This window comes from Capsicum annuum, chromosome 1 (assembly GCF_002878395.1).
Source record: "Capsicum annuum cultivar UCD-10X-F1 chromosome 1, UCD10Xv1.1, whole genome shotgun sequence".
Lineage (NCBI taxonomy): Eukaryota > Viridiplantae > Streptophyta > Magnoliopsida > Solanales > Solanaceae > Capsicum > Capsicum annuum.
The window spans coordinates 231,812,422-231,884,510 of NC_061111.1; the positions used below are offsets into that span (position 1 = coordinate 231,812,422).

The 72,089-nt window shown below is 34.8% G+C and overlaps 1 long non-coding RNA gene across 2 annotated transcripts; it reads left to right on the plus strand.

Annotated features, from left to right (window-relative positions):
* Positions 1–10,194: 10,194 nt before the first annotated feature.
* Positions 10,195–56,749, plus strand: LOC107840841. 2 transcript variants are annotated; one of them, XR_007053693.1, is made up of 3 exons: positions 10,215–10,939; positions 11,423–13,574; positions 56,577–56,749. It is a non-coding gene; the product is annotated as an uncharacterized LOC107840841 (long non-coding RNA). The 2 variants fall into 2 exon arrangements; XR_007053692.1 differs by lacking the exon at positions 56,577–56,749 and having other exon boundaries at positions 10,195–10,939; positions 11,423–13,784.
* The last annotated feature ends 15,340 nt before the right edge of the window (positions 56,750–72,089 follow it).

Below are 72,089 nucleotides of genomic sequence, written 5' to 3' on the forward strand. Positions count from 1 at the left end.
ATTATGTTATACTGTAGTCTTTCTATCCTTATTTTTAATTATTTACGTTTTTCAGATATTATTTGTTTTAATTCTTTATATTGTTGTGGTTTTTTTACGTTATTTATCTAGACAATATTTATAATATTTTGGTGGATATCTAGATCTAATTTTATCATAATTAATAAATTAATCAAATAAATCCAATTATATACTACTTCCGTAACTTGGTAGTATATGATTGGCATTACTGAAGTTACTAATGAAGTTAACATCATAAATATTTATCATATTTATGATGTTAATTTCTTTAATAAATTGGTATAATAACTTATTATACAATTAATAAATATTAATTTATTATTATTTATTATAGCAACGGGTATCAGAGTAGTATAATAACAATCCATGTTAATCCTATGTTACTCTAATTAAAGTTACGGAATTAGAGTAGGTTATTAGATAATTGGTAATAAATACCCCCCTAATTAAGGCTACGAAAGTAGGGGGTATTATGATTAAAGTTACTATAATCATAGTAATTAATAATACCATATCATAATGTATCCTATTTATTAAGAACTGTAATAATATAATTACAGTATAACTGTAATTTATTAATATTTTACATGGGCTAAAATAAACATACCAATGTTTTATAATAACTATATGATCTACTGTATTAATATTAAACATACTGTAATTATTAATAATTACATACTATCCATTACTGTATAAAAAAGAACAGTAATAATATTAATATTGTTTATTAATAAATTATACTATCAATTATACTATATTATACCCCTAATATAGTATACCCCCTAATTATACTATCAATTATAGTATTAATTATAACATATGCTAAGTAATAAAACTAATATGTTTACTGTAACTAGTTTTATTACTTAGCCCAATGTATTAATACCCCTAACAATTAAATTTAATATTATACTGATATTATATACAGTTATTTAATTAAATAGATAAAGTAATATTAATAATAAATATTAAATAGGCTTAATCTGAGCCTATTTAATTACAGTATAACATATTTAACTGGTTAAATATAGCAATTGGATTACTATATTTAATAACTGTTACTACAATAATCTAATAAATTATTAGATTATTATCAATTATAGCTTGATAATAATTTATTAGTATCACCCAAGGTAATTAATTATCATTAATTATTTATAATAATTGTAAATTATTAATAAACATCATTAATGCTAATCACAAGGTTTTAATGATATAATATCATTAAAGTAACATAGTTAATTCAGTTCTTGGTTAAATTTAATTTTATTAATGTTCATATCTTGGGGGTGATTAGATGGTATTTGATTAAATGCTTTACTGTAATATTCTTTAGTTTTTTCTCTTAATCTTTATAATTCTAGTATATTATTTTGGAGGTATTCTAAATATTCTATAGCTTTTGTTCTAAAATATTCAATTAAATTCTCTTTCATAAGTATTTCTGTTAATCTTATTTCTTTCATATCTTGTGTCCAATATTTTAAATACTCAGAGTCTATCATTTTATCCTAAAGTAGTTGTGATACTGCAAATTTCTTTGTAATAATTTATTCTAACTGTACTATATCTGATATTAAATTCTAGGTTATCTATTTCGTTAATTATCCAGTCTTTTTCGTCTATGAATAATTCTATGTCTAAATCATATTCTAAACTATCTTTTAATTCTAGTTGTTTTATGGTTTTATTTATCCAAATTAATCTTTCTTTTAATTGTTCTCTTCCTTTTCTAAGCTGGTTTCTATAATTAATTTCTTTGTATAATCAACTTTGTTTTTCTCTAACTCTTTGAATATATTCTAGCATTTCTTAATCTGTATAATATCCATCTGAATAATTATCTAGGTAGTAATAGTGATTGTCATCACTAAGTATATTTCTCCTAACTCGTCTTTTATCTGATTTATATCTAACTCTTCATCTTTAATGTTAAATATTTTTTTCCATAGTATTTTTATTATGTCTATAATTTCTATATCTCTAAGTATGTATAAAACTAGTACTTCAAAATTATCTGTCCTTTAGGTGGGTTAATTAAATTCTTTTTCATAATATTCTTTAGTTGTTTATTTTAATCTTATTAATTTCTCTATATTAAGGTATTCTATATATTTTATATCTTTGGTTCTCATATATTCTTCTAAATTTTTTTTCATTAATTTTTCTATTAATTGTATATTTTTCATATCTATTTTCCAATATTCTAAATATACGTAATTTATCATGGTTGATGTGTAGGTTTGGTATGTAAGTATTTATAAGAGTAGTTAGGTAGGTGAGGTATGTAATTTATATAAAATATATTTCCTTTGGTTACTCTTTTATAGATGGTGAATATTTTATGTAATTCTTCTATAGCTGTTAGTTATTCTCCATCTTGGGTATATACGGTATTTAATAATCCATAGTCGAAATAAGTTTTTATTAAGCTTGGGTTGGTTTTGGGTAGTGCGATTAGCTTGTTGTAACCTTGCAGTTTTTGGGTTATGTAGTTTGTGTTTGGTTCTTAGATATTTGTAGCTTTGAGGTTAAGGTTTAGAAAAATTTATACTTTGTAGATATTTTCTATATATCCTCGGGCTATATGGTTATAAGCTTTTTTATCTTGGTTCAAACTATCTCGATAAGTGGTAATTTATGGGGGTATGTACAAGGGGTCTTTTTGTGCTTTTGGTATAAATGGTTTTTCAAATATCTTATTCATGTTCATGTTCTGGTATCTTTGTCCAATAACTTCTTTGTTTGTACCTGCAATTGTAGATTGATAAACGTTATGGGTTTTATGGAGTGTCCCAACGTCTCCTTTTAGCTCTGAAATTTTAATGTCTTCCGATCGACATAGCTCTGTACACTGCTAAGTTAGTTGATTCATAGCTTTAGACTTCAGTTTAACTTCATTAGTCTTTAGCTTTTCTATTTCATTACCCATACTGTCCACTTTCATTGAAAGCGTAGTTAGTGTTTTGAGTATTTTTTGTAAAGCATCATCTTCTATTATATCAGTCTGTGTAGCTTTGTCTTGATATGTAATCTGCAATAACATTTTTGTTGGTACTAATTACTTCAATTGTAAATGTAAAATTGAATATATTTAATACTAGTCTCCAAATCTCTTTCGTTGTAATTGAATTTTGTATTTTCTTTGTTAACCACCATCGTACCTTTGTATTATCTGTTCGTACAATAAATTTATTATATACAATATATGGCTCAAATGCTAATAAACATTTATATAATGAACATAATTCTTTTCTGTTTGTTTCCCATTTTATTTCTGTTTCATTAAACGTACCTGAGTAGTATCTACAATGATATTCTAATTTTTCTTCTTCATACCTATATTTAAGTATTCCTCCATAGCTATATTCACTAGCATCTGCTTCTACTATATATATAAATTTTTTATTTTCATCTGGAATTATAAATTTGGTAATTCTTTACAAAGTATTTTTATTTTCTGGACTTGTTTTTTATCTTCTTCGTTGTAATTATATTCTACGTTCTTTTTTAATTTTTTTGTAAAGGCTTTAGGTTTTCTGCTAATTTTGATATATATTCTCTTACTTGGTTTACTAATCCTAAAAATGATTAATTTTTTTTTTTTGTATCTAATTCTTCTTTTAAATTTATTATTTTTTGCACTATATGTTGTTGTATTCTTAGCCCACTTTAATCTATTTGTATTCCTAAAAACTCTATCTGGTTTTTCATAATTTCGGCTTTCTTTTCACTTAAACTTATTCCTGATTTTTCTATTATATCTTTAAATTGTTCTAATAATTTTAAATGTTCCTCTTTAGCTTTTGTATATAGTAGTATATCATCTATGTATACTATACAATTAGGTAATTATTTAAAATAATTATCCATAAAATGTTGATATCTACCTGGTGCATTTTTATATCCAAAATGGTAATACGTCCCATTTATAAAATCCTTGTGGTACCGTAAATGCGGTTAATTTCTTAAAATTTTCATCTAACTTTAAGTGGTAAAATCCTGATTTACAATCAAATTTACTTAAATAATTATATCCTTGTATTTGTCTTATTTTTAATATCTTATTTGGTATTGGATAATTATATGTCATAATTTTTGCATTTAGGTTTCTATAATCAATAACCATTCTACTTTTTCCTCTTTTTTGTTCACTATGTTCATTTACTATAAATGCTGGACTATTTTGTTTACTATTGCTTTTTTGTATATACTGTTTTTCCAATAATTCATCTATATGCATTTTAAATTCTTTTAAAGTATCAAAATTATATGTTAATGATTTTTGAGTTATTATGCTATTTTTATCAATTAATTCAATTTTTATAGTAGTTTTATGTTTTTCCCATCCTTTTAATGGATCTTCACTATATAATTGTCTTAATTTTTTCTTTATTATTTCTATCTTATCTATTGAAAATATAGTTATTTCTTTTTTATTTATCGAAAATACAACTAGTTCTACTGTGTCTTCTGTATTTTTTATATTTTATAACTTTTGTGTAATTTTTTCACTTCCTTCTATCCAATCAGTTTTCTTTCTTATTTTATTAATAACTCTTTTTGCCCTTACTTTTTGTTTACATGGTGTTGTAAACCACCAATCCGTTTTAGTTATTATATGTGGGTATAATTTATATAAAAATGACATTCCTAAAAGCATATATTTTGATGTTAGTTCATAATTATAGATTTCTTCTATTGTTATTATTTTATCCCATATCTGTATTTTTACATTTTTAGCTTTATATGTAATTAAGTTTCCTTCATTGTTAAATCCTTTGACTACTATTGGTGTTTTTAAATTATCCTATTTACTTTCTGGTAAACAGGTGTATCTACATAAATTTGCTTCTACTCCTGTATCTATCGTAGATGTATAATACCTATTATAATATCCTTCTTCTATTAGTTTTACAAGTACATATATTTTCATATCATGTTAAAGTTCTTTTTATGAATAATCTTTCTTTATTATATGTTATAGATAATTGTATATGTTCTATATTGTATGGTTTTACTTGTTCTAACCATTTTATTCCTAATATTATGCCTGTTTTTTGCATTTCTTCCTTTATTTCAAATTCTATTTTTATTTTTCTGACTCCTATTATTATTTCTCCTTCTGTCATATCTTTAATGTTTATTAGACTCCTTGGTAAATCTGGGCATATATCACTATTTGATTTTATTTCTTCATTTTTTACTAGATATTTTGCTATATAATTTTCTTCTTGTCCTGTGTTTAAGAGTATTAAATATTCGTTTTCATTTATTGTTCCTGTTATATAATATTGATTTAAATTAACTGTTGAAGTTGTTTCATAACTTGTTCTTTTTTATGAGCTTGTTGATTCTTGTTTTTCATGAGCTATTCTTTTTGTTGTAATTATTTCATCATTTATTATTTCTAAATTTTCTTCTACATTTATGTCTTTGTAACTATAGTCATTATTATCAATTATTTTTACAAATTGTTCAAAAGGACTTTCTATTTGTATTTTATTAATTTTATTTTTTCCTGTTGTTTTATGTTTTGTTGTTAATACATATAGATTTTTACATCTTGCTGTAAATATTTTACTTCCTGGGGTTAGTTCTATTCCTGATATTTTCTAATATAATACTAATGATTTATCTATATTTTTATCTGTTATTGCTACTGAATAATTCACACTTATTATAAATTTAAATTTTTGGTATATTAAATTATCTTTTATGGTTGTTATTATACTTTTTTATATAGGTTTTATAATTCTATCATCTGCTAAATATAATTCTATTGGTATATTTATTCTTTCTCTAAAACATGCTTTTTTTAATATCTCCGTTTCTCGAAGGTGTACATATTTTATTGGGTCTTTACTTTTTATAATGTTTATTTCCTTATTAATTATTCTTTTTGTTACTAGTGGTCTACTAGCTCTTCCTTTTGCATATCTACAGTTTATTACATTTTCTTTTTGGCTTACTAGGTAGTATTCTTCCTTTTTTCTACTAAATATATTTTTTATTGTTGGTGTTTTAAATATTTTTTCTACACTTAAAGTCTAACTCTTTTCCTTTTATTTCGTCAAATATATTACTGTCAAATATTATTTTTTGATCTGTTCCTTCTTCATTTAAATATTCTTCCTTTGTTATTATTTTTATATCTTCTTTAGTTATTTGGTTCATTTTTATATCTTCTTCAGTCATTTGATTCATCTAATTCACTATCTATTTCATTATCAGTTTTATTCTCCGAAATTTCATATATGCTATCTTCACTTTCTAATTCATAATCTATATAATCTATCTGCATATATTCTGTATTTTCTATTTTTATTTCTGATATTTGTTTATTTTTTGGGTTTTTTGGTAATTTACAATCTCTAGCTAAATGTCCTAGTTTTCCACAATTATAACAAGTACATTCTTTTATAGATTTCTTTTACTATATGGTCTTTTATGTTTCTAATTTTTTACATAATAGCTTTTTCTTGGTTTCTTATATTTATATTTTGATTTTTTGTATTTCTTATATTTCTTATATCTTTTTCTTTTCTTATAATATCTTTCTTTACATCCAAATTGAGGTGTTATTTTATCTTTGCAACATGCTATAACAACAAACCCAGTGTATTCCCACATAGTGAGGTCTGGGGAGGGTAAGATGTACGCAGTCCATACCTCTACCTCTAAAGAAGTAGAAAAGTTGTTTCCGATAGACCCCCGGCTCGTGACCTTTGCAACATGCTAAATTTCTTATTAATATTTTTTTTTCATTTTTATTTTTCTCTATATTTTTTACATAGATTTCTATACCATTGTTGTAAAAATTTTATTCCTGCTCCTAGGCTATCTACTATTTTTGCTTCATCCCAACTTTTTATTATTTTTGAACTAAATAGTTTAGGTAATTTACTAAAATATAATTTTCTTATTTCTTTACTTTCTTCTATATTATATGTTCCTTTATTACATATTGCTAATTTTAACATTAAATTCCAATTCGTATCTTTCTCTTTATTTTGCTCTTCTTCTTCTGTTGTTATATTTCTAAATTCTTCTCTTATAGCTATTTCATATTTTTTCAATATTTCTGTTGGTAGTATTTTAGTAGGTATTGATGTTCCTTCTGCTTTATTATCAGATCTTAGTACTTTTTTACCTGCTTCGGCTAGGTTTAAAAATCATAATTTTACTGTTCCTATTAATGTCTTTTCTATATATTCTGGTGTATTTGTTGTATCTATTTTATTATCTAATAATTATTTTGACATGTATCCTACCCATAGTTGTATTATTTTATTTGTGTCTATTACACAGTCTAAATCTAAAAAGTTGTAATTAATTATTTGTTTTGGTGTCCATTTATTATATTCATCCTTTGGATTATATCTTTTAAACTTATTTTTGTAATTATAGATTGGTTTTATTATTTCTGATGTACTAGGTATTATATTTTTATCTAGAGTATTTACTTCTGTATTTATTAGTTCTAGATTTTCTTTATTAATTACTTCTTATTTTTCATTAATTTCTAGCTTTTCTATGTTTTCTAGAATTTCTATATATGTTTCACTATCTTCCGAATCATAATTATTTGTTTTTCAGCATCTATTGTATTTATTTCTAATTCACTGGTTTCTGATTCTTTATTTTTTATTTCTAATTTTTCTTTAAATTAATTTATCTCGTTTAATAATTTTTGTTCTTTATCTTTTTTCTTTCTGTCTCTTTTCATATGAATCTTTTAGCATTTGTGGTTCTTTTTTTAATTCAGCAATCCTACTATTTTTAGTTTCTTCTATTTTTCGTATTTCTTCTGTGGTTTATTGTTTTATTTTATCTATTTCCTTTTTTCTATCTATCTCTTCGTTTTCTCTTTCTATTCTTACCATGACTGTCAACTTATTTTCTAATTTTAATTCTTCCTTTTCTAACATTAAATATAAATGTTCACCTATTTTCTTATATGTTCTTCCTAAATTAGAGAATACTATTTTTATTTTTAATCCTTCGTGATTTTCATATGTTTTTTTATCTATTATAAATTCTTCCTTGTTCATTTCATTTAAATGTATATATGTTATGTTGATATATATATATTCTAGACTATCTATTGTTGATTCTAAATTTGATATTTCTTCTTTTTATGCATTTATTGGGTTTTTACTAACTCCGGCAATTATGTTATACTGTAGTCTTTCTATCCTTATTTTTAATTCTTTATATTTTTCAAATATTATTTGTTTTAATTCTTTATATTGTTGTGGTTTTTGTACGTTATTGATCTAAACAATATTTATAATATTTTGGTGGATATCTAGATCAAATTTTATCATAATTAATAAATCAATCAAATAAATCCAATTATATACTACTTACGTAACTTTAATTAGCATAAGCTTTGATACTAATTTTAGGGGGGTGCGGATAACTTAGGTAATAAATAGATCTATTATAGTTCTAATGGATCTATTTATATTTGTGCGTGGATATTTCTTAACTTCTTTAAACATTTTTATTTTTAGTGTATTTATTTTAACAGATTAAAATAAATACAGTAATCATAATATCCAATTTTTATTGTAATAAACTAATTAAAGTTATTAATTACTTTAATAAGTAATTATATATAGTTATACCCCCTAACAGTAATTATACACAGTCTAAATCTAAAAAGTTGTAATTAATTATTTATTTTGGTGTCCATTTATTATATTCATCCTTTGGATTATATCTTTTAAAGAACAAAAATTATTAAACGAGATAAATCAATTTAAAGAAAAATTAGTCTACGAATCTCTTTCGTTGTAACTGAATTTTGTATTTTCTTTGTTGACCACCATCGTACCTGTGTATTATCTGTCCGTACAATAAATTTATTATCCATTTTTAAAAAAAATGGCCCACATTTAAAAAGGTGGACATGCTGTAGCCAGTCGGCTAAATTAATTCCATTTTTTTTAAGCCATTTGACCCAATTGGGCACATACAATCTCTATACTCAATTGATACACTTTTATACCACATTGATACACTTTTATAATATTATATTGATACACTTTTTAAAAAAGAGAAAGGAAATTCTATGTAAGTACATGCAGTCCCTATACCCAATTGATACTGTTTTATACCATATTGATACACTTTTATACTACATTGATACACTTTGATACCGCATTAATACACTTTTATACTAGATTGATACACTTTTATACCATGTTAATACAGTATATATAACACATAAATACACCTTTTACAGAGAAAATTTGTGCAAGCATATACATTAATTCGTTATTCGTGAATTTGCTAACTTCGCCTAAAATTTTGTGAAAATTTGTGCAAGCATGTACAAAATTTATTAAACCCTGTACCTTTACTGTCCAAATATTTCTTAATTTTTTTGATTAAAAAGAGAGACATATCAAAAAAAAAAAAAAGTCAAAGTGCCTTTATGGTGTTAGCTCATATGAAAAGAGATAGAACAATTATGGGTAGACTTGTATTTCATGTTTTTATTTTTGTGATCACATCTGAAAAAATAAATGAATAGACAAAGTGGACCTTTTTTCAAAACAAAAAAATTAACAACATTAAAAAAAAGAAAAAAATAGTGAAAAACAAAAAAAAATACAACATTCAGGAGCCATTTGGGTGAAAATGGCTAATATATGACAATATGAATTCAAGGGTCATTTTTGTGGAAATATTCTCGTCCTTTTCCCATCTCTAATTCCTACACTTTTTAAACACTCTACCAAACCCAATTCCCTTTTAATTTGGGAAAAATTACCTAAAATCACAATATAACTATCTAAACTTCTAAAAATTTTCCTTCTTAAAAATTACTTAAATCCCAACATTTCATATTTTTTACTATTTCTGAGGTACAAGTTAACCCTACATGTATTTAATGTATGTATCTACTGTGATACAAGTTAATCATATTAGATACATGTATCAGCAGTACGTATCTAATGTAATTAATTTGTATCATTAGAGGTCAAATATTTAATTTTAGAAGATTTTGAAAGATGTTGAAATTTTTAGTAATTAATGATAAAGATGTCGGTATATATATATATGTGTGTGTAAAATTTACTTTAATTTGACCAGTGACCCAGGCCTATCTAAAACCGCATGACTCCACGTCTCCACCCATAACCTTATAACCTCCTTTCCTCCTTTTTTTACATTAAACAAAAACAATAATATCAACGTCAGCAACAAACAAATGACAACAGCAGCGTACAAAACCATAGCTCATCCAAACGACCCCAAAAACCTTGAATTCCATATGTTTCCCTTTTATTTCATATATGATCATGTGATTTACACATGTTCATATCCAAGAAATATCCAACAACTTCTAGAATTCCTTAGGTGGTACACATAGTTTCTCCAACATTCAAAGAGGATATTCCCAAATTGCAGAACCCGTACCATAAAGATACTTATTTGTCTTATTGTAGGAGAAGAATTTGAAATTTTACCCCAATTTGTTCCCCCCCGCCCTCCCAATTCAAAAATCAGAATTAGTTGAGTTGTAATACTTATCCTAATCTTAAATTCAAAATCCTCAAGGAATTTCCAGAAATACCACTAAAAATCCTTCATCCCATATGGCCCAAGTCCCTAACATATATTATGAATATTCCCTATAAATACCTCACTATTCTATTAAGTTGAGGCAATTCTCCGAGGTTGCAAAAATCTCTTCGTAAAAGTCTTGAAGGTTAAAAATATTTTGAGCAAATTGAGGATTTCCGAATTGAAAGAAGATTTTTGCTCTAGTCTAAAATTTCTATTGAGGTCCTTATAAGTATCTATCTATTTGAGCTAAGGATTTTGATTAACAGTTCATTTTTATAGTGATGGCTAAAAGATTTCGATAAGGCTCATCGTCTGATTTGCTTCTTAGGAAAAGGTAAACACATCCCTCTCTTTTTATTTTCTTTTGGTCAGTATTAGGAATTTATTTTTTGTAGTTATTGTAGGAATCTCAGGCTAGGTGAGAATGTTGGGAATATGGCCTTGAAATCCATAGACGTTTTGTGATGATGATTATGGTTGATGTGTTGAGTTAATGATCTTGTTGTTTTTTGCCTTCATAGTTCTAGTTTCAGATTTGGTTAAAATTCATTTTGATGTTGCTGGTTAACCTTAAATCATTGTATTTGAATTTTATTTTGTGTGCCTTGGCTACTGTTTTCTTATTTGTCAAATGCCATCTCGCTTTAGTCTTCTTTTAGTCTACTCTTTCATGCTTAGTACTTTCTTCTTTTAGCTTTCAGATATTTGTTTTAGCTTAGATATTATTTGCTGTGAATCTTGGGTGTTGTTTTAGTTTAGAGTCTCTGGTTTTGTAAAGTTATTATCTTTCTTTGGTCTTCTTGTGATTGTATTACAGAAATGTATTAGAGATCATTCGCTTATGTTGCCTGTTGAGGAGATTGGGGTGAAGGATTCGTTATCATATGAGGAAGAACCCATAGCGATACTAGATCGGCAAGTTCGCAAGTTTAGGAGTAAGGAGATAGCTTCGGTTAAAGTGTTGTGGAAGAATCATAATATTGAGGAAGCTGCTTAGGAGTCGGAGAATGATATGTGTGCAAGGTACCCATCACTCTTTGAATCTAGGGATGATTTTATGGAAGGTATTAACTTTATCTTACATATTTATTCCTTGTAACTCTTTAAATTGTGCTTAGCGTGTTTCGAACCATCATTCAGGGACGAATGATCTCATGGGGATAATGTAACACCCCATACATTAATCACTTAGATAATGCCTTAAAAATGATCCTTAGGACCCCTATATCGATGGTAAACTAAGTCTAGTGGTTGTGGGTTGCATTGGGGGTACTTTTGGGTGTTGAAAAAGGGTGGGCGTCGCAAAGGGGACTCCACAAAGGCTCTGCGCCGCGGAGGGATCACCAAAGACCACTGGAATGGGTTGGCTTTTGGCCTTGTGCCACTAACCCTGAGGTTGGCTTTGGCCATACGCCGCAAACCCAGCGGTTTGCTATGGCCATACGCCACAGGGCAAAATCCAAGAATCAAAAGTTGCTCCATTTTATCCAATTTCAAGGGCGTTGAGGTCTTTTCACATCCTATAACCGTCCATAATAAAAAATGGACGAAATTTAGGTTTTAACACACATTATTTCTCTCATCAAAATCCCTAAATCATTCTCCCTTAAGCAAGAGAAGAGAAACTACCTAGGGTTGAGGATTTTAAGCTCCAAGGATCGAATTTCTCCATGTTTTCGTCATTATCAAGGTATGTCGTACTATCCTAAATCTCATGGGCGTAAGGTTTAACATTTTTACAAGTTTTAAAGTATATATGTATGTATGTATTATGAGTTTTGAGATTGTTTGGAGAGCATGCATTACGAACTCCATTTTATGATGAAATCTTACAATTACTAGAGGTTCTATATAAAACTTAAATCATAATCATGTGAAAATGAGTATTGGGTTTTCGAAAAGTAAATTATGAGCATGATTTATGAAATTAAAATTATGATCATGATTTATGAAATTACCTCTCTCGTTTTTCTTAACACGTCATGGGGTGTTGAAATGCAATATTAAACACTTGAATTTAAATGCTTTATGATCATTTATGGATTTACATTGTTTTATGATTCATTGAAAGGTTGTTTTTTTTTTTTTTTAATTTTTTTATATAAATGCTCATTGAGTTAAACGGTTGATGATGAATTGAATGTGATAGATGAAAAAGATGACCACCTTATGATTTGAATCTTGAAAAGAGAGTATTTTGCATAAGTTTTCATATGTTATTTGAGATAAGAACTCTCATGTGATGTTTAAATCTCTTGGGTGGATATTAATATGCTTTTGAATAAAAGGGCTATGGATATGATATGGTATGATATGAATGACTTGCAAGTCTGGGTATGATGATACTCTATTATGATATGTCCTTAACAGAATAAGAAAGGAACTCTTTAATAATCATGAAGTATGATTTTAATAAGGTTAAAATGGGTTTAGAGGAGAGTTAGATGGTTACCCGAAGAAGGCACTAGTTCAAATAATTCATTGCCTGAAATTGTTTTTTGCCGATGCAGTGTTTATGATATGTTATCCTACATGGGAGGCTGATTGGGACATCTCACAAGAGGGTTCCCACGGTATACTCACGTTAGGGTATACCAGATTATGAAAAAATTCAATCCTTGCGACAAACATGAATTGGAGGCTCGGCCGCCGAGTTAAGGGCGAACCCATGTAGCCCATGGGTATTCAGAATGGTGGGTTGTATCATCTAGCTTAGAAGTAAAGTAAAGAGTCGAGTCGATGGTTTACAGGAATGTTTTGAAGCCTTTGAATTATGCCCATGTTTTTTACCTATATATTATGCTAAATTGATTTTGAAATGCTCTCAATTATTTTACATAAATTATACATTATTTTGGATTGTTCTACATACCTGTACTTTCCAAGTATTGACCCCTTCCCCTACAGGTTCTGAGGCACAGTCCCATGGCCCCGCTCAGTAGTAGATTTTTCCCAGATAGTCAAAATTGGTGAGCCTCCCTTACTTTGGAAGAAATCTTAACTGTATGGTAGTTTCAGTTGTTTTATGGTCAGCTGATGGCCTTGTCTCAGTTTAGACAGACTAGTTTATTCATTTCAGTAGAGGCTTCGTGGATTAATTTAGATTAGATTTGGGTTTCTTATGGATTTTTGTCGTTAAGTATTAAGTTTGATTATTTGATTATAACATTTTTAGTTTATCTTCCGCACTTTTATTTCATATGAGTTATGTTTATGATTACATGTTAAGGGATCTCTCGTGCTATCATCGTTCAGGATGCCCGTCACAGCCAGGGCCTCGGTTCAGGTCTGACAAGCTTGTCATGACCTAAATGGAGTCCTTGGCTGTGACGAGCTTCGTATCTGAGTTGCTTCTGTGTCAGCCCTATCGATGTGGGCCAGAGTTCAAACTGAGTTTAGGCAAATATCGGTAAAGCGGGGAAGCCCTCAGTCTTGAGTCTAGGCAAATCCCTTTCGATGGGGCAAACCTCAGCAAGGACTCTGAGTCTATACGGGGGATGTATGTAACACCCCAACATAGGATAAAAAGTCCTACATCGACAAAACACGGGAGGGATGTTGAGTATATAAGTAAGCAAGCCTTACTCCTGTTTTAAAGCGATGAGGGTGTAGGCCCAGAGCATACAATATCACTAGTAGGCTGGGCTAAGGGGTCTCTCGGGTCTTCGTAGTTCAGGATGCCCATTGCGGTCAGGACTTCAGCTCGGGTCGAGACAAGTATACACATTCAAAAGCAAATAAAGAGATAAAGGAAAGCTAAAATATAGATTATACATTTATAACAGTGCGTATACAGTTGAAAATGCAGCAAAAGGAGGTTGGGATACCTTCAGTATACAGTTGATAGGCACAGCTAAACAATAGGCTAAAAGGTCCATAAAAAATTAGTCCCAAAGGCTAGGGAGAACTGAAATGGGCTTAAAAGGGGCACAATCCGTAACTCTTTCCATTATTTCTTTGTAATTTATTTTTGTTAACTCATTTGTATTTAACACTAACTCTATCTTAACTTAGTTGAAATTTCCTCGGAATTACCTTGATTTTTGTGAAACAATTCTTTTCTCAAACCAGTTTAATTCATTTACTTGTCTAGAATCGCAAGCGGATTTTGATCTTTCCAAAGTACTTTTAAACAAGTTTATCGCTTTCAAATAAATTCTTTTTCAACTTAGTCGACTTAATTTGGATTTTAAATAGTTCGAACAACCGCAAGTTAGCGGACCTTGGTGTCTTAACACCCTTTACAAAATTTGATGAGAACTATTTATCCGAATCTTTTCAAGTTAAAGATTTTTTTTGTTTTAAATCTTTTAAGTGCTGTTTTCAAAAATTTTCTTGATTTTTCCTAAATAAATTAAGTGGCGACTCTGTTTTAAATCGAATTTGGAAATTTTCTTAAGTTTTCGAGTTCAATCAAGTCAAAATTATATTGTTGCAGAACAGAAATGGCGACACTACTGGAGATTTTTTACTAGGTTTCTACCAAATATTTGAACTAATACTATTTCACTAACTATTTATTTTTGTAATATTTATTTGTTTACTTGTTTAAATTCTTGTACATTATAACTTGTTGGATTTCATGGCATATTATGTCATTCCTAGCAGAGCATAGGGCATTAGAAAAAGGGTGGTTATGCGAGCATTTGCACTTGCTCTTTCGTATAACACCTTGAATTTCTTTGAACTGCCAAGTGAAGTAGTTGATTCAAGTCGATCAACAGTCACTTGGTGCCTTACCCCCAAAAAGTTTATTTTGGATTACCAGTCAATTCGGACAAACTACTCTAGTAAATTAGGATAGAGCAAAGCCAAATCTTTCTGAACAAAGAATGCTAACCTAAGTGATCCGATACCCTAGGAGTATCAATCCTATTAATGAGACCACCTTATGACGAAAAGGATTCTTGGTCCAAAAAAACAATCATACCTTTCTGAGTTTCATTAAATTATGTCATACCAATTTGAATGAACCATTGTCCCTCTGGGTTAGAATTATTTAGATAGTTTCTTGATTTGAAGATCTGAACGAAGGACCTCATAGTGGCCTAGTTTAGGATTGTTCCCCTGTGTGGGATTGATATTTATTTGCATACCTATTCCCCTATTTTGTATCCCCATTTGATCGATTTATAATAATTATGGGGCAATGGAACATTTTATAAATGACATATACATCCTTCAATTCGTTAGGCCTACCTTTGGCATAAAAGGTCACACATTTGCATCGAACTCATCATAAATTTTTTAAATATTGTGTGGTATAATTGTATTACATGTGTTTCTTAAATAAAAGGTGAAATAATTCACTCTTACTATGATGGTTTTTATAGAACCCCTTTAGTCAAAAAACGTAAGCTCACTATGCAAAAATCAAACCAAAACACTCCGAGTCTTTCAAGTGTCTCAAATAAAACTTTGCAAACCTCTTTCACAAAGCCTTTAAAATTTGAACTTCATAGGGAATGAATGCTCTTCTTTGAGATACATGGGCAGCCTTTCTGCCCGGCCCATCTTCAAAATCTTTATATTTCCTATTTTGGCATAAGAGTTATAAGTTTTAGTAAAAAGAAGCACCAAGAGAGGATTCAACGATGTCAACCTTCTTAGTAGAATCGACATACCCAAAATTAATAAGAAAAATCCTATTTATTAGAGTTTGTAAGTCAATATTCATCTGTGAATCAAATTGTCTACGACAAAAGAAACTTTTATGTGCTTACTTCCTATCAAGTATCTTGTATTATTTGCCATTATTGGGATCTAACACATTTGCCTTTCGAGTTGTTTCTATTTATTAGGTAACATAATAAATAGACATTGGTCTATGTTGACAAAACCTTAACGAACATCCTCACTTCACCCAATCAAAAACTCATGAAAAGTGCCTTACTTGGCTGAAAACATGACTAAAAGCAATGACGAGAATGCACTGACTATCAGGGTAACAAGATAGTGGAATAGAAAAGATAATCACTAAGCTTGCAAATAAGGTGGAGATTCGCCAAGAGGAGATGAATCACACTAGAGATTTGGCCAGTCTGACCATCTACAATAATGTTGTTGTCCTATAAAGATATGAGCCTCAACTAATTCTCTTCTCTCTATCCTCCCAATATCGGGATTCATATAGATAACATGATATCCACTTTTTCTCCCAAAATTCTCATTGACCATGTCATTATTAACCCACCAGATTATCAAAGCCACACTCTACCTATTCAGTATACTAGTCAAAACAACAACTCTGATGCTTACAATCTACAAAATAACTCGCAAACCTAAAAAACTCTACCAAACACAAATTCTAGTTATCCCCAAAATCATGCTTCCATATACCAAAGTCTATTATCCAAAATATCTCTTATATCGACTCATACCCCCGACCGCCTTTCATATTTCCACCCTTTCTAAGCTCGATAAAATATTTCACAATCTCGAGGTGAATCACTAGATGAAAACAAAAAAAAGTGAAAAATTGAGCATGAGAAGAAGTTGTTGGCAATGAATAAAGAGACTTCCAAGATCAAAGAGTCTCACGTGATAGTTGATAATAATGGACTTTGTTACGATAATTTGTGTATTCATCTCGGTGTGAAATTATTGGAAGGATATAAGATCCCCAAAATTTAATACATTTAGTGGCACCGATAATCCCATGACGTACTTAAGGAAAAATTGTGACCAAATGGTTATAGTAGGAAGGAGCGAGGCATTGTTGATGTACCTATTCAGTCAAAGTTTAAGCGGTGAAGCCTTGGAATGGTTTGCAGCTATGGAATTGAAAAAGTGATCCTGCTAGAAGGCACTAGCCAAAGACATTCTTAACAAGTTTGCGTACAACATGGAGATATTCTCTTACCGATGTTCACTAAACCGGATCAAGCAAAAGAGCAATGAACATTTTTTGGACTATGCATATCAATATTTTTTGGACTATGCATATCACTGGTGAAAGGAAGCTGCTAAGGTACAACCACCTATGACTGAGGATGAAATGGTACTAATATTTTCCCATGCCCAAGAATAGTTCTATACCAAAACAGTGTTTGCAATTCGTGAAACATTTATAGACTTGGTAAATATTTGTCAATCACTTGAATAGGGTATTCTAATAGAAAAAATAGTAAGACTCCGATGTCATTTGAGTCCTTATGTTTCCCCAAAAAGAAAAGAGAACATATGAATGCACTATCTTTTGATTCTGATACCAGCGAAAAAAAAAGAAAAGCCAGGCCTAGAAATGCCCTTTCCATCTACTCTACACCACCATAGAGTCCTAAATCCATTTTCCACACCCAACCTCAATACCAAGCTCTACTACCAAATATCCTACCTCAATACCAAGTTCCACAACCAAATCACCAACCTAATGTCCAAACCACTATCCTAAATCATCATCCTAACATCCACATACCTCAAAACTTCTATCAAGCTCTCCCTACTCCAACAAAAATAATTACAATCTTCCCCACCTAAATTTTAAGAAAAATCTTCCTTAAAATTTCACTCTATTAACTGAAAGTCAAAATTATATCTTTGAGAGACTAAAACTGTTGGACTAATTCACCCTATTGCACCAAAGTTTACTAATACAATATCTAAATTCTTTAGACATGATCGACATTGTACATGTTATTTAAGAAGTGTCAAAACCTAATTCGCCAGAAGGTAATCACTTTCTAAACCCTAAGTTGACAAAGGTGTTGCATCATCTACAAGGCGCTATCCAGAGAAGTCTTGATTTTATCTGGGAGAGATGGAAAAGAGTGGCCTAAGCCAATCAACACTAATGTAGTGAAGAGATACTAAGTTTGAAGATATTGTTTTCTTTATGTATATTTTCTGTGATTTCACATTTCTTAATGTAATTATTTTATGCTTAAAATTCCCAATCCTTTATATATGAACTAAGTTTGACCTAAATTCTCAAGAATAAGGTACGTAGGTAGCTTCTGTCGGATTTGATCAACCCCTAAAGAAAATCTACCTTTTCTTTCTATCCTAAACTATATTTGACCTTATTCCTACTTCAACGGATACATAGGCACCCCCAACGACTTGGTTATTATAATGACCCTTCAGTTCATTGTCCATATTTATGCTTATTTCCGCTATTTGAGCTTCTTTATAGATACCCCAAGTCATTTATGACTTACTGAGACCGATGGTTCGGTTACCGGGCAGTTCTTTTGGTTTTCTTTTGAACTAATTCCCCATTTAGAAGTCTTTGCTAGTTCCAAGTGGACATGGGTCTAAAATTTAGGGAAATGATATTAGACACAAATTTTGACTACAATAGCTGATCCAAAATATCTATTTTAGGCTAGGTAGACGTATGGCTTGGGTCCCAATGCACCTGAGCTCATTTCAACCTATCAATTAGAAAGTTGAAAATTTGAAAGTTTAGGTATGGGGCCCATATTTGGTCAAAAACAACCTTGGATTGAAAATATGAGTTCTCTAATGTGTCTACAACATTGAATTTAGTGTGGTTACATATTTTGTTTGTGAAAAATGGATTCTAGATGTATCCTTAGGCATAGGCCAGAACTTGGAGTCAAATTCCAAGTTTTGGTTGTCATTTGGTGCAGCCAAGACCGCAATCGTGGACGTTTTAGTGAAATCATAACTGTAGCGAATGGAGCCTGCGTATGTATGATCACGAGGATTGAGAGCCTGGGATGGTTCTTTAAATAGACATTTTTGGCCAAAAATTGGACATTTGCTTCCTTCCTTGAGAGCTTAAAACCCTAATGGGGTGTGCTAATCACAAATTGGTCATGGTGGGTAACTTGGAAATTTAATTATCATCTTGTATCATGATTATCTTTAAATTTAAGGTAAGAATCCCTTGAATTCATGCTTGAATTTTCTAGTTTGGACCCGAAACCCCAAATTAGCTTAAGGCTTGATTTTAGCCCAAAGTATGCTTAAGTTTCACCAATTTTTTGAGGGTTATAACTTCTTGTTCATGTGTGAACATTGGGTTGGTTTCGAAAACTCATTTTCCCTATGTAGGAGCCACTTGGGGTTTTGGTATCATTTTCGGACTCGAAGCACAATAGTGCACTATGGGTATTAATAGACTCGTATTGGTGAGTAGATTATAGTTTTGTTAGTATTATTGAGTTTTGGGAATTGTGAAGTAAAGAAGAGCATATGGTGCATGATGTGATATTTTATGGTTCAGCTTTGAGGTAGGCCTCTGTCTACTCGTCTTCATAGGTGTCGTGTGATATGTATTGAGTGTGAATATGGATGTTAGGCTTGATTATTAATAGAGTAACTTAGCCTTGAATGTTGATGCTTTGGGGATCAAATGAGGGTTTTGGACCCGTAAGATGATACGTTTATAAGCCTTTTGAATCGTAGTGTCTTCCCTCTCTAGTTTAGATTAGTTGTAGCATGGTTATGATTTAATGCTATGTTTGGGATGTGGTTTAAGAATTTGAAGCATGAATTATGGATTTGACCTTATTGGACTAGTGTGGTAGTCTTGGAATCGTTCAGGCCATTTAGGCCTAGACTTGTGTTAGTCTTGTGGACTTAGTTGCGGATAATAGACATAGATGGGGCTATTAAACCTTATATAAGATTACTTTGGGACTTGGTATCTTGTATTGATGTTCACTGGATTGTCAACTTTAGGATATAGCTATGATACTCCTTATGGAAGTGATATTGGGCATTTAGGGATGATTTCCCCCTTGAATATATTGTGTGGCCCATAGAGATGCTATTTTCTCTTAGACTTGATGATTAACCTATAGAGATGCTATTTACTTTAGTCGTGATTATTGGACCTATAGTGTAATGCCTCGAGTCTGTACCACGGATGGTACACGATGCTCATAATCCCGAAGGACCACAAGCTAACTCATGACTGATACCTAATGCAATAACTGAATAATAATACTGTAGTATGTGGAAATTAGGCAGAAAACATGCCATAAGGTTCAATACTATAATAAAACCGAATATAGTATAACCAATACCAAATCTGATATATCTGTTTGAAAATACTCTAGTCTGAAAAAGCCTCTAAACTTTCTGAAATATGGAGTTGATGGAATAAGTCCTCAACTAACTCCGACTACTGAAATAAACTAAAATATTGAAATAATAACCATGTCATCGAACTATGAGGACTCACCACTAACTCTAACTGCTGAAAATCTATTACTGCTAGGGATGATCAGGAGCCTGTGCGTCTGAACCTATGATATAAAATATCATAGCGCAAGAGAAAAGTATGCACCAGTACTTTGAATGTACTGGTATGCTAAGTGAGGTAGGCTGAAATGCATGGGTTCATATGCATGAACAATACTGACTGAATGACATTAATATAACTGAATGGAAGTATATGCATGAATACGTAGATTATAACTGAGATTGTGATAACACTGGATACTGAGTTTTAAATTACTGATTTACTAATATTTGAGTTTACTGATATTGTGTAGTAGATAACTGAGTGACTGTATCTGACAGTCTTGATCCTGTGGAACTATACTGAGTTCCATACTGAACTAAGTGACGGTGTCCGACAGTCCTGAATCTGTAGAACATAACTGAGTTCTATTCTAAGACTAGAACTGAAACTGAAACTGAAACTATGAGAGGTAATCACCTAACCGACATGCCCCTTTATGAATAAATTAGGGTCCAGCCTGTAACCCCAGTTGGAAAGGTATTAGTACCGTGCCACGGGTAAAGAAAAGCTGTGAGTTAACCCTCTCTGACAGGAAGCTCTTTTGCCAACCCTCGCTGGCAGGAAAACTCAAATAAGATGTATCAACTCTCATAATATCTGGCAGAAAGATATATCAACCTACGTTGGCTACGTAGTTCTGTAATGCAGGGATTAAAACTAAGGGTCAAACCCTCTACTGGCAGGAATGCCCATATCGTTGGGTTCGCTCAGTGCTGAATCCTACTCCCAACTGAATAGACACTGAACTGATTCCTAGTTTATATTAGGCTTGACTGAACTATTACTGTTTATATTGTCTAACTGAACTGAACTGAGTTCACTGAGTTTTGTTGACTGATGGAATACTATTGAATTCTGTTAACTGACTAAATTTACTGAGGTCTGAACTGAATACTGAACTCGACTAGACTAGTACTAAGTCTACTAAGTTTTTCCTGAGTTCTGTAATTGACTGAGAGTACTACTGATCATGACATGACTGATACTATCCTGAGACTAACCATGGCTCTAGGTAATCAGCTAAATTGTCAGGTATTAAGTACCCCCAGGACTCGATAGCATAAATTATAAGACATGGCATAATCTTGAAACATGATAAATAACTACTTGGTCATTATTCATTCATTGGGACATTCTAGCAAACACTTGCATGACATGAACTTGAACACATGCTAACATGATATAATTTTATTTTTTAATTCTCATGAACAACTCATCAAACACTTGGAAGGCATTGTATATGCACATAGTACTAATCAACTCATGAGCATCACAATTTCAAGGCTTTAACATGAATTCGCATGATACTACATACATAAGAGTTGTTTTTACTTAAATCTTGCACTTAATCATGAATATAAATCCAATCAACATTATAATCATGAATACACTTGAATCCTAATCATGGAAAGCATGAAATCAAGCTATTTTAAGTTTAAAAGAGTTTCTTGGACTCCAAGGGTGGAAAGAACCCTTGGATGAACACTTTACATACCTTGGCAGTTTAATTCTTGAAGAATAATGGCAAAATCTTGAGCCTTGGCTTCGAAATTAAATCACCTAGGGTTCTTGTTCTTGAGCAATTTGAGAGAAAGTGAGTGTATGTTGCTTAATGAGGGCTGAATCTTGTGTTTTAGGGTTGAATAGGGGTGGTGATAAGACCCAAATACCCCTATGGACGCAACTGTTTAATGATTGACAATTGAACTGTCGATGCATAGACTGACGTGCTGCATTATTGGGATCGACGTGATATCCAATGGGCCAGGTTAAGTCTACATCAGTTCACTAGAAATTTCCACTGGGAGCCAAGGAAAAATATTGATAGATGCGATGGCTGATGTGACCTGCTGAGATCGCATCGATACACTATTTTGGATTCCTAAACATATTTCAAACGAGGTCCAAAAAACACAAAACTCATCCAGGAACACCTACTGACATTCCTGATTGTGAATCAATTTTAAGATCAATACTTTAAGGTCATAAGATTCATGAAATAGAGTTGACAACTTACGAAGGCCAAAATAACACTAAGTCTGAATACTTAGCTAGAATTTTCTAAATCTGGGAGCCCTTAACAAACTTTTAGGGACTAAGTTAAGCTTAGGATTTTGTAGGGTCTTACAATATCTCCCCCTTGGGAAAATTCTTCCTCGAATGAGACTGATTAAACTGAGAATACTGATAGACTAGATTTAGACACTGGGCATGCATAACTGAAGCATGATTTCATGAATGAAAATACTGATATATTGAATTATCATACTGAACATGCATATCTGATGCATGAGTACATAGCTGAACATGATTCATTAATGCATGACTAGGATTACTAATAAGCTAAGCTTATATACTGGACATGCATGTCTGATGCAGGAGTACATGACTGAACTGATTCGCGAATGCATGACTGAGTATGCAATGTTAATTGATACCAAGTTGGTAGCTATATCTGAACATGAGACTGAGTAAATTTAAAGAAAAACTGTTACCGTGGGCTGAGTCTGAGTTTATGAAGAAGAGGTGAGGATACTTGGTTTGCATGTCTACTTCTGTTTCCCATGTAGCTCCCTCAACAGACTGATTCTGCCAAAGTACTTTGACTAGAGGGACTTCTTTGTTCCTCAGTCTACGAATCTAATAATCAAGGATCTCGACTGGGACCTCTTTGTAAGAGAGAGACTATTCTAAACGTCTATGCCCTTTATAGGGACTACAATTGCGGGGTCACCTATGCACTTCTTTAGCAAGGGGATATGAAACACTTGATATACTGAAGTTAAGTCTGGAGGTAACTCGAGCTCGTAAGCTATATTTTCAAAATAGTTGAGAATTTAGTTAGTACCAAAATATCGGGGACTGAGTGAGACACCCCAAATTTGGTACCTGAAACACTACATGGTGCTCATGACCCCGAAGAACCTTAATCTAACCTATGACTAAAATCTGTAACTGAGCACTGAATAATATACTGTAAAAATATAGAATGTAAGCTGTAAGTCCATAAGGTTCAAAACTGAACTAATACTGAATATAAAACAATGTATGTAATAGGGTATAACAATACCCAAAACTGAAATAAACTGTCTAAAAATATGCTGTAGTCTGAAAGCCTTTAAACTGTCTGAAAATTATGGAGTTGATGGGACATGTCCCCAACTAACTCTGAACTACTAAAATAATAAAGTAATAAAAGAATCATGTTATCCTCGAATGATGAGGACTCACTGTTAGTTTGGCTGCTGAACGTCTGATCTACTAAGGATGCTCGGGAGCTCGTGCTTCTAAACCTATAGTATAAAACACCATAGCGCAAATGCGTCTATATGATTGAATATACTGGTATGCAAGTGAGGTAGGATAATATAAGGATTCATATGCATGAATAATAATAACTCACTGTATAATATGAACGTTAGAATACATGCATGAATACGTAATTATAACTGAGATCGTGATAATGCTGACTCATAAATTTTGATAATGTGGATTTACTATATTTGAGTACTGATACTAGGATACTGAATGACTGAGTCTATTGAATACCGAGGAACTGATGTCATATTATAGATAAAGGAATGACTGTTTCTAATAGTTTTGATTTTGAAGAACTGGTTTGAGTGACTATATCTAACAATCCTGAAACTGAATACTGATAACATGAGTTTAGTATGATTAATATACTATTAACTGGGTGGCTGTGTTTGACAGTCCTGATTCTAATGGAACTAGCTGAGTTTCATATCGAGCTGAGCGACTATGTCTGACAATTTTGAAATCTGTAGAATTGAACTGAGTTCTATTACTTAGACTAGATTTGAAACTAAGACTGTGGGAGGTAATGATCTAACAGACATACCCCAAAACTGAACTGGTGGGGTCCAACCTGTAACCCCAGCTGGAAGGGTGTCAGTACTGTGCCACGGATAAAGACAAGCTATAAGTAAACCCTCTCTGACAGGGAGCTCTTCCGTCAACCCCTCTTGTAAGGAAAACTCAAATAAGATATGTATAGTCCCTAAATCGTAGGGGTACATCTCAACCTACGCTGGCTACGTAGTTATAGAACGTAGGGATTGCTACTAAGGATCACACTCTCTACTGGATGACAGTGTGTGTCCTCATCTCTGCGTTCACTCGGTGCTGAATCCTACTCCCAACTGAAGAGACACTGAACATGATTAGCTGAACTGAACTGGACTGAGTTCATGGAGTTCCGTTAACTAACGAAATACTACTGAGATTACTGAATTACTAAGCTTTCTGAGATTTAGTGGGATTACTGAGTTTACTGAATTTTTCCTGAGTCACATGATTGGCTGAATTCTACTGAACATAGCTTGACTAGGATATTGTGAAAACATGACACTGGCTCTAGGCACACAACTAAATTGTCGGGTACAAGTACCACCAGGACTTGATAGAATAAAACTGATAAGGCATGACATTCTTGAATACATGACCCATATCAACAATCTATAATACAATAAGTTGGGGATTTCATGAAGTACATGGTTATCATAAGCTTGTACATGAATAGGATTGCATATAAACATGGCATAATTTCATAAGGCTAATTCATGAGCAATCTAATAATATTTACAAGGCATGTTAATAGCATGGAAGTCATTTGAACATAAAGGTAAAACATGAATCCATCACTGAAGTCACAATTTAGCTATATTACATAAGTTCTAGTCCCTTAGGCATTTTATCAAACACCTTACATGCACAACTTAGGGCATAGGTATAATCATCAATTAACACATCATGAACCACTCAATTCATGGATTTAAACTCATATACTAACATAATTTCATAAAAACACAATAAGATTCCAACTTGGGAATCATACAACAACAACAACCACGTGAACATAATCAACACATAGCATGAATATCATAATTCATAGTTTAAAACTTGATTCTTGGGCTTCATGATCGAAAGGAATCTATGAATGAACACTATGCATACCTTAGTTCTTGATTTAGCGAAGATTGAAGGAAAGACTCTTGAATTTGAGTATTGAATTTGAATCCTCAATTGAAAACCCTAGTTTGTTCTTGAGAGAAACTTGAGAGAAACACTATATTTTTGGTGAAATATGGTTGAATCACGTGTTATTAGGTTTATATAGGGGTGGGAAATTGACTCTTTTAACCCTGGATGAGTCTTTTAAATTTTGTAAAAATTTACCGACCTGGACCCCTAGCGCGACGCGGCACTATCGCACTGTGTCACTGGAATTTGACAATTGGGAAATTGGACGACGGCGCGACGCGGGGACTTCGCGGAGCTTTACTGGAATTTGACTATTGGGATTTAGGGGTCCTCCGTGACGCGGTGAAATCATAGAATCTTACTAAAAGTTGACGAATGTCATTTTGGCTTATGGCGCGACGCGCCACTGACTGAGATGACGGTGTTTTACGACTAAAACTTGAAATAGTCATAACTTCTTACTCGGTTATCGGATTTAGGCGAATCTTTTATCGATTGAAAACTTATTGAATTTCCCACATGACAAAAAGTGAATCTTGAAAATACCACATGTATAAAAGTGGATTCATCTTTAAAAGAAGTCTTTGACATTTTTGGGATGAATTTAAGTTTGTTAAAAGTATGGGGTATTACACTGAGCTTCCCCATCTTGCCAAATCTCCTCACTCCTTTCATAGGAAAGATTTTTAAGAATATAAAATCATCGATCTCTAACTCGAGATCATTTACTGAATATGCATGAACGGGAACATGAGAACATAACTGAGCCTAAAATGTGATATAGGAACTGATTAACTTGAACGGAACTGATCCTCTGAATAAATGGCTTACGACTGAGATTGGAACTTGAGGGTCTACCTATGAGTACCCACTACTCCAAACTGGATTTGTTATGTGAGGAGAAGATGGAAGGTTTAGGTCATGAAAGTTCAGGGATTATAGTGCATCTCATCCATGAAACATTATATACCCTGAAGAATGCTAACTTGGCCGTGATACTGAGGAAAATTGAGAAGATGCACAGGGAACCTATGAACTAAATCATGACTGCATATAAGGGATCTGAAACTGAGGCATGACACCTTAACTGAGCTAAACTTGCAACCGCATGGTTGCTCGATCTTGGAATAGTTACATTTATGAGACTTTGAATAGTGCGACTGGATGGAAGGATGGGAAACCCAACCATACGAACATTGTCCACCTAACTGCTAAACTGAATTGCTGGTTTTATGGACTAACTTATGCTGCAAACTTATATTCGATTGGAGCCTTTCTTTGATACTTTTTCTATAGAGTTCTAGTGTCTTTAGGGAGAAAGGAGTCTTGTCATGGCTAAATAAAATAGTTGAATAAGAAAATCACATCCTGGATAAAATTCTGTTATATGAGTCGAGGCCTACGAAACATCATCTAAGATGAAGTGACTAAGCCTTATGCACTGCGTCTATAAATTTTCAAGCATAGACTTATCCATTGAATACTCTCTTAACTATAATCTCCACCTTATTACAATGTATCACCTGAGACTACTAAAAATATTCACATGGGTGTTGAGCAAGAGTGCATAGTTGAATACTTGGCCATGTAATATTGAACTGTACTTAGTCTGAATAACTGGACTATAACTATAGAGTATCATGCATATGAGGTAAGGACTGACTAGGTAACATGAGATAACTGAGCATGAATTCATGAAAACTGTATTATTTGAGGAGGCAAGACCAAGCATATAACATGACTCTGAAATAGTCTATAAACTAAGACACTAAAATACTGATAAATGAATAACTGATAGCTATACGCTATGGTCAAGCAAATCTAAAGATAAATTGATTTACTGATCTGATTACTGGACTGGGACTGGGATTGAGACTGTAACTAAGACTGCAACTGAGACTATACAGGAACTAAATACTGGGTTCTGATAACTACTGAGTTCTGATCTAGACTGAATTCTCCCACAATGTTCAAGCCTACTCAAACCTCCAAAATGAATTTAGCCATTTACACATCAATAGGGCATTCAAGCCTATCTTCATAACTACAGCCTCGTGTAAAATTAGCATGCAATAATCTTTTCTTAACATGAAACATTTACTCTCCCCCTTCTAAGCAAATGCTCATCACTATATCATTCTGTAAGGAGAGTCCACTGAAGGGTTAAAATATGAGGACCTGATGTATGCATGAATACTATACCCAACTCGAAACTTAACTGAGGACTGAGGAATAGAATGTCAACACCATAGATTTAACAAAAGATCTAAACTGAGGGTATGCATGACGAAGTCTAAATTTAGCCGATTGCTAGGAGTGAAGCATGGGTCATGGGAACTTAGCATACTGTATAGCATGACATGGGTACCTGAGTCATGAGATGCATGACCTGAGTCTAGAGTTTTTTTATTCCTAGAACATGATTCGTAACGCTGAGTAAACTAGAACTCCTTATACTAGGAACTGTAAGCGTGCGTGATTGCTAACGTGCATAAGTATGAGCTATGATCATAGAGCTGACATGTAAGAGATGAATAGATATCATGATAACTGATGGGCTTTAAGAGTCTGGAATATGATTCTGAGATGATCTGCGTGATCATTCTTGCTACAGGAATAGACAAGAATGTCATCTATGAAGACTATGACTAGCATGTCCAAGTACTGCTTGAACACATGATTCATCAAGTCCATGAAAGCTTGCATTTATAAAACCAAATGACATGACTAAGAATTTGAAGTGACCATATCATGATCTAAAAATTATTTTTGGAATGTCCCATTCCCTGACTCTGAACTGATGGTAGCCTGATATGAGGTCTATCTTGGAGAAGTAACTGGCACCCTGAAGATGGCCGAATAAGTCATCGATTCTGGGAAGTGGATACTTGTTCTTGACTATGACTTTATTTAACTAACGGTAGTCTATACACATCTTGAGAGAACTGTCTTTCTTATGCATGAATAGAATTGGGGCACCTCACGGAGATACACTGGGTCTGATGAATCCCTTATCTAGGATATCCTTCAACTATTCTTTTAATTCTCTGAGTTTTGTAGGTTCCATTCTGTATGGCGGGATAGATATAGGCTGAGTATCTGGAAGAAGTCCTATTATGAAGTTGATTTCCCTTTCGGGAGGAACTCTAGGAAGATCTTTAGGAAACACATTTGGGAATTCACATGCTACTGATACTGACTCAAGAGTAGGGGTTTCTGATATAGAGTCCTGGACTCGAACGAGATTATAGACACATCCCTTAGATTTTATTTTCCTTGTCCTAAGGTAGGAAACAAGTTGACCCCTAAGTGCTAAAGTACTATCCCTCCACACTAGGATGGGCTCATTCGAGAACTGAAACTGGACAATTTTGTTTCTGCAACCGACTGAGCCATAGAAGGAATAAATCCAATCTATTCCTAGAATGACATCAAAATCAGTCATCTTTAATTCGACTAAGTCTCTAAAGTAACTTTCTGAGATACCATAATCGGACAGTTCCTGTGTACCCAACGGGCTATGATAGATTTACCCACTGGGGGTAGAAACTAATAAAGGCTCTACTAGAATTTCAGGACTGACTCCAAAGTCAATAGCTATACCAAAAGTTACAAAAGATAAACAAGCTCATGGATCTAGTAAAGCATAAACATGCAAATGATAAACTTGTAACGTACCAGTGACCACATCAGGAGAACTTTCCTGATCCTATCGGGACTGAAGTGCATAAATCCTATTTAGGTGTTATCCACTGGTGAAACTGGAAGCGGCACCCTGCTGATTCGAGCGATCAGACTGAGCTGGGGAATGATTTTGTTGACCCTGGGAACCTGACTGGGGACAATCTCTAACTCTGTGACCTGGATTACCACATCCAAAACATACATCACTACCAGCTCTGTAGATACCCTGGTGGTTTCTATCATATTTTAGACAAAGGGGATTGGTTCGTCCACTCTTTGGACTAGACATTCTGGCCCTCTTATTCTTTCTCCCCTTTTTCCTACGCCTCTCTTCCTTACTCTGCGGAGCATGAGCCATAAGCCTAGATAGAATAACAAAAATTTTATTATTCTGAGCAACTATTGAATGAGCTAAGGCAGTGAAAGCATCTCTAAACTCAGTGTGAGAAACATGCTCATTTAAAGGGTTTGCCTGAACGTGCGGATGGGCTGACTGGTTTTCATTACTTTTTTTGTTAGCTTCTCTAGAAGACATGTTCTGGAAGCATAAATAAGAGATGAATTAGACTGATATTTTAACTAGAGCTCACGCTCACTTGCACAACATGAATACTGAAAGAAAGGAAACTTTTCCTAAAACATCTCGTAGCCTCCTATCCATAAGTGTGGCGCGCTACACAACCATGCACAAAATATACTAGATTCGAATTTCATACTTCCTAGGATTCTACTGAACCTTAGGATCTGATACCAAGTTTGTAATGCCCCAAGTCTGTACCCCGAATGCTACACGGTGCTCATAATCTCGAAGGACCACCAGCTAATCCATGACTCGTACCTGCTGCAATAAATGAATAATAATACTGTATTATGCAGAAATTAGGTAAAAAACATGCCATAAGTTTCAATACTATAATAAAACTGAATACAATATAACCAATACCAAATCTGATACATATGTCTGAAAATACTCTAGTCTGAAAAAACCTCTAAACTGTATGAAAAATGGAAATGATGGGACAAGTTCCCAACTAACTCTGGCTACTAAAATAAACTGAAATGCTGAAATAATAACTATGTTCTCAAACTAAGAGGACTCACTACTAACTCTGACTACTGAAAATATGTAACTTCTAGGGATGATCGAGAGCCCGTGCGTCTGAACCTATGATATAAAATATCATAGCATAAGAGAAAAATATGCGTCAGTACTTTGAATGTAATGGTATGCTAAGTTAGGTAGGCTAAAATACATGGGTTCATATGCATGAAAAATACTGACTGAATGACATGAATATAACTGAATGAGAGTACATGCATGAATACATATACTGTAACTGAGATCGTGATAACACTGGTACTGAGTTTTGAATTAATGATTTACTAATATTTGAGTTTACTGATACTATGTAGCTGTTAACTGAGTTACTGTATCTGACAGTCTTGATCCTGTGGAACTATACTGAGTTCTGTATTGAACTGATTGACTGTGTCTGACAATCCTGAATCTTTATAACTGAACTGAGTTTTATTCTAAGACTGGAACTAAAACTGAGACTGTGGGAGGTAATCATCTAACTGATATGCCCCTTTTTGAATAGATTCGGGTCCAAACTGTAACCCTAGTTAGAAAGGTCTTAGTACCTTACAACAGGTAAAGTAAGCTGTGAGTTAACCCTCTCTAACAAGAAGCTCTTTCATCAACCCTCGCTGGCAGGAAAACTCGAATGAGATGTATCAACCCTCATAATATCTGGCAGGAAGATATCTCAACCTACGTTGGCTATGTAGTTCTATAATAAAGGGATTTCTACTAAGGTCCAAACCCTCTACTGGCAGGAATGCCCCCATCCCTGGGTTCGCTCGGTGCTGAATCCTACTCCCAACTGAATAGACACTGAACTAATTTCTAGTTCATACTAGGCTTAACTGAACCGTTGCTGTTTATACTGTCTAACTAAACTGAACTTAGTCACTAAGTTCCGTTAACTGATGGAATACTACTGAATTCTATTAACTAACTAAATTTACTGAGGTCTGAAATGAATACTAAATTGGACTGGATTGGTACTGAGTCTATTGCGTTTTTCCTGAGTTCTCTAACTGACTGAGAGTACTACTGATCTTTACATGACTGATACTATCCTAAGACTAACCATGGTTCTAGGTAATCAGCTAAATTGTCAGGTATTAAATACCCCCAGGACTCAATAGCATAAATTATATGATATGGCACAATCTTGAAACATGATAAATAACTACTTGATCATCATTCATTCATTGGGACATTCTAGTAAACGCTTGCATGACATGAACTTGAATACATGCTAACATGATATAATTTCATTATTTAATTCTCATGAACAACTCATCAAACACTTGGAAGGCATTGTATATGCATATAGTACTAATCAACACATGAGCGTCATAATTTCAAGGCTTTAACATGAATTCACAGTATACTACATACATAATAGTAGTTTTTACATAAATCTTGCACTTAATCATGGAATATAAATCCAATCAACATTATAATCATGAATACATTTGTATCCAAATCATGGAAAGCATGATATCAAGCTACTTGAAGTTTAAAAAAGTTTTTTGGACTCCAAGGGTGGAAAGAACCCTTGGATGAACACTTGACATACCTTGGATATTTAATTCTTAAAGAACTATGGTGAAATCTTAAGCCTTGGCTTTGAAATTAAATCACATAGGGTTCTTGTTCTTGAGCAATTTGAGCGAAATAAGTGTATATTGCTTAATGAGGACTGAATCTCATATTTTAGAGATGAATAGGGGTAGGGAAAAGGACCTAAATACCCCTATGGATGGGGATAGTTAATGATTGAAAACTGAACTGTCGATGTACAGACCGATGCGCTATGTCATTGGCATCGATGTGATTGCCAATGCATCATGTCGAGTCCGCATTATTTCACTAGAAATTTCCACTGGGAGCCAAGAAAAAATATTAATCGACACAATGGCTGATGCATCGCGCCGAGATCATGCCGATACACTATTTTGGATTCCCAAACATGTTTCAAATGAGGTCCAAAAATACGAAACTCATCTGGAAACACTTATTGATATTCTTGATCATGAATCAATCTTAAGATCGATACTTTAAGGTCATAAGAGTCATGAAATATAGTTTCCAACTTACGAAGGCTAAAATAATACTAAGTTTGAATACTTTACTAGAATTTTTTAAGTCTGGGACCCCTTAACAAGATTTTAGGGACTGAGTTAAGCTTAGGATTTTGTGGGCTCTTACATATAGAGATGATGTTTCTCTTAGATACAACAATTTTCCTAGAGAGGTCATACTCCTCATAGTCGTGACATATGACCTATTAATATAAGCTATCCGATATGATAGAAGATTACATGCTTATATACGTGTTTATTGAAATTATACCTCCTATATGCAATATGCCTCCTATATGTGAGATGACTAGATATATGCTACAACTTATAAATATGACTTATCGATATCAATTCTGAATACGTATACGGGCCTAAGGTCGTTATTATGATGTTGTGATTATTCCAAAAATATTATTGGGTCAAGGGTCGTGTTATAATAATGATTGGATATTCGAGAAGTGTTTATCCCTGTAAAGGATATGATTACATTTTATGGAATCATATACATATTTTGTACACACATCTCTCTGATTTGGGATGGAAGAAGATGCGGTATGTTTCTTATGACTTTATTGATTGAATATTTTGATGGCATGCATAGATATGGTACATTCATGATTACTGTATCGGTAACTTATATGATTCTAAATGAAATATGATCTTATAATTATTCCTCTTAGTTATGGGTTAAGCTATGTGGTAGTTAGTTATCTATTGGGAGACTATAGCACTTGGTGGCTAGGAATCTAATGTAATAGTTAATGAATCTTGCTTAGCTAAAATATGATAGCTAGTAATGGATGATACATGGATAATAACAATGTCGGGTTTGGCATAGGTTACGATTAGTAATATTAATGACTAAGTTTATGATGTCGATTAGTTATCAATAAGGAGTTGTGTATTAACAAGCCTAAATGGTAAGTGATGTTGGTAATAAGAGGTGCCTAGTTAATAACGATGAATAGTTGCTAAATAGTTGATTAATGAATAGTTAAAAGAAGATACTATTATGATACCGATCCTCGGCAAGGCTGGAGGGTACTATTGCGATATTGATACTCAGCAAGGTCGGAATATACTATTATAATGATACTTATACCCGGCAAGGACAGAATATACTATTATGATATTGATATCTGGCAAGGTCGGAGGATGCTATTATGCTGATATTGATACCTGATGGGGCTGGAGGACATTATGATGATACATTGAGACCTGGCAAGGCCGGAGGTTAATTACTATGAAGATGGTCGTGACGATGACCTTTATGATGACTTGTGATATTGATTATGTACCTTGCATTCATTCCTGCATGTGCATCACCTATTCCTTTGCATTAACACGAATTAGTTTCTTAAAAGCTAATATAATCTCGAACATTAGGAGTTCACTCTAAGTCTCTAAATCATGGCTACTCCGCACAATGTACAATTTTATATGGATATAGGTTGTGCGGATATGCCTTCAAAAAGGAGAAGAAGGTCGAGGGAGGTCAACACGGATTAGTTTCTTAAAGGCTAATAATTTTATATGGATACAGGTTGTGCTAAGAATAAAAAGGATTAACAAAGACTCTAATTGTTCAACATATCCTTAAATAACCAATTGGCAAGAGAAGGATCCAAATACTAAAAAAGAACTAAAAGTAGCAGAGCTTTCCTGAACTAATGATCTTTTTGTAGTTTTAGGGGTCAATGGATGTGGAGTAATCAATGACTTCCTTCTAAAATTTCAAGAAATCATAGGATCAAAATGAACACCTGATATTTGGAAATGGTTTGAGGTTGTCAATTGGAATAGAGTTTAGTCATTCATTTACATTTGAAAAACCTCTTATTTATCTATTCCACTTTGAAAAATAGATATTGACGTCAAATAAAGTTGTTCACTTTATGTTATGAATATTTCACTTTTAGCTTTCTTCGAGGTTTATTATGGTTGCTATGAAAAGAGACATTGTATCTATTAATCATTTTCCTTGACTACAAGTATGTACAAAAGAAGCAGCATGATTGAGCAGTCAAAAAGATCACCCAACAAGGAGAGAGAAATGACTTCTCCTTAGATCCCCAATGAAATTGTGGGTCATAAACGAACATAAAATGTGCATAAGCGGTATTTGTCGATATATCCCAAAATGGTTTTTGTTCTTTTTTAACAACCATTTTTGTCGTTAGATATAAATCATTATTCCAAATTTTGTATAAAACTTCTTTCTGGATTTGAAGATATAAAATTCAAACTAGACTAGTTTCGGACAAAATCAAAGCGAGATATGAACTAGGTAAATCTGGGAATTAGTTGGGTAATTTGGTGGTATTTGATTTTATTTTTAGTTATCTACGAAGATAAGAAACTCATAGGAATTTACGAAATTAAATTTTTCTCAGTAGAACTCCAAAAATCGATCTTAGCATAAAAGATATTATTTGGAATGTCCTGGGACTAAGGTGTTTTGCAAAAAAGATTTTTTTTTTGGAAAAACTAGACATTTTATCCAATCAAAGCTACTATAGAGACACAAAAGGCACTATATTGCCCTAGTGTTTTAGGTCGCTATAGCGTCTTATCCCACTATAGCGGCGAAAGTAGCCAAATCAGTGTAAAATTTTCTCAAAATAATTTATTTTTTAAAACATATTGTTAGCCAAGGAAAAGGTGATTCTAGGCAATTTTTTTTTATCAATTTTAATGGTTTAGATTTATTAAGGTAAGGTTTAGATTATGATTATTTTTCCTTAGAATTGCTAAATTACAATGTATGGGAAGGCTTTTAGGGATGTTCAGATTATTTTTTGGTGCAAGGGAGTAAATTAGTTATATAATTAATGCGTTTTGTTCCTTAATGATTAATTTACCCTTGAATATCCATAGTTCACTAGTTAATCCATGGAATTGGATGTTTTAGGTGAATTACAGTAGAAAAGTCCTAGAATGAGAAGGAAATGATCACGAAACTAAATTTAGGGGTTAAGTGTGCATTTTAATTCCCAGTGTGTTAGGTAATTTTATTAATTATGTGTTCTTATTCATGTTATGGACCAAGAGCAAACAAAAATTGCACAGAAGAACAAAGTCTGCTTAGAGAGTTATACAAGCTTAGTTCGACGTAGGTGATGGTATTGTAGTTTAATCCACTTTGTGATATATGTGTATGATATCAACTTGGAAGTGTAGCTAGTTAGTGCATGATTGTTTGGTGTAGTTGATTCAAATGATTTTTTCCATGTTGTATTCTCTTGATCCACTGTATTGCTTATTATGGAATGTCTGGTGGGATAAGGTTGGCAGACCCTTGTGTCTGGGATTTAGGTACATGGATGGAACTTATCCCTTGTGGGTCATGGCTAGAAGGTAGTTATGATACCCATAACGTGTATGTATATGGTTAAAGTGAGTTTTGATAGTTTTATGAGTGAATAGGGGAATATATTCATAGATGCTTGCTATTGCTTAAGTTACTTGATTTGGTTAGACTGAACTTGACTTGGTTATAAGCATATTTACATTGCCCTTTGTTTTGGACTCATGTACCTTCCTTTAACTTTTGGGGTTGTTTCCCCTTCTTGACATTCGTAGTATATTTTGGTACACTGACTTTTGAATTCTATGGGTGCTAGTTTAGTATTTTGTTTCATCACTTTCTTTAAGTTGGTTAGATTGATTGATTCTTAAACTATTAATAGATCAGTTTTAATAACTTATCTAAATATTGATTAATGCTTCTAGGGTTATTGGTTCTCCCACCAAATGAGTAGTATATGTGCCACTCACGACGTGTTTAGGTTGTGACAAAGTTGGTATCAAAATCTAGATTTATCAATCTCGTTGAACAAAAATGGGTCCAATAGAGTCTCTCTGAACGGTATGGAGATATCTATACTTTTCTTAAGGAGATTCTAAGACTTCAAGAAATTTGGCATTCTTACTTCTTCGTGCTATAACTTGATTCCAATTTATATCTTAATCCAAATTAGTACTTAATATTCTTTACTCTTTTGTCCATAGATGATAAATACTAGGATAAGCAGAACCCGATCAACAACTCCTACACCCATCGCTCTAGCTACGGAGACAGTTGTAAGATAGAGAAAATAAGTAAGATGTTGGGTAAGGATGGTATGAACCACACCCACCAGGGGTGGAGCTCAAGAAGTAGCTGTCCTAGATCATGAAAAGTTTGGATTGTCTTCCCTACCTCAGGACCATATTGATAAAAAGAAAGCAGTAGAGGAGAGAGAAATAGAGCTAGAGGTTGTTGTACCAACTGGGGTTGTAGACTTATGTCTCAAGCATGCTGAGGTTGATCAACAATTTTTAGATTTTTTGAGTGGGTTGGATGAAACTAGATCTACCCTACCCTGTTAGTTTTTCATGTTCTATTGCTTACCCTACTGTTTCTATGGCACCTAGGATGGATGAGGCTTCAGGGACTAGTGCTTTTCCTCATGCTATTTTGGGTTCTGTGATGATTGGTATGGAACATGATCTATTTACTAAGTTCATAAAGATCAAGACTAATATAATCTAGGGTATTGAGTGTAAGGATTCTTTTGAGTGCATTATTGAGTGCTATGAAAAGTTGTATAGGAAGGGCATTGTTCAGCAACATGGAGTTGAGTTTATGACCTTTCTGATGGAAAAGGATTCTAAGTAGTGGTGGAGGTCGTATGTATAATATCGATCATCGGTGTTCCCTTCCTTGACTTGGTAACACTTTCATGCTTTATTCTTAGAAAAATATATGCTTGTACCCTCCGTGATCATAAGAAGGATGAGTTTTGGTATTGGAGCAGGTGACATGTTCATATAAGCCTATGAGGATAATTTTTATGCCTTGTCTCACTTTGATACACAGTTGTTGACTTCTGAGGAGGAGAGGATCTGGCGTTATGTGCAAGGTTTGAATTACGGTCTTCATCTTTTGCTTGTACATATAAGTTCTACATGGAAAAGCTTAATGAAGTGCCCAATTATGTGAAGAAGTTGGAGAGGGTTATGCAAGCGGGTTGGGATAAGATGTTATCCAAAAAATCCCTCCATGTAGTGAATTTTTGTAGGTACATTCTAAGGATGACATTCAGTAGGCCTGTGTAGCTTGCTCGATTTAGTCAACCATTCTAGCCACTATTGTGGTTCCAGCTAAGGTATCTTCTCGGTAGGTTGCTAGGGGCTAAAAGGTTTCTTATTTTTCTACCAATCGATCCACTCTTGAGTGGGGATGCTACTATTATGGTGTTCTTGGTCATTTTAAGAGGGAGTGTCCCTTTAGATAAGCACAACATTACACTCAAGCTATAGTTCCAGTAGGTAGATGGGAAGAGGTAATGGTAGGGGTCATCCATAGAGTGGATAGAGAAATTAAGTAGGTGGTAGGGGTGGTCGAGGTAATAGTGGAGATGGGGGAGGAGAACAGCCGAGAAGGATGTTAGCTCAAATTGATGACCGAGCTCATTACTACACATTTTCAAAAAAGATTGATGTTGAGGTTTCTAATGCAGTGATCATAGGTATTATTTCTTGTAACGCCACAAGATTACACTCTGGACGTCACACGGTGCTTACGACCCCAAAGGACCACAAGCCAACCCATGACTGGTACCTGCTGTGAGCACTAAATATAATACTGGAATATATATGCAGAAAAAATCTGAAAATGCCATAAGGTTCTCAAAATACTAAAATAATAACTGAGTATAACTGATAATAACATCTGAAAACTTAATAACTGACTGTGCTAGTCTGAAAGCCTCTAACTGTTTGAGTATGGATTTGATGTGACAAAACCCTAACTAATTCAGAATAAAATAACTACTGAACTGCTGGAAAATAAAATAGATAAACTTTGTCCTCAAAATGTGAGGATTCACTGCTATAACTGATGCTGATAGCCTCAGCTACTAAGTTCGATCAGGAACCTGAGCATTCAAAACTATGATATGAGACATCATAGCGCAAAAGAGAGAGTATGCGTCAGTACGTGGAATGTACTAGTATGCTAAGTGAGGTAAGACTGATATACATGGGTTCATATGTATGAGATGATAATGGAATGAATGAACATCATAAAGTAACTGGATGAGAGTACATACAAATCTGTAACTACTGAACATATTGAACATGCAATACTGTACATATATGTATACATTGTGTATCTAATATTATACTGAAACTGAGTACTGAATTCAGATGGTTGAGTAACTGATAACTGATAGCCATGAACCTGTAGAACCAACTAAATTTTTTACTGAATACTAAGACTGAAATTGTAATTGTGGGAGCGTTCATCTAACCCACATACCCCGATATAGACTAATTTGGGGTACAACCTGTGACCCTAGTTGGAAGGGTGCTAGCACCCTTTCACAAAATACTAACAATGTTGTGTCAACCCTAATCTTGCAGGAAGACTCATGAAATATATATATATATATATATATATATATATATATATATATATATATATATATATATGATGGCATCAACCCTAGTCTGGAAGGAGGACAACTCACGCTATGCTGGCTATGTAGTTCTATAACTCAGGGATTGCTACTAAGGGTCAAACCCTAACTGGCAGGAATGACCCTATCCTTAGGTTTTCTTGGTGTTGAATCCTACTCCCAACTGAATGACTCTAATTACTAAATTGTACTAAGCTTGACTGAACTGACCCTGATTTTGTTGACTGACTAAACTGGACTGAGTTCACTGAGTTTTGTTAACTGATTGAGTATTATTGTTCTTTACCTTTACTGGGACTATTCTATAACTATTGCAACTAAATAAACATCTAGATTTCGGGTAATAAATACCCACAGGACTTGATAGCATAATTGATAAACTCATATCACAACTTTAACAACACAACAATAGATTACTATGCATAATTTACTCATATGAACATTTTATCAAACACTTGGGGAGCATGATTGCTACACATGAAAACTAACCATATAGGGTATCATAACTACAACATGCAACTTGCATATTCAAGGATTTTGACATGAGAGATTCATAATCCAACACACATGCTAACTTAATTTCGTGGAACTCATAAAAGATCTTAACGTGAAACCCATACAACAACACAAACATGAACATAATTCAATTCATAACATGGGATCATAATTCAAGTTTTAAAAAAGGTTCTTGAACTCCAAGGATGGAAGGAAACCCAAGGATGAATACCTAACATCCCTTGGTTGTTGATTTCATGAGAGGTGTTGGCTATTTCTTAAAGCTTGGACTTCAATTTGATGAAACTAAGGTTTGTTCTTGAGAGGATGAAGGTGAATAATGATGTATCTATGTTATTTGGGGCTGAAATTATGTGTTTTGGATGGTTTTGATATGAGACAAAAGATCTTAATGCCCTCTAATATGCGGAATCAAAAGCTAAAAAATTTAGTAGCGTGCTATGGAGCGTTCGTCGCATGCTCTGGAGCTATGTAATGGAGCGTGCGTCGCATGTTCTATCACATTCTCCCTAGGGGTGGACTGGATCATGCGTCCCGATCATGCGTCCCACACTATTCGCACTCAGCCACTGTTTTGGACTTCCAAACATGCCTTTACGCTTGCCCAAAAATTTCAAAACTCACCCAAGAAGGCCTATTGACATCCCTGATCATGAATCAACTTAAAAATTGACATTCTAAGATCATAAGGATAAAAAATAAGGTCATCCAATTACAAAGTCTAAATGATTCTAAGTCTTAACACTTAGCTGAATTTTCTAAGTTTGGAACCCTTATTACAAACTATATGGGACTGAATTGAACTAGAACTTTTTACGAAGTCTTACATTTCTATATGCGACTGGGTTGCTTCTATTTTATTTGATCTGGGGTATAATTTTTTTTATGTATATATTTAGTTCACGGCGGGTCTGAATCTAGTTTGTAATATACTTGAGTATCCTTTTTATGTGTCTAGTCTGGTTGGTGAGTCTGTGTTAGTAACACACGTCTATTATACTTATTTTGTGTTGTTTGTGGATTTCCAGACTTAGGTAGACTTGATTATTCTGGATATGTTGGTCTTTGATGTAATTTTGGGTATGACCTGATTATATCTATAGCATGTTGTCTTAAATTGTAATACCAAGACATTGACTCTAGCAATGCTGGGAATGGATAACTTAGAGTGGAAGGTAGTGTATAAGGCCAAACCAATAAAAATTATATCATTTGTCCAGGACAAAATGTTGATATGAAATGGGTGGTCAACATTTTTAGCTCATAATTGGGTTGAAAAGGAACATAGTGGATTATGTGTCCAAGTGGACACAATTGTCAGCAGGTGAAGTATGAACACTAAAGGCCTACGGGTTTCTTTAGAGGATGCCTAAACCTATGTGGAAATGAGAGCATATTTCTATAGATTTCATGGTGGATCTTAGACTTCGAAAAAATATAATTTCATTTGGGTGATAGGGATAAATTGATGAAATAAACCAATTTCTTGCTAGTTTGAGTAGACAAAAGTTCTCATTAATTAGCTAAGATCTATGTCAAGAAGATTATGAAGCTTCATGGGTTGCCCTTTACTATCCCATCTGATAAGTACACAAAGTACACTTTCAAATTTTATGAAAAGTTTCATGAAGAGTGGCATAAGCTTATATTTTGATAGCTTTTCAGACTAATGGAAATCAAAGGGGATGATTCAAGTGCTAGAGAACATGTTGAAGGCATATGAGATTGACTTTGGCAATCATTAGGACCAGTTTCTTTCATTGTGTGAGTTCTCGTGCAACAATAGCGACAACTTCGACATTAATATGGCACCATTTGAGGCACTCCATGGTGGAGATATAGGTCACCTATTGGGTGGTTTGAGACTGGGATGTTAAACCTTTGGTCATCGGCTTGGTGAAGGAGGCTTAAGTAAAAGTAAGGTTCATTCAGACCAAGTTCTTGGCTACTCAAAGTAGGTATAATAAGTATGTGGATCACAAGGTAATGTATATTGATACGATTCAAGCTACGAGAATGAGAATCTAACTATGGAAAATGAAAGATAAAAGATAGATTGATAAGGATAGAAAGATAGACACAAAGAAGACAAGAGAATTAAGAATTAAAGAGTATATTGAACTCAAAACCCCCTAATTCAATTACCAATAAGCACCAATCTCTTACGTTGACTGCAGGGAAATCAAAATGCCCTTACAACCATAGTTTCTAAACAAAATGCAATGTAAACTTTTCAAAGACCGTAAACATTCTCTCAAGAGTATTCATCTTGAATAAACATCTAAAAACTAAGAAGTATTAACCTAAGATAGATAGTATTTATAGCCTTGGGATATTTAGTACATAAGTGGGACAAAAAAGTTACCTAAATTAACCAAAAACTCAATTCTGTCCGCTTTGGCATCTACTTAAGTAAATGGGGCGCACCTTGGGAGTGGATGCTACTGTTTTGATCTTCTCAATAAGGTCAGGTACACCCTAGGCTCACCTGAGGTGCAGGCCTCCTAAAAGAGGCTTTCTAGCCCCATTTCACACTCCTTTCACCCCTTCAAGGCCATTTGGTCCTTATTATATGATTTGGGCACTCTAAAACACTCCTTAAATTGTATATAGATGGCTTGGAACATATCTAACTTCTTCAATATCATAGGTGTGTTTGTAGTCATCGAGTTTGCTTCTTTGTTGAGGTCTTGTCTCCTGAATCCAGGTTATCCTCCACACATGGTGTTAGGATCTTGAGATCTTTAAAATAGTTCTCCAAACATATCCTTGCTTCCTATATATGACCATGTCCTGGATACCTTCATATGGGCCTTGAATTATAGTCCTTGAAAGCTTGATCCCAATTTGTCTTGTATCATTCTCTCCTTTTTTAAAAGGATTCGACTTTGAATCTAAACCATGCAAAACCATAGGGGTAACAAGCAAAGACAATATCCTTATGGCATGTGATTTAGGATTATCTATAACAAACTATTCACCAATCCAAGAAGGAACATATCTAACATATAACTATCAAAATGGTGAATTAAGGGCATGTAGCCCCATAAGATAAGAACTACATGGCCACTCAAGATACCTAGACAACGGGGAGAGATAAAGCAACCACGGTAATCAATCAATCACTCATGAAGACTCATATTGGTTCCATGTCTCAATAAGCACATAGCCCCTTTAAAACACTCGTCTTTGTTGGAGATCTTTCCCTTGCATAATATTGGTTCATCAAGTGGACTGTGAATCCCAAAGAATGACTTTTCATCATTGGTAAGTATACAACATCCTCATTCAAACCTTGCTTGTCATATTGACCAAACACCAAGTCCGGTGAATAATAATCACCATATTTAAATTTTTCACTAGGGTCAAATGAATAGAGTGGACATAGACATGGGTCTAGATAACACTTATATTCCCCAAAGGTATCTCCAAAACAAAAGGATATACTCTCCACACTATCATATGCATCATCAAAAGCAAAAAGAGAGTAATTAAATATGTCACGTAAATTGAATACATCTATGGTATTCTTAAGAGCATGTTCACTTTGATGCCTAAGAATATTATCTAGGGTATTCTCAAGAATTGGAACACTCAAAGAAGAATAGACAATTGATATACAAAGATCGACTTTTAAACCTTCACATCTTTATCCCCTTAAGTGTACTCCTATATTCTAAGAAGAGATTTCCATATTTAGGAGGAATGTGATCATCACACCATAGTGGTTGTTAAATAAAGTATAGTCCTCAAGATGAGCTACATCACCATCATGATCCACACCACTAGGTAATTCACTAGGAGTGACTTCATCATCTTCAAACAAGATATTATACTGAAAAAGAGAAAGACCAATCCATGAAGTGGAATTACAACATGTAAGTTCACTCTCAAAAAGATAACTATCAAGTTTCAAAGAAGTTTCAAACACAAAGTCATCCTATGAGCCAAACAAATAATAGGGTCTTCATCAAGCGGTATGCTCAAAGGATTACTCCTATTTAATTGACCAATATTCTCAACATCATCACTCACTTGAGGTTCAATAATCACATAACAAACATCCTTAAGTTATGGATGAGTTTCACAAACAAGTTGATCAATACAATTTCAACAAGCCAATGTACTATCATTCAACAAAATGGCTTCAACACTAGGTGGACTCAAATTGATCTTACGAGAAGAGTCAATTTGGTCATCAATAGAATCAACTAGTGTATCCATACTCTCAATATTTACATCATAAACAAGAGGTAAAGAATAATTAGAATCACATGTAGGAAAGTTATCACTCACACTTAATTGGCTACTATCCTTATAATGATCATTCATATTTACTAAAGTGGAAGAGTAGATAGGTTACCTTGATGCCCTTGAGAAGTTTCTTCTTTATCTTGGGATAAAATTGCCATCAAAGTGTTGGAACATGCATCAAGCCATCCATTGATGGAGTCCAATAATGTGTCTCTTGGTTAAATCAATTAGCACTTTATCAAAGAATCACTTCTCTTTGGGTGTTGGTTCTCCTTCATTATCAATCTTCGTACCTACACAAGTGTCCTTATTAAGAGAAGGGCGGAAAAAGTTAGATTATATTTGTGGTAACCCCCCCACTTCACTCCTCTCAAAATCTTATTTTTCCACTCTTGGGTTACCGCATTGCACTCCCTTAATCCTCTTAATATTTTGTCTCTCATTTTTTTTAGACTTGGAGTAAGTGTCACATTTCCTTGAAACTTGGGATGGGTAGGAGAAAAGAGATGGTTTCCCCATTGGTCCATTAAAATCTTAAGCTAATTTTGCTTATTTGGAATCTTATGTTGGGAGAAACAATTGTCACCCAAGCATAGGTGTCAAAATTCCAAGGGAATATGTCATACCAAACCTCCTTATAGTACCTACCTCGGGTGAAAGAAACTTTCACTTACTCGGAAACTCTATATCATTCAACGAAGTATGGTAAAAGAAAGGTCTCTTGAGGTATCCTTATATAGTCCACCATAGAAGGAGTGATGTACTTTGTATAACACTAATCATCAAAGACAAGAGTACATATCGGAACTCCATAAATTTCTACCCTTTCTGAGCGAACTTGTCTTCTTGGATCAAAATTATAAAGCTTCATATACCCCTTTGGTATATAGATGTATCTCACCAACTCTTTCAAGGAACTTCATGTTTGAATGTTCTTTTCTAAAATTTCCCACCTCAATGACGTTGGACCTTAACTATAATTAAGGTTAAATGTATCTTGTACGACTTTGCTTATATTATAATCCTTGAAGATCCCTTCACATTGCCATTCTCAATCAAGATAAGCTTTGGGATCACGCTCTTCTTTAAATATAGGAAGAGTGTGAAGATCATGACTCCTACTATATCCTCCAAATCTACTTTGGCTCCTATTTCCAAACATTTGGGCACTAGAACAAGAAGGATAGGATGTAGTATCTTTAGGATTTGGAAATGCACACTCTTTTCTTCCCTTGGGATGACTTCTACTATAGGTAGTATAACCACTCACAAAAATTTTACTTTGGTAAGAAGTACCATAAGATAAAGAACATGAATCTCCATAACTCACATGTGCACGCTCATCATAACTCTTATAAAGTGCATAAGAAAGAAGGTTATACCTTTCATCATCTTCATGATCGAAGTGGGAATTGTAATACCTCTTTTACGCCCCTTCTTCCTCATAAGAACCATCATAAGGCTCTTTATCATCTCCATACTCTCTATAGGAATTAGGGTAATTATTTATCTCATATTCTCCTTTGGAATAGTAGCCCTCATTCTCACACCTCTCTTGATCATGGCTATATTCATACTCTCCGTAATCTCCATCTTTATCATAGACATACACTTTCTTACTACAATCATAGTCTCCTATGTCATTGTCACATGTATATGAGGCTACCAAAGACATACTTTCTTACAACTCCTTGTGACTTTACACAAATAAAAAAACAAGATTAGTAGTAAAAGCTCATTTCCAATACTCGTAAGATTCTCACCTTTGTAGACCTTATAACTGGATTAGCAAATGTTGAAAATTATTTATACTTTGATAGTACATAAGGTGTTAATCTCTACTTATGGCCGGAATAGATTCTTTTTTTAAAGACTCAAAGTAATTAAAACTACTTACAAACTTGAATCAAGAAGTTACGACAAAGTAAAAGCTAGAAGAGCAAAAAAGAAATAGGACGAAGAAAGAAAACAAACTCAAGCACTAATCACAACTAAGTAGGTTGATTACTAGTTGCTAATTAGCATTTACAATCAAAGAAAAGATGAATAAGAATCAATAAATAAAACTATATGAATCAAACTTGAGAATAAAGGGAATTAAGAGTCTTTGAAATGTGTTTTTGGATCCACCATAATAGCTTGGTCTCACTAAACGCATGTAAAAAGCAAGAGGGCTTTTTTTACCAACTTGAGTAGTTCCAACACATCTTAGCAATAGATTAGGCACATAAGGCACTGATTTGAGCTACTTTTGGACTACTGTAATAGCTTAGGGCAAATCCAAGGCAGCTTGAGCTCAGGTAAGCTGGTCGGCTTGCACAAAGAGCCGAGATGTACTTTTTATGATTCCTTTTTGTCCTCTTCTCTTAGAATATTCTTTTGGATCTTTAAAGGTTCTTTGTACTAATACTTTTGCACACCTTTTTGTTCTCTTTTTAGGTCAAACACCCACTCTTTGTTGAAAATCCAACATGAATATATGAATATTTCCAAGAACACAAGAAGACATCTTTCCCCTTTTGAACTTGTCCTCCAAACTCACTTTAGCACTTAAACTTTAGTTCTATTTATTTACCCCCCCTAACATCTTTAAAGTATATTTTTTTCACCCCTCAAAACTGAATACCACTCTCACAACGGAGAGTGGGTTACACACGCGTCATGTCAGTGCCAAATTAGTGCCACATCAGTGCCAGGTCATTGCCACATAAGAAATAGGATTTTTTTTAAAAAATCCCACACACATACTTTTTTATGTATTTTTGTTTTAAAAAGCAAAAAATAAATATTTACTATATGTATTTATATATAATATATAATATATATATGTACAATTTTAATATATATATAAACACTAAATAATATATATATAAATAATATATATATATATATTAAATAAAAAATTCCCCCACCCCCACCCCATTTTCATTTAAATAATGTATATTTTATATAATTATTTTTATTTTAAAAATAAAAAATATACATTTACTATATATATATGTGTGTGTGTGTGTCTGTGTATATATTAGAAATTCAACTCACCCCAACCTCTTTCTCCATTCTACCCCCCCTCCCGTTCTTCCTCTCTTCCAGCCCCCGTCCCCCCCTCCTGCGATTCTTCCCTTCCAGCCCCCTACCTGTAATACCCATGTTTTTTCTTAGCTTGAAAATCATCTCAAGGATGTTGGGATTTAATTTGAAATAAGGATTAATTCTTATACACGTGGTATTTCCATAATTTTCACTTCCTATCACATGAGAAATTGAATAAGCTTTCCATCGATATATAATTCGCCCAAATCCGACATTCGGGTGAAGAGTTAGGGCCTTTTTAGTGAGACAGTGTCTGACATGAGTCTTCAGCGCGTCGCGGGGGTAGCTCAAATAGCAATTGTCAAATTATAATATTGCTCCGCGATATTGGTACTTCATTCCATGGTTCCAGGTCTCAAATAGGAGGGGAAATGCGATGGCTCCGCATCGCGCCATCCCTCAATTTCCCAATTGTCAATATCCAGTGACACGACGCGATAATGCCACATCGTGCCAAGGGCCCAATTTGGAAAATTTTTTGAGAACTTAATGATATGTCCAGGGTTAAAAGGGTTAATTTACTCACCCTATATAAACCTTATAACACGAGATTTAAGCCCTAATTCAGCAACTTACACTCAATTTCTCTCAAAAACTCTCAAGAACAAGCATAGGGTTCAATTGGGGGTTTCAAGTTCCAAGCTAATTCAACCGTAAATTCTATGGATTCTTAATCTAAGGTATGCGTAGTGTTCATCAACGGATCCCTTTCGTGCATGGAGTTCAAGAATCAATCCTTAAATACTAAATTATGTTTGTTCGTGGTGATATAATCATACTCATGTTGCTGTTTGCTATTTGTGCTATGGAATAGTATTTTGATTGTATTTCATGAATGTTGTGATCATGTTAGTTGGAACCCATGAATTGGGTGGTTTAATATAGTGCAAATTTATGAAATACACCTATTCCTTAAAGAGTGGATGCAAGGTGTTTGATAAAATGCCTAAGAAACTAGAAATCATGCAATATAGCTAAATTGTGACTAAGTGAAAGATTCATGATATGTCCCCATGTTCCAATGACTTTCATGTCAATATTGTGTCTTGTAAATATTGTTGGATTGTTCATGAACTAGTCTTATGAAATTATGCTATGCTTACTTGCAAGTCCTACTTATGTACAAGATGTATGATAACCATGTAATTCATGAAATTCCCCAAGTTATGATATTTGGATTGTTGATGTTGATCACGTACTCAAGTCAGTCATGTGTGTCAGTTTCCTTCTATCGAGTCCTAGGGGTATTCGTGCCCAAAAAATATAGCTATGTGCCTAGAGCCATGTCATGTTGTCACGATCATCTCAGTTAAGCCATAATCTATAGAACTCAGTCAGTCATGTGACTCAGGAAACCTCAAAAACCTCATGATCTCAGTTAGCTCTCGGATAGTAGTACTATTCCGTCAGTCAAAAGAAGTCAGTTAATCAGTCCATGTACAATCCGTTAAATCATGTTCAGTCTCTTCAGGTGGGAGTAGAAATTAGCACCGAGTGAACCCAAGGATGGGAACTTACCTTCCAGTTTAGGGTGTGATTCTTAGCAGTCATCCTTGTGTTTCAGAACTATGTAGCCAGCATAGGTTGAGACATCTTAACCTGTCAGATTAGGGTTGATGAGGTTTCTTAACCTATCAATTTAGGGTTCCCACTTTTCTCATTTGAGTACCTACCAGATAAGGGTCGCTCATAACTGTCCTTACCAGTGGCGCGGTATTGACACCCCTCCAGTCGGAGTAGAGATTGGACCCCAACTTTGCTATATGCGTTATTGGGACATATCGGTTAAACAACTACCTTCCACAGTTTTAGACTCAGTCTCAGTAAAAGAACTCAAATAGTTCTTCAGATATCAGTCTACCAGGACTGTTAGATAAAGTCAAATTCAGTTACAGTATGGAACTCAAATAGTTCCACCAATTTAAGACTGTCAGACACAGTCGCCCATGCTATCAGAACTACAGTTTCAGTCATGTCAGTTATTAGTAATCCATGTATTACCGTACAAATCTAGATATTATGTAATACGATCTCAGTTACTATGTATGTATGTTTGTACTCTTATGTTCATACCAGTCAGTTAGTTAGCATTGTTCATGCATGTAAACCCTTTACATTTAGCCTACCTCACTCGTATACTCAGTACTCTAGTTGTACTGACGCATTTGCGCTATGGTACTTTCTTTTCATGTTACACCATAGGTTTCGAAACACGAGTTCCAGGTCAACAGTAGCATTTCAGTTGTAGAATTGCAGTGAGTCCTCATCCATTCGAGGATGATATTATTTTATTTTATTTATTATTTTAGCTCAGTTTTGCTAGACCGAGTTGTTTGGAGACATGTTCCTTCAACTCCTTATTCAGACAGTATTTAGAGGCTTTCAGATTTAGTTCAGATTTGATTCAGTTTTCAGTTGTTTTGGGTATCTTTCACCCATATGGATATTATGTTTTGACAGATTCTTTATTTAGTTGAACCTTATGGCATACATATTCATGTTTTTTGCATTATTACATTATATATATTGCAGTGTACAGGTACAGATATTAGTCATGGGTTAGCTTGTTGTTCTTCGGGGTCATAAGCACCGTGTAGCATTCCGATTCTAAAAAATTGGGGCATTACAAACTTGGTATCAGAGCCTATGGTTCAATAGATTCCTAGGAAGTCTAAAAACCACATCTAGTAGAATCTTGTGCATGGGTGTGTTATGTGCCACATTTATGTGCAAGAGGCTATGAGATATTTTAGGAACAGTTTCCTCTCTCTCGGTATTCGTGTTGTGCTAGTGATCATAATATCAAGTTAAACTCTTAGTATAGTTCATTTTTCTCTCTATTTTAGAATATGCCTCCAAAGAGAAGAAACCAGCCAGCTCCCCTACCCGAAGATCCTTTGGGCGAGCATATCTTTTATGCGGAGTTTAGGGCCGAGTTTACAATACTTGCTCAGTTTGTGGCTGCCCAAAATGAATGGACACCAGTTATTTCGGCCAATCCAGTGGTCAACTCAGCCACAGCTAGGATTCGGGACTTCGCCCGAATGACCCCTCCATCTTTCTTCAGGTCTGTCTGATGAAGACCCTCAGGAGTTCATTGACCAAGTCTAGAAGGTCATTGATATCATGGGAGTAACTTCTGTTGAGAGTGCTGAGTTAGTAGCATACCAGTTGTAAGATGTGGCTCATACTTGGTACAAATAGTAGAAGTTTGAGAGGGTAGAGGATGCAGGTCCTATAGAGTGGGAGGAATTTGTCACGACTTTCTTAGACAAATTCTTTCCCCAGGAGCTGAAGGAGGCAAAATTTCTTGATTTCATCAACCTCAGACAGAGAAATATGATGGTTAAAGAGTATTCTCTTAGATTTACTCAGTTATCCAGATATGCCCCTCATATGGTTGCAGACAACAGGGCTAAGATAAGCAAGTACGTGTCAGGAGTGAATGATAGAGTGGTAAATAAGTGTAGGTCTACGATGCTTAACAGTGATATGACTTTAGCTAGGCTCATGACCCATGCTCAGCAAATAGAGGAGCAGAAGATTAGGACTAGGGAGAGGCAGAGCAAGAGAGACCCAAATCAGAAGGAGGAAACCATTCACAGTTTCATCCTAAGCCAGCAGTTTCAGCTCCTTGCTCCGCTTGTGCCCCAGTGCTGAAATTCAAAGATGGAAATAGAGACCGAACACCAGCCTCTAAGTCTCAGGGCAGTGTCAGTAGTGCCCAAACTAATCCCCTGTCTCAAACTTGTGGTAAGAACCACAAAGGTACATGTAGAGCTGGTAGCAATATTTATTTTGGTTGTGGCAAGCTAGGCCATAGGATTAGAGAGTGTCCACAGTCAGGTCTACAGGGTCAGCAGAATCATTCCATATCCCAGTCTGATCGCCTAAATCAGTAGGGTGCCACTTCTAATTCTACTAGTGAGTAACGCCCAAACAGAATCTATGCTCTTCAGACTCGACAGGATCAGGAAAATTTTCCTGATGTCGTTACTGGTACATTACAGATTTTTCATGTTCATGTTTATGCTTTGCTAGATCCAGGTGCATCCTTGTCTTTTGTTACTCTATACATAGCAGGCGATTTTAAAATCAGTCCCAAAATCTTAGCAGAACCCTTTTCCATCTCTACCCCAGTGGGTAAAACCATCATAGCTCGATGGGTATACAAGAACTGTCCGATTATGATATTTTAAAAATCCACATCATCATATTTAGTTGAGTTATAGATGACTTATTTTGATGTCATTCATGACATGGATTGGCTTTATTCCTGCTATACCACAGTCGACTGCAAAAATAGGATAGTTCAGTTTCAGTTCCCGAATGAGCCCGTCCTAGAGTAGAAGGGTAATACTTCATGTTTTAGGGGTCAACCTTTTTCCTACCTTCAGGCAAGGAAAATAATTTCTAAGGGATGTGTTTATCATCTCGTTTATGTTAAAGACTCTGGTTTCGAATATCCTAGCTTTGAATCACTTCTAGTGGTTAATAAATATTCAGATGTCTTTCCCAAAGATCTTCCAGGCATTCCTCCTAAAAGGGAAATAGACTTCGGCATTGACCTTATTCCAGAGACTTAGCCTATTTCTATTCTGCTATATAGAATGGCACCACCAGAACTCAAAGAATTAAAAGATCAGTTGAAGGATCTCTTAGATAAGGGATTCATCAGGCCCAGTGTGTCCCCATGGGGTGCACCAATTTTATTTGTGCGCAAGAAAGACGGTTCTCTCAGGATGTGTATCGATTACCGTCAGCTCAACAAAGTTATGGTCAAGAACAAGTATCCTCTTCCCAGAATAGATGACTTGTTTGACCAACTTCAGGGTGCCTATTATTTCTGCAAGATAGACCTCAGATCAGGCTATCATCAGCTCAGAGTTAGAGAATACGACATCTCGAAGATGGCTTTCTGTACTCGATATGGTCACTTTGAATTTCTAGTTATGTTCTGTGGTCTTACCAATGCTCCAACCGCTTTCATGGACTTGATGAACCATGTGTTCAAGCAGTACTTAGACATGTTTGTCATAGTCTTCATAGATGATATCTTGGTCAATTCCCGCCTGGTCAATTCCCACACAGAGCGCGATCATTCAGACCATCTCATAATTATTCTTCAGACTCTCAGAGATTACCAGCTATTCGCCAAATTCAGTATGTATGAGTTTTGTCTAAGGTCAGTAGCATTCCTTGGCTATATTATTTACGATGATGGCATTAAAGTAGATCCTTAAAAGATCGAAGCGGTAAGAAACTGGCCTTGTTCTATCTCTCCATCAGTTATTAGGAGTTTCTTGGGTTTGGTAGGCTATTATAGGCGATTTGTTGAGGGGTTTTATTATATTGCATCCCCCATGTCCATATTGACTTAGAAGAAGGTCAATTTTCAGTGGTCAGATTCATGCAAGAAGAGTTTTTAGGAATTGAAGACTCGACTCACCTCAGACCCAGTTCTAGCTCTTCTACATAGTTCAGATGGGTTCATAGTATATTGTGATGCATCCAAAGTGGGATTAGGTTGTGTCCTCATACAGCATGGTAAGGTCATAGCCTACACCTCCAGGCAGTTAAATCCCCATGAGAAGAATTATCCTACTCATGATCTTGAGTTAGCAGCCGTAGTATTTTCCTTAAAGATTTGGAGGCATTATCTATACGGAGTTCATGTAGATGTCTTCACAGACCATAAGAGTCTCTAATATGTTCTCTCTCAAAAAGATCTCAATCTTCGTCAGAGAAGGTGGTTAGAGCTCTTGAAAGATTATGACATGAGTGTCCTTTACTATCTGGGCATGGCCAACGTTGTGGACGACACACTTAGTAGACTCTTCATGGGTAGTGTTTCTCATGTTGAGGATGGAAAGAAGAAGATAGCTCAGGAAATCCATCAGCTTGCTAGACTAGGTGTTCCCTTAGTCGATTCTTTAGAAGGTGGTGTATGTGTTTAGGATAGTTCAGAGTCATCTCTAGTTTCCGAGGTGGAAGAAAAGCAAGACAGGGATCCTAGCCTTATCAAGCTGAAAGATTCAGTTCAGAATTAGAAGTTAGAGGTTTTCTCCCAAGGGGGAGATGGTGTTCTTCGTTGTCAGGGTCGTCTATGTGTTCCAAGTGTAGATGACTTGAGGCAGCAAATTATTATAGTAGCGCATGGTGCACGATACTCTATTCATCCAGGGGACACTAAGATGTACCGCGACTTGCGGGAGATCTATTGGTAGAGTGGGATGAAGAGAGATATTGTAGAGTTTTTGGCTAAGTATTCTACATATCAGTAGGTTAATATAGAGCATCAAAAACCTAGTGGATCCATGCAGGAGTTCACCATTCCTACTTGGAAGTGGGAAGAAGTGAACATGGATTTCGTGATAGGTTTGCTTCGAACTCGTCATCAGCACGATTCAGTTTGGGTCACTGTAGACAGAATGACTAAGTCATCTCATTTTCTCCCAGTTCGAACCTCTTATTTATCTGAGGATTATGCTAAACTCTATATCAGGGAGTTGGCCAGATTACACAGTGTTCCATTATCTATCATCTAAGATAAAGGTATCCAGTTCACCTCTTGCTTCTGGAAAGCATTCCAAAAGGGTCTTGGTACCCAAGTTTATCTCATTACAACTTTTCATCCTCAAACAAATGGTCAAGCAGAAAGGACCATTTAGACTCTCGAAGATATGCTAAGGGCGTGAGCAATTGATTTCCCAGGAAGTTGGGATGACCAATTGCCTTTGATTGAGTTTACATACAACAATAGTTATAATTCCAGTATTCAGATGGCTCCATTAGAAGATCTCTATGGTAGGAGGTGTAGATCTCCAATCATTTGGTTTGAAGTTAGTGAGGCCTCAGTCATAGGTCCTGACTTGGTATTCGATGCGTTAGAGAAAGTCAATTGATCAGAGAGAGACTCCAGGCTGCTCAGAGCCGACAGAAGTCGTATGTAGATATTCATAGAAAAGATCTCGAGTTCAAGATTAACGATTATGTCTATCTAAATATCTCTCCCATGAAGGGAGTAAAGCGGTTCGAAAAGAAGGGAAAGATCAGTCCCCAATATATCAGCCCCTTCAAGATTCTCAGTCGCTTAGGCAAGGTAGCTTATGATCTTGAATTGCCTTCAGATCTAGCCTCAGTTCATCCAGTCTTTCATGTCTCTCTGCTCAAGAAGTGTATAGCTGATCCATCAGTCTTAGTCCTTATTCAGAGCATTGATGTTCAGGACAATCTCTCCTATGAGGAAATTACGGTCGAAATCTTAGACTACAAACTCGTAAACTGAGGAACAAAGAAGTCCCTCTAGTCAAAGTTCTTTGGCGAAATCAGTCCATAGAGGGAGCTACTTGGGAAACAGAAGCAGATATGCGTACCAAGTATCCTCACCTCTTTCCTGTCAACCAGAAAAATCCCAAGGTAATAGTTCTCCTTAAGCTTACTCAGTTTCATGATTAGTGTGCATCACTAACTTAGTATTCAGTCTTATGTTTATATTTCCACGATAATCTTGGTATCAAGTGACACCGTATACTTAGTCATGCATTTATGTATCAGATCAGTTATGTAGTTATGCATCAGACATGAATTCTTATTGTGAGAAAACTTAGTTCTTCAAAACTTTCAGTTATACATTCATGAGTCAGTTACATATGCATCAGATATGCATGTTCAGTCTGTTAGGTTCAGCTTGTCAGTTATGTCAGTCATGAGATCATGTTCCAGTTATTCATGTTCATTTTAGTGTTTCCCCTCTAAGTTTGTCTCATTCGAGGATGAATGTTCTCAAGGGGGAGATATTGTAATACCCGTGTTTTTTCTTATCTTGAAAATCATCTCAAGGATGTTGGAATTTGTTTTGAAATAAGGATTAATTCTTACACACGTGGTATTTCCATAATTTTAACTTCCTATCATGTGGAAAATTGAATAAGCTTTCGATCGATATATAATTCGCCCAAATCTGACACCCCGGTGAAGAGTTAGGGCCTTTTTAGTGAGACAGTGTCTGACCTGAGCCTTTAGCGCGTCGCGGGGGTAGCTCAAATAGTAATTGTCAAATTACAGTGTTACTCTGCGATACTGGCACTTCGCGCCATAGTTCCAAGTTTCAAATAGGGGGGGCAATGCAATGGTTCAGCATCGTGCCATCCCTCCATTTCCCAATCGTTAATTTCCAGTGACACGGCGCGATAACGCCGCGTCGTGCCAAGGGCCCAATCTGGGAAATTTTCTGAAAAATTAATGACGTGTCCAGGGTTAAAAAGGTTAATTTTCTCACCCTATATAAACCTTATAACACGAAATTTAATCTCTAATTCAGCAACTTACACTCAATTTCTCTCAAAAACTCTCAAGAACAAGCCTAGGGTTCAATTGGGGGTTTCAAGTTCCAAGCTAATTCAACCATAAATTCTACGAATTCTTAATATAAGGTATGCGTAGTGTCCATCCACAGGTCCCTTTCATCCGTGGAGTTCAAGAATCAATCTTTATGTACAAGATATATGATAACCATGTCCTTCATGAAATTCCCCAAGTTATGATATTATGGATTGTTGATGTTGATCACGTACTCAAGTCAGTCATGTGTGTCAGTTTACTTCTATCGAGTCCTGGGGGTATTCATACCCAAAAAATATAGCTGTGTGCCTAGAGCCATGTCATGTTGTCACGATAATCTCAGGTAAGCCATAATCTATAGAACTCAGTCAGTCATGTGACTCAGGAAACCTCAGAAACCTCATGATCTCAGTTAGCTCTTGGATAGTAGTACTATTCCATCATTCAACAGAAGTTAGTTAATCAGTCCATGTACAGTCCGTTAAATCATGTTCAGTCTCTTCAGATGGGAGTAGAAGTTAGCACCGAGTGAACCCAAGGATGGGAACTCACCTTCCAATTTAGGGTGTGATTCTTAGCAGTCATCCTTGTGTTCCAGAACTATGTAGCTAGCATAGGTTGAGTCATCGTGACCTATCAGATTAGGGTTGATGAGGTGACTTAACCTATCATTTTAGGGTTCCCACCGTTCTCATTTGAGTACCTACCAGATAAGGGTCACTCACAACTGTCCTTACCAGTGGCGCAGTATTGACACCCCTCCATTCGGAGTAGAGATTGGACCCCAACTTAGCTATATGCGTTATTGGAACATGTCGGTTAAACAACTACCTCCCACAGTTTCAGAATCAGTCTCAGTAAAAGAACTCAGACAGTTCTTCAGATATCAGTATACTAGTACTGTTAGATACAATCAAATTTAGTTACAGTACAGAACTCAGATAGTTCCACCAGATTCAAGACTGTCAGACAAAGTCGCCCATGTTATCAGAACTATAATTTCAGACATGTCAGTTATCAATAAACCATTTATTAGCATACAGATGTAGATATCACGTAATCACGATCTCATTTACTATGTATGTATGTTTGTACTCTTACATTCATATCAGTCAGTCAGTTAGCATTGTTCATGCATGTAAACCCTTTACATTTATCCTACCTCACTCGTATACTTAGTACTCTAGTTGTACTGACGCATTTTTGCTATGGTGCTTTCTTTTCATGTTACACCATAGGTTCCGAGACACGAGTTCCAGATCGGCAGTAGCTTTCCAGCTGCAGAATTGCAATGAGTCCTCATCTATTCAAGGAAGATATAGTTTATTTCATTTATTATTTAATCTCAGTTTTCCTCGACGGAGTTAGTTGGATACATGTTCCTTTAACTCCTTATTCAGACAGTATTTAGAGGCTTTCAGACTTAGTTCAGATTTGATTCAGTTTTTAGGTATTTTGGGTATCTTTCACCCATATGGATATTATGTTTTGACAGATTCTTTATTCAGTTAAACCTTATGGCCTACATGTTCATGTTTTTCGAATTATTATGTTATATATATTGCAGTGTACAGGTACATATATCAGTCATGGGTTAGCTTGTGGTCCTTCGGGGTCATAAGCATCGTGTAGCATTTTGGTTCAAAAAATTGAGGCGTTACACTACCCCACCCTACCCCACCAAACCCCCCATTCTTTCTCCCCTTCCAGGCCCCCCTTCATCTGCGATTCTTTCTCCCCTTTCAGCCCTACCCCTACCCCACCCTTCCAGCGCCCCACCCCTATTCTTTCATCGATTATAAGTGATTCAAAAACAAAATCATCAATTTAATTTAATTTTTATCAAAATTTTGAGGGAGTTAGATTGAAGGTTGGGATGGTGTTCAATGGAGAAAATTATTTAATAGTATTTTCATGTTTCTTCTTGGGTAGTGTTAATGGAGGAAAGTGAAAAAAATTAAAGGAACGTATTGTTATTGGGTGGTGGTGTTAATGGAGGAAAGTGAAAAAAATTTAAAGGAAAGTGTTGTTCTTGGGTGGTGTTGTTAATGTAGGAAAGTGAAAAAATTTGAGGTTGTTAATGGAGGTTTGAGTATTGTTGTTGATGATGATTTGAAGAAGAAAGAAGAAGAGAAAAAGTGTCTATTTTTTATTTTAATTTTAATTTTTTTTAATTTTTTAAATATAATATTACTGAAATTAATTTTTTTAATAAATAAATGTGCCCTTTTTTAAAAAAAAATGCCACGTCAGTTTTAGGGGTCAAACAAATACACTTTAAAGATGTTAAGGAGGGTAAATAAACAGAAGTTAAGTTTAAGTGCTAAAGTGAGTTTGGAGGACAAGTTCAGGGAGGAAAAGATGTTTTTTCTCAACACAAAATTTTCCAACTTCTTCACCTTAGCTTGGAATGCGTTGAAATTTTGAACCCAAAAACTTTTTAACCTTCGAAACACATTCTAAACATCATTTATCTCAAATTCTTCACCAAAGTTTTAAGATTTTGTAACCCACTTTATTTCTTTTCAAATTCAAGCTTTCATCAAGGGTAGAATTTTCAATATTGCTCCAATTTAGCTCAAATTCTATCCTTAGATTCCGATAGTGTTAGGAAACAAGAATATAACACTAGAAACTGAAGAAAACACTAAAATAAAGACTCAAATTTTGGCCTAACCCTAAAAACATCGATAGTAAAATTTTTTGTTGACTTTTGATTTTTCAAGACAACTAGACCCAAGATTGAATTCATAGGAATGAAATAAAGCTCAGCTCTGATACCAAATAACATGATTCAAGCTACGAGATAAGAATCTAACTATGAAAAATGAAAGAAAAAGGATAGATTGATAAGGATAGAAAGATAGACATAAATAAGATAAGAGCATTAAGAACTAAAGAGTATAGTAAACTCAGAAGCCCCTAATTCAATCATCAACACGCACCAATCTCGTATGTTGACTGCAAGGGAATCAAAGTGCCCTTACGATTACCGCTTATAAAAAAATGCAATGTAAGCTTTTCTAAGATCCCAGACACTTTATCAAGAAATTTAATCATTAATTAACATCTAAAAATAAAGAAAATAACCTAAGATAGGTAGTATTTAAAGACTTGGACTATTTAGAACATCAGTGGGACCAAAAAGTGACCCCAATTAACAAAAACTTCATTCTATCCGCTTTGGCATCTGCTTAAGTAGATGGGGTGAACCTTGGGAGAGGATGCTACTATTTTGACCTACTCAAGTAGGTCAAGCACACCTAGGGCACAGGTCCCCTAAAAGGGGATTTTTAGACCCATTTTGCACTTCCTTGACCCCTCCAAGGTCCTTTGATCACTCTAAAACACTACTTCAATGGTATTTAGATGGCTTGGAACACATAAAAATTCTTCTATCATAGGTGTGTTTGTAGTCCTTAAGCTTAATTCCTTTTTGAGTTCTTGGGATGAATTCAACTCCCACATCCAAGATATTCCCCGCACGTGGTGTTGAGATATTAAGAGCTTAAAAATGGTTTCCCAAACATATCCTTGACTTTCATATATGACCATGGCTTGGGTACCTTCATGTCATTCTTGAATTATAGTCCTTGGAAAGTTTAATCCTAATTTGTCTTGTATCAGACATGGACTTCAAGGTTGGTGAGCAAGTTTTGTTTAAAGTGTCTCCCATGACGAGAGTCATGAGGATTGGAAAAAGGGGAAAGTTTATCCCTCTTATATTGGTCCATTTGAGGTTCTTGAAAAAGTGGTTTTGACTGCATACAGGTTAGCTTTACCACCAGGATTGTCGAGAGTTCATCTGGTATTTCATATCTCAATGCTAAAAAGGTATCATGGAGATGGAGACTACATCATTAAGTGACATGACCCAAAATGAACCCTAGCCATAACGGGCATCCCGAACAATGAAGGCCTGAGAGCCCTTCTAACTTGCAATCATACACCATTCATATTCAAAGATAAAATGTGGAAATAAACGACATTACGGAACCATGGTCAAACTCTGAGTTCAACTTAACAATACTGAAGGAATTCCATCAATATCTAGAAAACATCTATATCAGTCTGCGAAATCTCTATTACATACGAAAATAGATAAACTATCTGAAACTGGGACAACGCCCCCAGTCGACCTAAATCAAAATAAATAACATATCTGAAATGGAATAGGCCTTTCAAAATAAAGAAGGCTCACCAACTGCACATTTCACTTCTGCCTGAAACAAATCTATGGCATAACAGAACCCCTAGACTGAGCCTCAGACCCTGAAATATAAGGGGTCAATATAATTGTACTGGTATATGAAACAACTCAAAATAACATATTTTGCAAAATAGATGAGAACATATCGTAAAGTCAATAATCATAAAACTTAAGTAAAATACATGGGCATACTTTAGTGAACTCCATGGCGCTTCTTTGAAAACATGACTCACTTTATCTTAATCCTGAATAGATGGTACACCCTAAATTTCTACGATCCCACGAGCTATATAGAATCCCCTCTTAACTCGGCGGCCAAGTCCCCAATCCAAGTATGCCTCAAGGATTGGAGTCCTAAAATTTTATTCTAGTATACTAGTGTCTCAAGGACAAGTATACATTGGCTTTAGCCAATCATATCACCCGAATTGGCAAATTCAGTTATTCCGCCGATGAGCCCTTATACTCAAATGCCTTCTTTGGTTAACCAATTACCTCTCTTTAAGCCCAATTTTAGTTATTTAAAATCATTCATCATGCATTCAAAACACTCATCATTTTTGCTAATAAGGGCATACTATCACCGAGTATCGTCATACCCTAACTTACAAGTACATATCATATCAAATTCACATCACATTCAAAACATGCACATGACCAACCAAAATTTCATAACACTCAGTAGGGTGGGTCATCACTTTGAAATCTCAAGAAAACTTAAGAATTTATCATTTATCTGCAAGATTCAGAACATATGGTGGTCATGCCAATTTAATCAATCACATGCAATTCTTTTCCTTTAAATGAGAATGTAGTTATAGCAAGAAACTCCCTCTCAGTATATTTAAACCACGTTAAACACCATTATATGTAGAAGATCGCTTTCCAATCTTAATACATACATATCAAATCATTCATAATGAAAAATGTAAACTTTAATTCACAACAAGAGAGGGATTTCATATTCATGCTCTTAATCAATATTACAAAATACACGAAATTCATATCTATATATATATAGTTACAACTGCATTTTCATGAAAAGTAACTCAAGACAACAAGTATTTCCATCAAAACAGTCCCATAATGCATATTCTTCGAAAATCATATCGTATACTTCATTATAAATCAAAATTTGGGGATCTTTAATCTTGATAAAACATTTAAATTTGTGCCCAAGGTTTTTAGAGTAGTCCCACATACCTTGCATTAATAGTTTTGAATAGTGGACCCTTAGCCTTGACGACTTTCTTGAAGATCTTGACTTAGAAGAAGAATTCTTGATCTATGGGAAGGAAGTTAGGGTTTGTGTTGTAAGAATATGAGTGGTTTTCTGATGTATTTTTCCCTAAACCCCTTTTGATCTCGTGTTATGCAGATTTCTGACATAAGGTAAAAGACAAAATTACCCTCCCCAAGGCCAGTTTGATTAAAAGAATTTGCGAAATGGGCACCGACGCATTACTCGACGTGATGCGTTAAGATCGCGTGGGTCCAGTGTTTCATCAACGCTATCATCGACGTGGTGCATCAACATTGCATTGGTTCACTGCTTCACCGATGTGATACTCAACGCAGTGCACCGACTTTGCATCGGGCCACTGCTTTCAAAATCCAAACGGCCCTTTAATGATGCCCGAAAATTCAAAATCTTCTCCGAGACATCCCCTTCACTTCCCCAGACATGAATCAACTCAAAAATTCATACCTCTAGGTTGGAAAAATCAATTAAAAAAAATCTAACGAGTTTAGGAGCTTAAAATATGAGCAAGCCTTTTTTGACACTTAGGGAATTTTTTTCCAGATGATTAACCCCTTAAACATGCTACGGAGTGAGGTAGTAAATTTAGGATATCACGAGGTGTTACATTATCCCCCCCTCGGGATCATTCATCCCCGAATGATGGCTCAGCACACAAATAAGCACGATTTCAAGCATACTAGGGAAAATGTAAAGAGAATAGGATATAACTCCTACCATTTAAGTCGTCATCAAAATCTCAAAAAGAGTTGGATATCTAATCCGCATATCATCTTCTGATTCCCAAGTGGCTTCCCCAGCTTTTTGATTCCTCCAAAGTACCTTAACCGAAGCTACTTCCCTACTTCTTAGCTTCTGAACTTGGCAGTCCAAGATAGCAGTATGTTCTTCTTTATATGATAAAGACTTTGTCACCTTGATCTCCTCTACAGGCAATAGTAGGGAATGGTCTCTAATGCACTTTTTCAACATGGACACATAGAATACTGGATGAATGAAACCCGGACTTGCAGGTAATTCTAACTCATAGGTGACCCCACCTATCCTTCTTACAATCTAATATGGTCCTATATAGCGAGGACTCAACTTTTCTTTCTTCACTAATCGTATGACTCCTTTCATAGGGGAGATCTTTAGAAACACCCAGTCACTAACCTCAAATTCCAACTCCCTTCTTCTAACATTGGCGTAGGATTTCTGGCGACTTTGAGCTGTCTTGAGTAGTTCTCTAATGATTTTCACCTTCTCTATTACCTGATGAACAAGATCAGGTCCAAACAACTGCATTTCACCCACTTCATATCATCCAATCAGTGATCTACACCTCTCATAAAGTGCTTTGAAAGAGGCCATCTTAATGCTAGCATGGTAACTATTATTATAGACCAACTCTATCAATGACAAATGATCTACCATGTCCTCAAGGGTATGAAGAGTGCGTTCAACTTGCCCGCCGGTCTGAGGGTGGAATGCAATACTTAGGTTCACTTGGGTACCAAACCCCTCTGAAAAGATTGCCAAAACTTCAAAGAGAATTGTGTACCTCGATCGGATATAATGGATATAGGGGCACCATGCAATCAAACTATTTCTTCAATGTATAGCTTGGCGTAATATCACCCGAATAGTTAGTCTTCACAGGCAGAAAGTGAGCTGACTTGGTCAGCTGGTCCACAATTACCCAAATAGAATCATATTGGATTTGGGACCTCGAAAGTCCCCTGATGAAGTCTATATTTATCATCTCCCACTTCCACATAGGAAAATCTATCTCTTGGGGCGTACCACCTGGTCTCAAATGTTCCACTTTAACTTGTTGGCAATTCAAACACTTGGAAACAAAATTAGCCACATCCCGCTTCATATTATTCCACCAATATATAGCTATAAGATCATGGTATATTTTATTAGAGCCTGGGTGAACAACATACCTCGAAGTATAAGCCTCATTGAGGATCCTCTCTCGCAAACCAACCACGTTCGGTACACACAGTCTGCCTTGGTACCTCAAAATACCATCACCGCTAATTTCAAAAGACATCACTTTCTGTTGACCCACATCTTTCTTAATCTGCATAAAGATAGGATCCTTGGATTTTTTTCTCCTTAACTTCCGTGCATAAGGAAGATTTAGCTATTTCATGCACCACTACTCTTCCATCTTTGAAATCTAAAAGTCGCACCCCTAGATTTGTAAGCTGGTGAATATCTTTTACCATCTCTTTTTTTCCTTCCTCCATAAGAGAAAAACTGACCAATGATAGTCTATTGAGGGCGTCGGCCACCACATTTGCCTTGCCTAGATGATAGTATAGGCTCATGTAATAATCCTTCAATAATTCCAACCACCGCCTTTGCTAAGATTCAACTCTTTCTGCGAGAAAACAAACTGCAAACTTTTGTGGTCAACAAATATATCAACATATACCCCATAAAGATAGTACCACCATATTTAAGTGAGAACACCACAGCCGCTAACTCTAAGTCATGAGTGGGGTAATTTCACTCGTGCAACTTCAACTGCCTATATTCATAAGCTACCACCTTACCATGCTACATAAGTACACACCCAAATCCCACTTGGGATGCTCACAATATACAATAAAACCCTCTGTACCTTTGGGAAGGGTCAAAATAGGTGCGGTAGTCAACTTGTCTTTCAACTTCTTGAAACTATTCTCATAAGAGTCAGACCATACAAATTTAACCTTTTTCTGGGTTAACCTAGTAAGTAGAGTAGCTATAGAAGAAAAACTCTCTATGAACCTTCTGTAATACCCTGCCAAACCTAAGAAGCTCTAAATGTCGGTTGGAGTCATGGGTCTGGGTTATTTTCTCACTGCCTCAATCTTTTGGGGATCAACTTTAATTACCTCACTAGACACAGTATGCCCCAAGAAAGAAATATCATCAAGCCAAAATTCACACTTGGAAAATTTTGCATACAATCTATGATCTTTGTGGGTCTGAAGGATAATTTGGAGCTAATTGGCATGATCCTCCTCACTCTTAGAATAAATCAGAATGTCGTCAATAAAAACTATGACAAATAGATAAAAACTATGACAAACAGATCTAGAAACTGATGGAACACTCTATTCATTAGATTCATGAAAGACGCAAGGGCGTTAGTCAATTCAAAAGACATGACTAAGAATTCATAATGTCCATATTAGGTTCGAAAAGCTATTTTTGGAATATCACCCTCCCTAACCTTCAACTCATGATACCTTAAACGAAGGTCTATCTTTGAAAAACACCTAGCACCCTAAAGTTGATCAAAGAAATCATCAATTCTAGGAAGACGGTACTTGTTTTTTACAGTGACCTTATTTAACTAATGGTAATCTATACACATATGGAGGGAACCATCTTTCTTACGCACAAAGAGTACAGGCACACTCCAAGGAGAAACACTAGGACAGATAAAGCCTTTGTCAAGGAGATCTGTCAGTTATTCTTTCAACTCCTTTAATTCTGCAGGAACCATTCTATAGGGCGGAATTGAAATGGGGCGGTATCTAGCAATAAATCAATACCAAAATATATCTTCCTATCAAGTGGTATTCCTGGGAGATCATTGGGAAAGACTTCTAGAAATTCATTAACCATAGGGACAGACTGAAGAGGAGGACTTTCGGCATCAGAATCTTTTACCCGATTAAGATGATACAAACAACCTTTGGAAATGAGCTTACGGGCTCTGAGGTAAGATATGAATCTTCCCCTAGATTCTAAAGAATGCCCCTCCTATTCTATCACCGGTTAATTCGAAAAAGAGAGTGTAACTTTCGAGTTTTATAGTCTAGCGTGGCATAACACGAATGGAGCCCATCCATTCCTAGAATAGCATCAAAATCAACCATATCAAGCTCTATGAGGTCTCCCATGGTATCACAGCCACAAATAGACATGACACAATTTTTATATACTCTTCTAGCCATAACAGAATCGCCTATAGAAGTGGAAATAGAGAAAGGTTCTGTAATAACTTCAGGCTCAAATCCAAACCCGACTGACACAAATGGGGTCACATAAGACAAAGTAGACCCGGGATCAAGTAACACATATACATCACGGGAGAAGATTTGTAACATACCCGTGACTACATCTGGATAAGCCTTTAGATCCTGGCGGTTAGACAAGGAATACAACCGGTTGTGATCGATTCTGGTAGTTGATGTAGCGCCCTTAGGAGGTGGTGGTGGCACGGAGGAATTAGCTAGGGATCTAGTACCTCCCATATTTTCTATAGTAGTGGGACAATCCTTCTTGAAATGATCTGATTTACCATAATTATAACACATGCTCTCACCATAGATACACTTTCCCAAATGGTTCCTCCCACAGTTCCCGTAATAAGGATACAACCTATAAGACTGAGCCACACTCCCTTGTGACTGAGTGCCTTGAATTCTCAGTCCATGGATAGGCTAGAAATTCTAAAACTACCGATCAGTTAGAGGTCTGGGTACTGGGGCGCTGGCTACAGACTGAGCATCACTCCAAAACTTTTACCCTAATTACCATCTTGGTGCTGATTGAAGCTCTGATCTACCTGTCTGTCCTTCTTTCTTGCTTCCATAACCTTCTTCTTATGCTCCTCCACCTGTTACATATAAATAGACAGTCTGGAGAAGTCCATATCTCTGTTCAACATGGCCTCCTTGCACTCCAACACCAAGTCATCTGAAAAACCAAAGGCAAACTTCCTCATACGTGCCCTCATGTTTCCTGTCAACTCCGAAGCATAACAAGATAGTTGATTAAATTTTAGGGTGTCTCCTTAACGCTCATCTTCCCTTATTTCAAATTCATAAACTCTTCAGCCTTGGACTCCCTTAATTCTCAAGGAAAGAATCGGTCCAGGAAAGCTTCCACAAATTTACCCCACATGGAAGGCTCAGCATTTTCACCTCTCAAATATTCCCACTCATTGTACTACTAATTTTCTACCTTCTTAAGTTGATAAGTTGCTAGTTCAACCCCTTCCACTTTATCTACATACATTTCCCTAAAAATTTTCTCCATCTCATCCATAAACTCTTATGGATCCTCCTCTACCTTTGTACCCGTAAACTTAGTCGGGTTTAACCTCATAAACTGACCCACATGTGTCATCTCAGATGCACCAGATACAGACCCAGCATTCTTTGATCGTCAGGTCTGGGAAGCTACCAACTGTGCATCATGTGCATCGACTGTATGAACTCAGCATTTGATATCTCTCTCTTGAGAGGCTGGGTGTGGTTAGTCCTAGACCAGGGAGCCTTGGGTGCCCTGGGTGGACTGGTATGGATAGGAGGGACTCGTAGAACAATAATAAATTTAGGAGTGTGAGCCCTATTACGTGTCCTCATCCCATAGGTGGGACGGACATCTTCAGTCTGGGCGTTCTGATCATTGGAGCAACGTGGAGGCATGATAGCTTTTCTGTAATACAAGAGACCATTGATTAGGGGACATTTTATACTCCACTGCACGAACTAAATCACAAACAAAGGCGACATTCCTAAAAGCCTAGTAGCCTCCTGCTCATAAGTGTGGCGTGCTACATACCCATATATAAGACTCTACTTGATGCAATTTTGCAGACATCCTAGAACCATGAACCGTGCTTTGATACCAAGTTTGTCATTACTCGAAATGGGCCCTGGCTGTAACGGTCATCCCGAACCATGAAGGCCTGAGAGCCCTTCTAAGTTGCAATCATACACCATTCATATGCAAAGATAAAATACAGAAATAAATGACATTATAGAACCATGGTCAAAGTCTGAGTTCAGCTTAAAAATATACTGAAGAAATTCCATCAACATCTAGACAACATTTATATCAGTCTATGAAATCTCTATTACATACGAAAATAGATAAACCATCTAAAACTGGGACAAGGCCCCCAGTAGACCTAAATCAAAATAAATAACATATCTGAAATGGAATAGGCCTTTCAAAATAAAGAAGGCTCACCAACTGCACATTTCACTTCTGCCTGAAACAAATCTATGGCATAACAGAACCCCTAGACTGAGCCTCATACCCTGAAATATAAGGGGTCAATACAATTGTACTAGTATGTGAAACAACTCAAAATAACATATTTTTATACAAAATAGATGAGAGCATATCGTAAAGTCAATAATCATAATACTTAAGTAAAATACATGGGCATACTTTAGTGAACTCCAAAGCACTTCTTTGAAAACATGACTCACTCTTTATCTTAATCCTGAGATAGATGGTATACCCTAAATTTCTATGATCCTACGGGCTATATGGAATCCGCCCTTAACTTAGCGGCCAAGCCCCCAGTCTAAGTATGTCGCAAGGATTGGGGTCCTAAAATTCTATTCTAGTATACTAGTGTCTCAAGGACAAGTATACATTAGCTTTAGCCTATCATATCACACAAATCGGCAAATTTAATTATTCCGACGATAAGACCTTACACTCAAACGCCTTCTTTGGGTAACCATCTACCTCTCTTTAAGCCCAATTTTAGTTCTTTAAAACCATTCATCATGCATTCAAAACATTCATTATTTATTCTGTTAAGGGTATACTATCACCGGGTATCATCATACCCTGACTTGCAAGTCCATATCATATCAAATTCATAGCCCATCATATTTAAAACATGCACATGACCACCCAAAATTTCATAACACTTAGTAGGGTCATCACTTTGAAATCTCAAGAAAACTTAAGCATTTATTATTTATTTGCAAGACTAGAACATGTGGTGGTCATGCCTATCTGATCAATCACAATAATTCTTTTCCTTTAAATCAAGAATGTAGTTATAGCAAGAAAATCCCTCTCAACATATTTAAACCATGTCAAATGTCATGATATTGAGAAGATCGCCTTCTAATCTTAAAACATACATTTCAAATCATTCACAATGAAAAATGTAAACTTTAATTAACAATAAGAGAGGGATTTCATATTCATGCTCTCAATCAATCTTACAAAATACATGAAATTCACATATATATATATATAGTTACAACTCAATTTTCATGAAAAGTAATTCAAGACAACATGTATTCCATCAAAACAGTCCCATGATGCATAACCTTCGAAAATCATATCGTATACTTCATTATAAATCAAAATTTGGGGATCTTTAATCTTGATAAAATATTTAAATTTGTGTCCAAGAGTTTTAGAGTAGTTCCTCATACCTTGTATTAATAGTTTCGAAGAGTGGACCCTTAGCCTTGACTCATTTCTTGAAGATCTTGACTTAGAAGAAGACTTCTTGATCTATGGGAGAGAAGTTAGGGTTTGTGTTGAGAGAATATGAGTGGTTTTCTAATATATTTTTCCCTAAAAACCTTTTAATCTCGTGTTATGAAGAGTTATGACATGAGGAAAAAGACCCTCTCCAAGGCCAGTTTATTTAAAAGAATTCGCGAACTCGGCACCGACGCGTTACTCGACGCGATGCGTCGAGATCACGTCGGTCCACTGTTTTATTGAAGCTATCATCAATGCGTCGCATCGACATCGCGTTGGTTCACTGCTTCATCGATGCGATACTCAATGCAGCGCCCCGACTTCGCATCGGGCCACTGCTTTCAAAATCCAAACACCCCTTTAACGATACCCGAAAGTTTTAAAACTTCTCTGAGATATCCCCTTAACTTCCCTGAACATGGATCAACTCAAAAATTCATACCTCTAGATTAGAAAAATCAATTTAAAAAAAATCTAACGAGTTTAGGAGCTTAAAATATGACTAATCCCTTTTTGAATTTTTTTCAGATGATTAACCTCTTAAATATGCTACAGAATGAGGTATTAAATTCAAGATATCACGGGGTGTTACATTAAGTGGGACTCGGTGTTTTTAAATAAGGACTTGACTCTTGAGAAGGAACCTATAGCGATTCTAGATTGGGATGTTCGAAAACTGAGGATGAAGGAAATTTGTTCAGTTAAGGTTCAATGGGAGCATAGTATGGTTGAGGAAGTAACGTGAAAAACTGAGAAGGACAGGCGGGAAAAGTACCCTCAATTGTTTGAAGAAATAGGTATTCCTTTTTTTTTTTTCCTTCTTTAGCCTTTTTTTCACATTTGGTCATTTGATGATGAACTATGGGTAAATTTGTATCGGTTGTAATGACCATTTCTGTCGTTATGTATAAGTTATTAGTCCAAATTTTGTAGCAAAATGCTTTTTGGATTTAAAGTTATAAAGTTCAGACTAGACTAGTTTTGGGATAAATCAGAGCAAGGAATAGCCTAGGTAAATCTAGGAATGATTCAAGTGATTATCGTGGTATTCGATTTTATTTCTAGTTAGCTAAGACGATAAGAAATCTGTAGTAATTTACAAAATCAAAATTCTGTAAGTAAAACTCCTGAAATTCATCTTAGCATAAAAGAGCATTGTTTAGGATGTCCTAAGCCTAAGGTGTGTTGGGGAAAAATGAGATTTTTGGGTGAAATTGGACATTCTATCGGTTTTGATGTGTTGAATTAATGATCTTGTTGTTTTCTGGCTTTATAGGTCTAGTTTCAGCTTTAATTAAAATCCATTTTGACGATGCTTGTTATCCTTAAATCTTTGCCTTCGAATATTATTTTGCATGGCTTGATTATTGTTTTCTTACTAGCCAAAATTTTCATGCTTAATACTTTTTTGTTTTAGCTTCGAATATTGTTTGTTATGTATTTCGGGTCTTTGTTTTAGTTTAGAGTCTGTGATTTCCTAAAGTTACTCTCTTGCTTTGATTTTCTTTTGACTACATTATCGAAAGATTTTGGAGTCATTTTAGACTGTTTTCTTTTCTCACAGTTTAGTGAAGGTTTGAACCTTGTGTGACTACGCAAGTATCTTTCAAAAAGAATGTATATTTTTGTTTTTTACTCATATTTTACTGCCTCGGTATGAGTCATAGTTTTGATATGTTTTAGCTGTGCACATGATATTTGCTGGTGTGAAAAGTCTCCTGATTCGTTGTCCCTCTATGAATTTTTCACTGGAAGCTAATTATTTACTCTTAAAAATCGTCTTCTTCCGAGGCTTGTTTTAAAGTTTGGATTCTTCACTATTTTTTTAGTCCCTTTGACTTAAGCATATGAGTTTAAGCTAAAACATTGATGAAATGAGAAGTATATTTCAATGTTTTGAAATAGTTTGAGATTTTAAATAGCTAGAATGTTATGTGTGCTTTAATTATGGTAATGTGAACATGTTTTTGTAGTTTAAAATGATTATGTTTCCTTAGCATGAAAAATAGAACGTGTGCCTTTATTTTTACCTCAATTTTACGATCATAAATCTGATCCTCGCTTTAAGAGAGTATGAATATTCTAAGTTAAATGTATTTGCCCTGTATTATCAGTGATTTTATATTCAGTTTTGATAGTCTTACGGCTCAAATCTACATTAATATAAGATGTTAGTAGATTCTATAGGTTGTTTTATGATGTATTTGTGCTCAGCAATATGGCATCTGTGATGTATTCATCATAGTTTTGCTCAAGTGTTCATCTTCGAGTGTGCTTTACAAGAACATGAATGCTTGCCATTGCCAATCTCCAATTTATCAATATCGTTATCAAAATTCAAAATTACAAATTCAACATATTCAATCAGTCAACATATTCAAGTATATTCAAAATACATATATTTAATTTCAATAAGATTTGAATTTATCTAAGCATAACAAATTGAATTTTCCCCAATATACAGAGTAAACTTTTATCGTTGATTAATAAATTGAATTACGAAATTAAGATTGATAGAATTTCACGTGAATACATAATACAGATCAATTATTAACAAAATACGAAACATATATCACCACAATCAAAATCGTAATCTTTCGTATTTCAACTACAATGCAGAATTGAAGTTGAATTACGATTTTTTGGCAATTTAAACAGTTGTTATGGTATGTTTATTGAGAAATACATCTCATATTTGCGTATCAGAATTAGAAATTTGAAATGGAGAGATGAAATTCTGATTTATTTTGACACAGGTGAAAAGAAAAAAACTTGTCTTGTAAAAACTTTTTTAGATTTGAATTGAGAGTAATAGTTACTATGTATTCCGCTGAATTAGCATCGTTTATGGAAATGAAATCTTCAACTTAAAATGAAGCTTGATTGTAGTGTTCGGATATTCAGCTTCTTATTTATCTCAATCGGATGGAGAAAAGATCTCGAAGTACGGCTATTTGTATATGTACATTGACAATAACAAAAAGTCCCTATATACAAATACAGATTGCTATTTCAAATAATTCACAATTTGTTGTTACGAGCCGCTTAGTTAAAGGTCCAAGTATGCTATTCCTGAATTTTTCTCAAATAATATCCTCGTAGAATAGGGCAGGTACAGCATTGGAATGGGCCAAGCCCAGCAGTTGAAAAGTCCAAAATTGGACTATCTTAGGAGTTTAGGCCTAAATGCATAAACCCAACTTTTCTTCCAACCTTTTGTTTATTTTACTTATCAATAAATTACACAAATCTCATACTTAAGAGATGATACAAGTACGATCGTGATCATGAACATTTTTTGAGTATGTTAAAGGCAACCGAGAGAGTGCACAAGTCTAAGTGTGAAGGAGGCCCAAAACCGCCCATATGGTGCCAGAGGCGGATCCAGGATTCGAACTCACCGGGTGCCAAGTAATTCAATCGAATTATTCATCTTTTCGGTCTATAGGACAATTAACAAATCAATCAATAATAAAAGAACAATAATAAAATCATCAAACTTAAAACTTTTAATAATATTACTAATATCATAATATCCTTAATTCATTACAATTGCCCACGACGAGTTTTCATATTCTGAAAACGATCAACGATGACATCATTACTTACATTTACAAATACATCACGCTCTATGTAATATTCTAAACAATCATTTAAATATTGATCACCAATACTATTTCGTACTTCATTTTTTATGTGTTTCATGGAAGAGAATGCTCTTTCAACAGTTGCCGTAGCGACTGGTAAAATCAAAATCAACTTCACAAGTAAATAAACAAGTGAATAAGTCTCCACAAGATTTGCCTCAACTAATGCTTTTACCAAATCACGAATTCCTTGCAAGTTGGAGAACTTGAAATTACCACCTCGCAATTATAACATTCAATGTTTCTTTAGCACAAACATTGACAATATCCTTTTGGATCATAGGACAAGTCAAAGTATCATTTTGTGGAACTTTTTCTAATATCACTTTTCCCACATCCAGATGGTTGTCTCCATGCACCGCAAAAATCCTAAAAAGTAGCCTTGATTACT